Genomic DNA, 60,948 nt, shown 5'->3' on the forward strand with positions numbered 1-60,948 from the left:
ATCTATAGCGTATAAAATTTGTCTAAAATAATCTCTTTGACATTTACATGATCACTCATAAAATAAAGTATACTATTATTCATACTATAAACATCGAATCAACTTAAGTGTGGTTTATTTATAAACTAATTTCGAAAGAACCACAGGGCTCAACAATAAGGACTGCCCGATGGCCCGGGGCCAGCATGTGAGATGCTCGGGACAGTAGACAGGATCGTTACTGGCCCGATCGGGCCCCTCCTCTGACAAAAACAGTCAGAATCGAGAAACAGTTTGTGTTTTTAAGCCTTTAAATGCTACCTTTTCGGTTCCTCTTTTCTGATTGGATGTTGTGAGCACATTATTTTTTTCGTAACAACCAGTACAGCGAAGAGACAGCAATATGGCGGCAACATCAAGTGATGATGCTAAAGGAAAACATTTGTTTCTAACGTCTTGGAAGCAGACATTTATGAGGGTACGCCACGACGTGATGTTTTGTACAGCTTGCTGCAGTTTGGCAGGTCAGCCATCTTTTGTTTTGCAATAAAATACCTGCACATTTTGCTACTTTTGTGTGCAAAACACATGTTTGAATGTTGCTCATTACACATTTATTAACATTTTATAAATAATTAAATTCTAGATTTACGAACATTTTGACACATTTCTTTTCTAAATTTGTGGCTAAGGAATAACTATTAACTTTTTTTTGGTAGGGCCAGTGAAAATATTGGCAGGGCAAGTAAAAATTTGAACCACTGGTCCGATCGGGCCAGTAGAAAAAATCCTCAGCGTTGAACCCTGAACCACGTGATTATGACTAAACACGGCTGGTACAGCGTCAGATCCGTATATTCCACCAATCAAATGAATAATGACACACTATAAAAAAACAGAGTTTTTCACTCCAGTCATCTTCATCTTAAAGAACCCGCTTCCACATCTACTCCTCCCCTTCTCTGATGGGGCGGCACGGAGGCCCAGTGGTTGACACTGTTGCCTAACAGCAAGATGGCTGCTGGTTCGGGCCCTTACCAAGCCGATCAGCGTTTCTGTGTGGAGTTGGCATGTTCTCTCTGAGTTTGCGTGGGTTTGCCCTAGGTTTCCTGGTTTCCTCCCACCATCCAAAGACATACACCATGAGTAAATTGGCTGCTTCAAAATAGCATCTTAAGCACTTCTTAGCCAGATATATCACAACACGTTCACAAGCACAGTAGTTCTCGAAACCTACTGGAGGGAGCCCCGGGGTCAAGGATATTCTGAGCTCAGTGCTCTCTCCTGGGAGAGCATGCCAAACAAAATCATCACTTCCGGTGCCAAATATCAAAAAGAAAATGTGTATTTGTTCTGGTAGGAGAAGTTACTGTGCCCATTTTTATTATATAACAAATGACCTGTGCCTCAGAAGACTAAGATGAAAGTCAATGAATGTATGGTGGCCTTTGAAGGCGTGAGATGCTCTTTGGGATGGCAAACTTTATGTGCATTTTGGCATTTCCTTCGGGCATTTTTAGAGACTTAATCTCTGTATAAAGGAGTTTGAACATGAAGGAGTTTAAGGTAAATAACAGACTCACCTTTGACAAAAATCAAGAAATGTTTGTCCCATGGCTCTTTGCTGCTGTTGATCTTTAGTGTATAAAGTCCAGTGTGCTCAGGTCTGGTGTTCTTGATGGTCAGAGATCCAGTCTTGCCATCCACCATCAGTCTGCCTTTGAATCTCCCACCTCCAACATCATATTTACGGATCTCTCTGCTCCTTCCCTCGATTTCGGCTAGAAGTGTGTTTTCTTTGTACAGCCACTGTATCTGGTCTTTTTTACCAATTTCAACATGAGCCTCTAGCTTGACAGGATCTCCCTCCATCACTGACACTTTCTCGACTTTGTTGCAAAAGTGCAGAAAAAAGAAATGAGATTGTTAACTTTGCAAATGGAAAAATATCTATCTATCTATCTATCTATCTATCTATCTATCTATCTATCTATCTATCTATCTATCTATCTATCTATCTATCTATCTATCTATCTATCTATCTATCTATCTATCTATCTATCTATCTATCTATCTATCTATCTATCTATCTCTCTGTCTGTCTGTCTGTCTGTCTGTCTGTCTATCTATCTATCTATCTATCTATCTATCTATCAAACAGAGCAAGGAAATTTTCACAGCAGGTCTGATAATATTTTTTTTCTTCCGGAGAAAGTTGTATTTGTTTTATTTCAGCTACAATAAAAGCATTTTTAATTTTTTATACACCATTTTAAGGACAAAATTATTAGCCGCTTTAGGCAAAAAAAATGTTCAATAGTCTAGAGAACAACCCATTATTATACAATAACTTGCCTAATTACCCTAACCTGCCTAGTTAACCTAATTAACCTAGTTAACCCTTTAAATGTCACTTCAAGCTGCATAGAAGTGTACTCACAGTTTACCAGCACTTTGAAGGTCTTGCATAAGGTTCCCCTGCTGCTGTTGCTGATCTGTAGTTTGTACAGTCCTGTGTGATAGTTTTTGATGTCTGTGATGGTCAGAGATCCAGTCTTCCTGTCAAGGTTCAGTCTATTTTTAAATCTTGCATCAGTACCATCGAATGTCTTTGTGGTCTTTTGCAACTGAGCTATGAGACTGTCTTCATCTCCAAACATCCACAGGATCAGATCGTCTTTCTGTGTTTCAGTGTCAGGGTCTAAAGTGACAGAACTTCCCTCCGTCACTGATTTTACATCCTCTTCATTTTGAACCGAAGCACATAAAAATAGAGAAATACATAGACAGATTTCATTTAGATGCTCAGGAGTCAGGACTGAACAAAAAAACAATGAATTGATTCAATGAGTTTTGTTGTAGTTAATTAAAATATATCAAATAAACAGCTCAGTGATGCTAGAATATGAAAAATCAGGGGAAAGAACTACAATCCCATGACATCACATAAAAAAAATCGCATTAAACTATGGAGAAATATTAAGTTGTTGGCTGTGTGTGGTAAAACATAACTATAATCTGAAATTTGCTGGGTTGTTTTAACTTAATGTTGGCTAAAACATAGACAACCTCAATGTTGAGTAATTTTTTTATGATACTTTATTTATTTGTTATTTATTTACATTTTAAATTACACTTTTTTTAACCCAGTGGTTGGGTTTGTGTATATTTATTCTACGTTGGGTTACTACAACTGAGAATTTATTTCTGTGTTTCTCTGTGTGTGTACTAGTAAATATTCACCTAAAGGTATGTGGTTATAAGAGTTTTAAAACAGGTATGTAAAAATGTGCCGTTCATTTGTTTGGTAAACCATAAGATAAGGTCATCTAACAAAGGCAAAAAATCATGCTATACAGTATTATTTCTTTTTCCCACAAGATGTTTTGAGCTGAACAGTAACTACTAACATATTAATATTGCTAAATGTTGACAGCAATTATGTTTCAAGGCATGTGATTGGCTGTTTGATCTGCCTTCATGTGTTCATGACAGTCTAACCCTGTTAATATATAATTAGCTGCTCCCGACCAGGTTTTAACTAACAGAACTGTAGCTATGACAAAAACTTTAATATAAATTTTGAGTGAAAATATCCTGGTTCATGTCAAATCACTAATAACCAAATCCAGCTAAATGAGTAATCCACATATGAAGAAAGAACCCCTGAGCTTCACTTCTGAGTTTTTAACACTGACTCTTATTTAAAGACTTGAGATACTCACGTATGAGAGTAAGAATGAATGTTTGGTATGAGGTCCCAGTGCTGCTGATGATCTTTAGTTTATAGACTCCAACATGTTCGCTTGCTGTTTTTGTTATCGTTACAGTTCCAGTTGTAGAGTCAAGCCTCAGCCTGTCTCTGAATCTCCCATCAGCACAATCACCGGTAGAGATCTCTCTGGTATTTCCATTGACTCCAGCGATAAGAGTCTCTTGCGGTCCAAACGTCCACAGTATCTGATCGTCTCTCTGAATTACAGCATCAGGCTTTAGGGTGACAGATTCTCCTACCTTCACAGACACTTTCTTTGTTTCATCTGTCAGCACATAAACATGGTCAATTTGTGGATAAAAAACACAAGACATGACCAGGGCAAACAAAAACAAAAACAAGTGCTGCGTCCGAAACCGCCTACTACTCAGTAGGTACTGCATTTGAATTTAAACGTACTACTCGGCTGTTTGAAAAGTATGCTCTATACAGTATGAATGTGAAAAGTATGAATGGAATTCGGACTTACTACATCCGCCATTTTGTCATGGTCATGTGACCTACCTGCGTTAATGGCCTCGCTTTACTCCCATTCATGAATTCGCTCGCGTGGCATCATGGGACAGCACAGCGTGCATGGAATGCGCACTCTAGAATCTCACCGGAAGTAGTAATCCGGGTACTTCTCGCATACTGATTTTCGAATTCTATGAATTCGGACATACTACTCGGCTCCCATACTGATTTTAGCGTATTTTATAGTATGGAAGTATGCGGTTTCGGACGCAGCCAAAATAACCAAGTTGAGCAGGCAAAGCAGATCAACAAACCAAATACATCAAAGCAAACTAGGCATGTGATGAAAATAAAATAAAGGTCCAAGATGCAAACTTGGGTGAAAACCAAAATTGCCTTTTTACTTCATAGAAATGTTTTGTTTGTACGTTATTTGAGTAGACTTTGCTATTTCGTTAAGCATGTGCAGTTTATCCATTGATAAGTATATGTGTACATAACCGGAAAAACCCCAGAGCAGTATATTGAGCTATTTTGAACTTGGCCATAATGCACACTGCTCTTGTTCTTTGGTTAGTGCAGCAACAAACCAACATTGCATGGCTCAATTCATTGAAATACATGGATTTCATAGCACTGCGCTTTCTATGTCAAGTGTAAAAGCCTCTTCACATTGTGTGATTACTAGGCTGGAGGGTGTTACCACGACTGGGGTGGAGTGACAGGAGACAACAGGAGGTAAGATCCAATATGCAGTTTATTCAAAGTCAGGCAAGCAGTGGTCATCAGGTGCAAACAGGTATCTATAGACAGTCCAGAATCGTAGTCGATATAAACAGGCAGAAGGTCGAAAGGCAGGCGGCTAAACAGGATAAGTGGAATACAAGGCTAGGGTCTAAACACAGAGAAACAAGACAGGGAAACGCGTTGTAATGTTACACAGGAAAAACAAGACTCGGCCAACTGGTAGCGTGAGAGAGTGGCTTATGAATGGGGTGGAATCAGTCTGTGAACAAGGTCCAGCTGGTGATGCAATCAGGATAGATGACTGAGCAGGCGTGTGTGTCTGGGAGCAGTGCATGTATGAAAATGTAGTCCTGGGAAATGCGGAAATATAGTCATGAGAGTTCGTGTGAGAACCAGCGATCTCTGGAAAGCGATCGCTGGTTGTGTGACAGAGGGAGAGTAAAATTAACGCGCCGAACAACACAGAATAGCCCTTTTTCAGCTCAAATATTCCACTTTTTTTTGTTTTTAACCCAAAAACTCAAACTACTACTCACATTACTACTCTAAACAAACTTCAATAGAGCTGGTGTTAAAAATGGCCTATATGCTAACAATGATAAAACTTTACAATAGCATGTTTTAATACTTACACATCTGACTTTGTTGATCAGAGATCTCTCCTTTTTGCACCTCAGCTTTATAGCAGCACATAGAAAGAAAGGTTTTATAAATACTTGGAAATTTAAAACCAATCAAGAACTTATTTCAAACATACAATATACTGTAGCTTTGGACATAATTAATAAGCTGCATTAAAAATACTTGATTTATAAAAATAATATTGCACATTTGTAATATTAAATTCAACATTATAATTATTAACTATATACAGGGCTTGACATTAACACCCGCCAAATGCGTGAAGATTTCGCCTGGGGCGGGTTAGACAGACACCCCCACTAGCCATGTTGGCTGTTGAAAATAGTTTATTTAAATGTCAGTACTGCTTTGTCACTAAATATTAGAATTTTAGTTTAAGACTGTTTGTCAATATGCGTGCAAATGTGATCTTACAATCAAGAAACAGCACGACTGATAAGTGTTCGCGCGAGCAAAAGATAGCAGGTGAATATCGAATAATCAAAAGGTGCGATTGGTTCTCTTTGAAATAGACTGGTAAAAAGGAGTGCTCATGCATGCACAGTCCTGCTACTTTTAAGAGCTTGAGACTTTTTGTAAGCAGCAATAGTTGCCGCTTTCGCTTTAACCATTCTTTGAACAGATTATTAATGAGCCTAACTTTAACTTTTTGCATGCGATTATTCTCTCATTATTGCACATGGTATGTTTTTCATTTGCTTACAGTTATTTTTGTTAATGCCTAAGTTATCACCATTGATGATAACATTGCTTTAATGGGAGATTAACACTCCATTTAGATATAGTTAACTGTTGATCTGCTACCTTTAGCTTGGACAGACTGCAGTGTATAGTTTTAGATACAATAAGTTAAATCCTAAAAAGTCCTAAAAAGTCATGTGAAATAAAATTGCAATGCGGCACTATGAAACCACAACCTATTTGCTCATACTCATCAAGCAAGGTCACAAAACACACACACACACACACACACACACACACACACACACACACACACACACACACACACAAAAAAAAAAACTTGTAGTATGTGGGCATAACACAAAATTTAAATCTTGTTCTTTGGTCAGTGCAGCAACAAACCAACATTGCATGGCTCAATTCATTGAAATACATGGATTTCATAGCACTGCGCTTTCTATGTCAAGTGTAAAAGCCTCTTCACATTGTGTGATTACTAGGCTGGAGGGTGTTACCACGACTGGGGTGGAGTGACAGGAGACAACAGGAGGTAAGATCCAATATGCAGTTTATTCAAAGTCAGGCAAGCAGTGGTCATCAGGTGCAAACAGGTATCTATAGACAGTCCAGAATCGTAGTCGATATAAACAGGCAGAAGGTCGAAAGGCAGGCGGCTAAACAGGATAAGTGGAATACAAGGCTAGGGTCTAAACACAGAGAAACAAGACAGGGAAACGCGTTGTAATGTTACACAGGGAAAACAAGACTCGGCCAACTGGTAGCGTGAGAGAGTGGCTTATGAATGGGGTGGAATCAGTCTGTGAACAAGGTCCAGCTGGTGATGCAATCAGGATAGATGACTGAGCAGGCGTGTGTGTCTGGGAGCAGTGCATGTATAAAAATGTAGTCCTGGGAAATGTGGAAATGTAGTCATGAGAGTTCGTGTGAGAACCAGCGATCGTCATGAGAGTTCGTGTGAGAACAAGCGATCGCTGGTTGTGTGACAGAGGGAGAGTAAAATTAACGCGCCGAACAACACAGAATAGCCCTTTTTCAGCTCAAATATTCCACTTTTTTTTTGTTTTTAACCCCAAAACTCAAACTACTACTCACATTACTACTCTAAACAAACTTCAATAGAGCGGGTGTTAAAAATGGCCTTTATGCTAACAATGATAAAACTTTACAATAGCATGTTTTAATACTTACACATCTGACTTTGTGGATCAGAGATCTCTCCTTTTTGCACCTCCGCTTTATAGCAGCAAATAGAAAGAAAAGTTTTATAAATACTTGGAAATTTAAACCAATCAAGAACGTATTTCAAACATGCAATATACTGTAGCTTTGGACATAATTAATAAGCTGCATTAAAATACTTGATTTATAAAAATAATATTGCACATTTGTAATAGTAAACTCAACATTATAATTATTAACTATATACAGGGCTTGACATTAACACCCGCCAAATGCGTGAAGATTTCGCCTGGGGCGGGTTAGACAGACACCCCCACTAGCCATGTTGGCTGTTGAAAATGGTTTATTTAAATGTCAGTACTGTTTGGTCACTAAAGATTAGAATTTTAGTTTAAGACTGTTTGTCAATATGCGTGCAAATGTGATCTTACAATCAAGAAACAGCACGACTGATAAGTGTTCGCGCGAGCAAAAGAAAGCAGGTGAATATCGAATAATCAAAAGGTGCGATTGGTTCTCTTTGAAATAGACTGGTAAAAAGGAGTACTAATGCATGCAGAGTTCTGCCATTTTCAAGAGCTTGAGACTTTTTGTAAGCAGCAATAGTTGCCGCTTTCGCTTTAACCATTCTTTGAACAGATTATTAATGAGCCTAACTTTAACTTTTTGCATGCGATAACCCTTTCATTATTGCACATGGTATGTTTTTCATTTGCTTACAGTTATTTTTGTTAATGCCTAAGTTATCACCATTTACGATAACATTGCTTTAATGGGAGATTAACACTCCATTTAGATATAGTTAACTGTTGGTCTGCTACCTTTAGCTTGGACAGACTGCAGTGTATAGTTTTAGATACAATAAGGTAAATCCTAAAAAGTCCTAAAAAGTCATGTGAAATAAATCTAACTGCAATGCGGCACTATGAAACCACAACCTATTTGCTCATACTCATCAAGCAAGGTCACAAAACACACACAAACACACACACACACACAAAATTGTATGTGGGCATAACACACAATTTAAATCAGCTAATTTTAACATGCCAAAGTCATATTTATGCACATTAAATCTGTTTTCTCAAGAACAAACTTGTGGCTAGTGAAAATTGCGAGTGGCTAGTACTGTCGGAAAACTACTAGCCACAGTGGCTGGTGATCAAAAAAGTTAACGTCAAGCTCTGACTATATATGGAATAATGCATTATACTTTTAAAACTCTTCTTTAGCACACTCATTTTTCTTCTGTTGTCTCAACTTACATTTTTTATCAAGACATTTGTGGCGATGGTAAAACACAAAAGCAGCAACTCCTGCAAGCACTAGCAGAAGGATGACGACAGATATTCCTGCCGCAGCACCTGGAGACAAACCTGAACCTGATCAAGAAAAACAGTCAGAAATAAACACCATAAACATCCACTACTGTAGATCTGGAAGGTTAAACTTTGTTAATGATCCTTGACTAATTACATGTAAAATATTTGAGAACACAATTATTTGTATAATATGATTAAGAATACTATTTGATCTTTAAGTACTAGGTGTAGTGAAGTTCTTAACTTTAATTCAAATTGCACATTTTCAGCTCCAGGTAACATCCCAGACACTATTCCTACAGGCCATAGAGCATGTGGAGGTTGTGGATCAACAATAAGAACTACTTGGCCCAGAGTAAGTTCCTTGACCTCACGCTCCTAGGTTCTCCCGAAATGAGGAGCACTCAGTGGGTTACTTGGTCACTGAGGAACTCTTAAAGGAGATGGACAGCCCTTCAAGCTCCATGTGACACTGCTGAGTTGTCTGTAAGGAAAGCAATTTAGTGGTCCCAGTTAACTTGAGCTGCCATACTGCTGGCTATTGTCCTCTCTGACCTGTCTTTAAGGACTGCGTAAGTTTCCATAGTGCGGTGACCATGGTGGAGAAGGACTTTGACCATTTTCAGCATGATCTTTGGCGAACGATTAGGTTTGTCCAGGTAAGCCTTAGTGGATGGCATGATCACCATAAGTACAGCCTCTGGCGTGTCATAAATTGAGTCATATAGAACTGTCATTAATAGAGTCAGGTTAAGTTCTTTGCAGACCTTACATGAGCACTTAAGGTTACAGGTCTTTACATGGGTCCTACCACATCTCCAGCAACCTTTTTCCTTCTTATTCCAAGTGACAATTTAAGCTGTGGTCAACTTTATGAACTGGTAACAAGAGTTGACATAATGGTCCCTGTTGTCACAATGGGGACAGCATGGCTTTAGCTTTGTACCGAGTTGCAGATCCAAAGGGATGTGTACCTCTCTTATTGGCCAAGAGTACTGGTGTTGCTCCCTCCTTAGAGCGAGTAGACATTGTAACCCTACCATGGGACTTGGATAATTCACTCTGGAACAAGGTTGCCGCTTGGTTGAAGATGCATTTTTCTTGACACTTGGTCTCTAACCAGGTGGCTAAATCAGGAAGTGTGTAGGTCCTGTCAATATCTGTCTGAAGAATAACCCTGCTCAAGCAGTACTCAACGAAACCATCATGATACGCAGATGGCAGCTTACTTACAAAAAATCAACATGAGAGCCACTCGAGCTCGTAACCATTCTGGCCCTCAAGAGAATTTAGCATGCACACTAATGACTGAACAGATAAGGGTAAGGTGTCAAAAGCATTCGCATCACCCATTCTTATTGGTGGAGTGCTCATCATGACACCTAATTCTGACTGGACAAGCTGTTGTGGCTGACCATACTTGTCTTGGGGAGCCTGCAGTGCAGCTAAATAAGGACGAGGATGAGACATGTAGGCTTAACAAGACATGGTACTTGTACTGCTCGCTGAGATGGCTGTGATTAGTCAACAAATGGTCCAACACTAATTTTAACAGAGCAAAGTCACACTTTTCAAACACTGGTTACCTAGGTTGTGGGATGCCACAGGCAGATGCAAACAGTAGCTCTGTACCCGTATGTGCAGACTGACTACCATGCAGAAATGGTGGTGGCTGCACATAGCTAAAGTCGGTAGGTTGCAAAACTGGTGCCAGGTAAATGGAGACTCTTTCTAGAGCTGCGTCCCAAATGGCACACTATACACTATGCACTATGTACTTATGCAATTACACACTCAACAAGATAGTATATGCATGTAGTGTCCGTCCCAAGTGGCACACTAATGGTTTTTTACTAAGCGGAAATTCAAACCGTTTCCCTGATGACGTTTGACGGTTGCCAAATCAGTGAAATAAACAACCAAATTATCAAATAATACCTGCAGTGAGTATTGCCGCATTCACCATCGGGAGGCGCTATAATCACTCTCGTAGGAGAATTTTGCTTTCACCATCCAAAATAAATAAAGTTATTCAACATGTGCGCCCGATACCTCCGCCCCTTCCGCTGCACGAGCAAACCAGCGGTCGTTGAGTGTGTGAAGTGTCCATCATTACACACTTCATTTTAGCGGCTAAATGAGTGCATCATCCGGGTTATTAAAGTGCACTTATTATTTTATTGAGTTTTCAGTGTGAACACACTACTTACACTATTTATACTACAAAATGGCGTAGAATAGTGCATAAGTATGCGATTTGGGACGCAGCTTACGACAGGCTTTCTGACACAAAGGGATCTATTTTGACAGTCCATGGGCAGAGCGCAAAACGCAGGGCGCAAACGCTTTCAGGGCGTGTCAGAATGCATTTTTGCTAATTTAAGGACGGGAAAATCCGCTTTGTGCCATGGCGCATGGTCTAAAAGGGTTGAGTTTATTTTCTTAATGAGTTATAGATGTGTTTTGAGAATAAACCAATTAGAGTCTCATGTCCCATTCCCTTTAAGAGCAGCTGCGTCGCGCCATAAGCGCATTTTGATGTAAAGTAAGTTCACTTTCGCTTTTGCTCTCGTGGATAGGGAAACCTTTACGCACAGACATCAATTAGCCTGTAAAGAATTAATTTTGTTTGTTAAGCGCAAAGATTTGTTTAAAAACTATTTCTAAATTCAGTTCTAATTTCTAGCAAACGAATAAATGAACAATAATAACGAAGTGTGCTCAAAATACTGAGTTATTTACAAATACACCTGCCATGTCCCATATGGTCTAAAATTTGACAGGTGGACAAATTTAAGCCTGTTTTTGATAAAACAAATATAAATATGGATATAATCAATAATACTGCTAATAATAATAACATTATACAAAAGCAAATTGAATGAACTGAAAAAGGCAGTGGTTTTTAAATCTTCATGTAGGCTAGAAATTAATATGTTTTGTAATATTTTAATCATTTATATTTATATCCTGTATACATCCTTATTATATATATATATTGTATATATATAATATATAAACTGTGTAAGCCAGGCGCACTTTGCGCCAGACAATAGACCGACTTTGTTCTGTTCTAAAGATCAGACTATTTACAGTTTCTCAAAATAGCAACGCGCCAAAACACGCCTGCTTTTTTAGACCAGAACGCCTGTGGGCGCACATTTGAGCGCAAATGCATTTGCTATTTAAACAGCGTGGCTCAACACCTCAAAATGACCCTTGCGCCGAGTAGCAAAGTAGCAAAAGAGTATTGCGCTGCGCCTTGCGCCACATTGCGCCGGGTGTATGATAGAGCCCTAAATGTCTGTAATTTTGGAATGATCAATTTGTCGTCATTCATTGTAAATTACAGACATCTAGTGTTTTTATGTGATTTAAGATTGCCCTCCATTTGCAGGGGCTGTAGATTAAAGAACTTCACACTGTATTCCATTTTGGTTTCCATGGTGGGTCATCAAGCTTTTGGAATTCTGTCAGTTACATACTAGTTTCTGTACATTCTAAACCTATTGTGTGTGATGACACTCCCAGAGGCTTAGAAATACCAATCTTACATGTGGAAGCCAATACAGTCTGTTTCTCTTAATAGGACAGGTATTAATTAAACTGTAAAGTACTTTTATTGACTGCCATTTTACAAATCATCAAAGACATCAAAAACGTAAAAAAAGTATATGCTTACCATTGACAGTAACGTTGAATGACCACTTTAAAGTCTCACTGTCATAGTTGATCTCTGCTTTATAAAGTCCAGTGTCTGTGGTTTTGATGTCCATGATGGTCAGAGATCCAGTCTGATTGTTCAGCTTCAGTCTGTCTCTGAATCTATCATTGTAATATATATCATTTTCATTAAATTCAGCAATGAGTTGAGAGAACCTACTATCATTTTCAAACCTCCACAGTATCCGAGTGATTTTCTTTATATCAGTATTATTAGTGTTAAGAGTCACAGTCTGTCCCTCCATCACTGACACATCTGTGTCAGCACCAAACACACCTGCAGAACAAACAGAAACAGCATCTCAGAGATTGAAACACTGCTGGGAATGTTAGTGAGAAATCATTTAAAGAGAGAATTTAGTCGTGCCTTATTAAAATAATTAACTATTTAAATTATTCAGCATTAAAATAAAGAACAACCAGTCTGCCTGACAAAGATTGAGATAAAGTTGGTTTTATATATTCACACATTCAGACTTTCTCATTAATAATATAAGTTCAGAAAAGTATTCTTTGTGAATTCTAAATAGTGAAATCATATTAGCAGCAAATGACTGTCGAAATACAATTTTTTTTTCCACAAATAAATAGTGCTGGGTTGTTTTCAAGTCATACTTATATGTTATTTCAAACTGAATTTTCAAAGTAAACAATACACAGTAAGGAACATGTCACAAGTTGTCACTGAATAAATGTGCAAATATAAAACCAACTTTACCTCAATTTGACAAAGTAGGATTCCATACAAATAATCCATGCACGCAGTTAAACTGTAAGTTTGGCTTTCTTTATTTTTATCCTTCATGTACAAAGTGTTCAGTTACACGAATGTGCCAATAGATGACAGTATATGACTGGAAATAGCAATGGAAAATGGAATGTTCTCCACTGCCATTTAATTTAGTTAGCGTTACATTGCTGTAAATCACGTCTTCGAGACGGAGTGAAGATTGTTCCTAATGTTTTTTATAATTGGTGCTTATTGTGTGCATTATCGACAAGTAAGTAATCTATAAATGTTAATGCTAGACTTATTATAATTATGTAGCTGGGAAATGCTTTCCTTATATTTTTAATGCTATGAGAATGACTAATTTTGTATTTTCTACATTCATTTGTAGGAAACCACACACACCTGCACACCAATTATAAATGCCCAAACATTTGTAAGTTTCACATTCATTAATCAGATGTGTTTCTTGGAAAACTGGACAGTTGCAGCTCTTTTAACTGAAAGAGCATGGCTAGAAAGTGGGAGCTAGTGTAACGCACACAATATCAATTGCAAATACTTCATGAAAAGTTGAGTTATATTCAGTTACAGATCTCAAATTAGGCATGACAAAAGGAGTCTATTAAAAGAATTAAGTCTTCTAAAGGAGGTCAAGTCTTCTCATTTATGGCTCCTAAACTCTCGAATAGCCTTCCTGATAATGTCCACATAATGGTATGATACTTGAGTGTGCTCCATGCAGGTGAGTGGGCTTGACAAACCACCTGTAGGACACACTCCTCCTGTCTTAATGCACCTGACAATTTGTTAGAAGCACATGCTTTACATGTTGGTTTATATGTTTGTTTATATAACTTCTGTTTTCATTTATAGACCTTTTTGCATTTCGTGTTTAAACACACTATGAACAGCAGCTACGCTAATTATTTTATTTAATCTCCATTTCCACCTGGAGATACTCATACAGACGCCCCTAGAGATTAATCACCACTGATGCGATCCAAGACCTGTGAAGAAATGATGCCAAGGGATACATAATTCTGGACCAGGCTATATCCTTAGCTAATGCTGCGGAGGTCATTGAGGAGTGGAAACACCCTCCCAACTCTGAAGTATAGGGGCGGCAGCATGAAGTTGTGGGGCTAAGAGACTGGTCCACTTCACAGCATAGATGGCATCATGAAGAAAGAACATTATGTAGAAATACTGAAGCAACATCTCAAGACATCAGCCAGAAAATTAAAACTTGGCCACAAATGGGTCTTCCAAACAGACCATGACCCTAAGCATACTGCCAAATTAGTTAAAACGTGCTTTAAGGACAACAGAGTGAATGTTTTTGGAGTGGCCATCACAAATCCAATAGAAAATTTGTGGGCACAGTTGAAAAAGCTTGTGCGAGCAAGACAGCCAACAAATCTGACTCGTTTACACCAATTCTGTCATGAGGAATGGGCCAAAATTCAAACTATTTTGAGAAGCTTGTGGAAGGATACCCAAAACATTTGACCAAAGTTATACAGTTTAAAAGCAAAGCTAAAAAATACAAAGGAAATGTATGTAAACTTTTGACTGGCTAGAAATTAATAAAAAATTAAAAATAAAATCTCTTATTATTCTGGCATTTAGCAAATGTAAATCATTTAGGTAATCCTAACGGACCAAAAATAGTAAACATTTAGTATGATTTACCATCAGACACTTTTTTGTTTTTTAAAAATGGTTATGTGACTTTTTTACGGATTATGTAAACTTCTGGTTTCAACTATTTTTAAAAAGTAGATTACTTTAATTACAAGTAGCCTACTTCCTTTAAAAAAGAAATCTGATTATGCAATGTAGATGACAATCTTTACTACCCAACTCTAATGTAAGGCACCATATGGTGCAGGAAAAAGGTGGCTAATATTATTACCTTTGTTGGTTTAATATGCTACAATTTAATGTACAAGAGTTTTTCAAATGCTGTTTTCCATCAATAAAACATCAAAAACACTTTAAAAGGTCATCGTAAAACCGAAAGCAGACCTAATAATGAATGAAGAAACCGCACTTACCACATGTTGGTAGTAAAAACAGGATTCCTAAAACAATCTTCATATTGTTGCTGTTTCCAGCTAAATCGGATTTCTAAAAACAAAATCTGGAGATTTGTGAAGAGATGTTTACTAAATGAATCAATTTGATGAAAGAATAAGTTTGTTTAAAATATTGAGTCTGTTCTTCTTCTTTAATGTTGGCAAAATCTGAGTCTAAAGCGCAGTTTGTTTGGACGAATCGTTTTCGTGAACCGGTTCTTTAAAGTGAACAGTTCACCAAACACGGACTGAATCGTTCAAAACAATCGGTCGCGTCAATCAATACTCACAGTTTGCTCAATTTGAGACATACCTGACAGTCCCTTGGACTCAGAAAAAAACTAATTCTCAGAGAATATGCTAGTCTAACTTGAAGTAAGACACACAATGCTGAAAGAATTGATGAAGTGATTAATTTCTTTCAGACTGAGATACGAAGCATGCGCCGAACAAACATGCAACAGCTACAAGGGGGCGAATTTGGGGGACGGAGACCCGGGGGGATTTCCGGAGCCAGTCCTTATGTCACTGCCGTTTGCATTTATCCAGCGATCACTTCTGTTTCTGTATAGGGAAAATACAGAGTAGAATCCCGGTTAAGAAAAAAGGGGCATTTGAACGTCTCTCGTTTATATCCTACGTGAAAAACGGGACAAGAAATCATAAATGTTTGCAAGGCTGTATTTGATTTAAAAAAGCTACACAACGTTAAATTATAAATGCATAAAACTATTTCATCATATTTTAAAATGTCATTTATTCTTACATAATCATTCACCAATCATTCTAATTTACTGATTTGGTGTAAAGGAAAAGTGACAAAAAAGTGATCGAAGGATCAAAGCAGTAGCGAAAAAATAAGGATTTTTATTTTTTTTTTACAAGACAAAGATTACAGTACCAACACAGGAAAATAATTTTCCACTATAGAGCCTTTCTAAAGATGAAAATTAGAGAGACGAATGTTGTAGTTAATTATGAAAGTGCAGACGACTGCTGTTGATGTATAGTAAGTAACTAACACAAAATCATATGTATGCCTAAATTTGTGAGGTTGTAATAGATACTTGCTGTGCCCTTAAATGGACACTTGAGGGCATCCTCTCTCTCTCTCTCTCTCTCTCTCTCTCTCTCTCTCTCTCTCTCTCTCTCTCTCTCTCTCTCTCTCTCTCAATTCAATTCAATAATTGCTTTATTGGCATGACACATGTATTGCTAAAGCATTTATAACGTTTACATAAAAAGTAACATATATATATATATTGAAAACACAGTTACACACAATAGATAGTAGTAGTAGTAAAAAAAAAAAAAGATATTTCATTTATTCATTTTCTTTTCCGCTCAGTCCTATTCTTAATCAGGGGTCAACACAGCGAAATGAACCGGCAACTTATCCACCATGTTCTACACAGTGGATGCCCTTCTCGCTGCAACCCATTACTGGGAAACACCCATACACACTCAATCACACAAACTACAGCCAGTTTGGTTTACCAAATTCAACTATAGTGCATGTATTTGGACTTGTGTAATATATATATATGCAGCTGAAGTCAGAATTATTAGCCCCCCTGTATTAGTAGCCCCCCTGCTTATTTTTTCCCTCATTTTCTGTTTAGCAGAGATTTTTTTCAACACATTTCTAAACATAATAGTTTTAATAACTCATTTCTAATAACTGATTTATTTTATCTTTGCCATGATGACAGTAAATAATATTTGACTAGAAATTTTTCAAGACACTTCTATACAGCTTAAAGTGACATTTAAAGGCGTAACTAGGTTAATTAGGTTAACTAGGCAGGTTAGAGTAATTAGGCAAGTTGGTTTGTTAAAGAGGCTAATAATTTTCTTTAAAATGGCTTTTAAAAATTTTAAAACTGCTTTTATTCTAACCGAAATAAAATAATTAAGACTTTCTCCGGAAGAAAAAACACTATCAGACATACTGTGGAAATTTCCTTGCTCTGTTAAACATCATTTGTGAAATAATTAAAAAAGATTCAAAGGTGGGTTAATAATTCAACTGTATATATATACATATAGATAGATAGATAGATAGATAGATAGATAGATAGATAGATAGATAGATAGATAGATAGATAGATAGATATGTAATAATTATATTGTTATTAATTATTTAATATATATACATATATATAATATATAATAATTATATAATGTTTTTATTCAATGTATCATGCTGTTATTCAATATATTATGTTATTATTCAATATATCATATTATTCATACAAATTAATAAAAATATATCAGAATAAACTTTACATTTAACTATCAACATTAATAATAATATCTTATTATTCTATAATAATATATCTATAATAATTATTATATTTACAATGATTCATTTATAATAATATAATTCTCTCTCTCTCTCTCTATCTCTCTCTCTCTCTCTCTCTCTCTCTCTCTCTCTCTCTCTCTCTCTCTCTCTCTCTCTCTCTCTTTGTGTGTGTGTGTGTGTGTGTGTGTGCTTGCCTGAAATATCACAATTTAGAAACACTTCAAAGAATTCATGACTAAATAAGACCAGGCAAGAAAACACAGAGATTCTTAACAGGAGATGTTGTTTTTCACATCACTTTCATATCCCTTTTTAGTCTGGACCCATTTCTCTGTTTGCCACAACTGATCTCTCGCTTTGTACAGCTGAAATCTTTTATTCTTTTATCTGTTCTGATGCTCAAACTGAAAAAAAAAAATGATTCACCTGATTGTCTTCAATCTGACCCTATTGCAACTATTTGGTGAGTTAAACATTTGTACAACCCTGCTAAAAAACAGCTAAAACTTGCCTATGCTGGTTAGCTTGTCGACCAGCCTGGTTTAAGAGGGTTTTTGTCCGTTTCCAGCCCGGTCTTGGCTGGTCAGGGAGGGAAATGTCCTGCTAAATCCAGCCTGGAAATGGCCAAAACTCCTCTTAAAAGCTCGTACGACCAGCTAACCAGCTTAGGCTGGTTTAACTTGTTTATCAGCAAGGACTGATATTGAAATCAGCGAGTAATTTTACAATATCATCTTCAGGTGTGCATGAATTCAATTTTCTAAAACATTTCATCAAATCGTTTAAATTATTCGTTTTCTTCTCCAGGTGTGTCTGATGCTGTTACAGAGAAACCAGTGATGGATGGAGAATCAGTCACTCTAGAAATACAGAGAGACGGGGACATCGAGTGGAAGTTTGGAGATCGGAACATTCTCATAGCTCAGATCAACAGCAATAAAATCACACTGTATGATGAGGCTCTTGGTGGGGTTTTCAGAGGCAGACTAAAGCTGGATCAGACTGGATCTCTGACCATCAACAACACCAGAATAAAAGACTCTGGGGATTATAAAGCAATCAACACCAGATCAGCACAGCTACTTGTCACATTCAAGCTGACTGTCCATGGTAAATACACTCTGTATGATGTATGTATGTATGTATGTATGTATGTATGTATGTATGTATGTGTATATATATATATATATATATATATATATATATATATATATATATATATATATATATATATATATATATATATATATTTTTTTTTTTTTATACATATATATATATATATATATATATATATATATATATATACATATAATATATAATATTATGTACTTAAAATATTATTTGTTTCTGAAAAAATATATATTTACTGTTCACAGATTCACAAAAAAAATTCTAAAAATGCTGTATTTGGCATGCAAATCAGTAGATGGCGATGACACTTTTTAAAGAAACACCAGGGATGCACTAATATGGATACTTTTGGTCAATACTGATTTAGATTTGGAGGCCAATAACCGATATATTAGCAGATAAATATAAACATTTTTTTATTATTATGTATACCGTGAACAACTGATTTTATTTTAAAAACTTCATAAAAAATTTAACTGATCTTAGAATAGCCTACTCACAGCAAAAAAAGCAATTATTTCAATATTACAAGGCGATTATATAGCCCTACATTTAGAATTTCACATAAGTTGGCTTGACAAAAAAATATATATATATTTTCTTTTTTTCACATAGCAAATTTATATGCAACTTGACGGTTGCATAAAAATAATAAGGTTAATATCAAGACGGGATTTAATATTTAATAGCAAACAAGTTAAATAAATTTATTTCAAATCCAATGAAAATTAAAAAATTCCCTCAAATTCCCTAAAACTTAACATGAACAGAAACTGAGATTATTTTTATTACACTTACCAGCAATATTTCCACCAGTTATTCCTGTGAGATTGCTGGCTTGCACATTAAAACATCTACTTCTGTAAAAAATGTAGGTGTAATCTTTGACTCCATACTCTCTTTTCAGTCCCACATTAAATCTGTCACTAAATCTGCATTCTTTCACTTACGTCCCATTTCACAACTGCGTCCCTTCATCAGTAGCAAGGATGCTGAGACTGTCATCCATGCATTTGTCTCCTCACGCATCGACTACTGTAATGTTTTTTTCATTGGCCTGCCTGCCAGCCTCATCTCTAGATTACAGTATATTGAAAACTCTGCAGCTATAATACTCACTCATACCAAACGTTTGGCTCACATAACCCCAATCTTGTATGATCTTCATTTACTCCCGGTTGCATACCGGATTAAATTCAAAACTCTCCTCCTTGCATTTAGATCCTTAAATAACCTTGCACCCTCCTATCTCTGCAACATGCTTGTCCCCTACACCCTAACTCGCTCTTTACGGTCCGCTGACTCTGGCCTTCTTGCTGTCCCTCGGTACCGCCTCTCTTCAATGGGGGGCAGATCATTTAGTGTTATTGCACCCAAACTCTGGAACTCTCTACCACACTCACCCTGCTCTGCTAATAATATCTCTGAATTCAAATCCTTACTTAAGACTCACTTATTTTCTGAATGCTTCGCTTCTGATCTGCCAAACTGACCACTTAATCTGATCCACCACTACTCTGCTCATATGCCTCTTAGGTCTTGTTTGTGTTATTTAAGTTTGTTATATTTGACCTCATGTATGTTTGTTTATCTTTTTGTTGCATTCCTTGTAAAGTGTCCTTGAGCTCTGGAAAGGCGCTATATAAATAAAAAATTATTATTATTATTATTATTATTATTATTATTATTATAAAAACAAAAAAACTAAGAACTAAAACCAGCTTAAATCTTCTGGAATAAAACATGTTACAGTATAGGCTAATGTACAATTTGACTCTTTATTAGACTCAAGATTCTCTCCTGCTTACACAAAAGTGATTTATCTTTCATTTATATCAGTTATTAATGGCTGATTTAAGTTTTGCCAGCATGCGTTGACTGCTTCATCAAATACACAGAATATAAACATGTTTCATTTACGTTTAATTCGAATGAATGATGAATATGGACATCTTTTCAGAACAGCCAGAAAAGGAGCATTAAGAATTTAGGAATTAAATAATTCCATTTGCATAAATCAAATTATATTAAAAGAAAGTAAAATACAAATACAAATTTGATCTAATTGAATTGTTAGCCTACTGATGATGATGATGATGATGATGATCAAAACAGAAGTCAGAAGTTGGATTCATGTGGTTGCAGAACAGTTATAATAAACCAGGGGTCACCAATCTCGGTCCTGGAGGGCCGGTGTCCCTGCAGGGTTTAGCTCCAACTTGCCTCAACACACCTGGGGTCCGTTCTTCGTACGTGGATTACTCAGTTAGCTGGATTTGCGTATTGACGATTTAACATGATCCAGGATCGTTTCGTTCTTCAAAGCTGATCTGAGAGTTGTTGTCATAGCAACAGTTCTGCTAGGTCAAACCTGATCGGAAGCAGGTTCAATTCATATAAACAGGATTAGATCGGGTCAGTTCAAGCAAAGATAATAGAGAAAGTACCGAATTATGATATTTTCTTACAGTAGTAGTTATATACACTTGGGAAAATAGTTAAAAAAATAACTATATACATAAAGTTATAGTTATTAATAAAATACATAAAGTTATATTAACAAAACTTATGCAATCTGCACCCTTTAAATGAAAGTACAAAGAGAAAATTTATTGAAAAATTGCAGACGCCTTAACCAATATCAAAATGCTTTTGTAAACATCCAGTTATTCCATACAGCGATTAAAAAAAAACGGCTACTGTAATAAAGAAAATATTTTCTAAATGTAGAACTAAATACATTGATTGAAATACATGAATGATCTTGACACATGAAGCCTGCAGTTCACAGCATATGTGGAAAGTTATTATCTTGTCATATTTAACAAACCGTCGACTGCTAATTTGATGTAATTTTGCTCACATGGATAATTGAATATTAATCAGATGATGTCATTACGCTGCTGTTTCGTCAGCCAATCGTTGCATTGCTGATCGTGATTTTGAGGATCGAGATAGATCCTTCACAACACACGCAGCGATCTCAGATCAGTTCATCCAGACACTCTAATCTGATTTACGAACTTGTTTGAAGAACCAAATTAGCCAGAGATCAGTTATCAAGATTAAAAGATCCAGGATCGGCAAAATCATCTAAGATCATTTAAGCGAGGTACAAACACCTGCCTGGGTGTTTCAAGTATACCAAATAAGAGCTGATTAGCTTGTTCAGGTGTGTTTAATTAAGACTGGAGCTAAAATCTGCAGGACACCGGCCCTCCAGGAACAAGTTTGGTGACCACTGTATTAAACGATCAAATTCAGTCAAATTGGCCAGTTTTGTCATTAGTTTCATTTTATGAGATTTATACTTCTCTCAGATTTCATCCAAATTCACCCAATCAAGCTATCATACTATTGCCTTAAAATGTACACTGTTTTTGTGAATAAAACGTTCCTGGAAAATCATTTCACTTCCTGTTTTCTGTGGTCAGTGTAGCTCCTATTAACAAATCTCAATAAAGTTTTTTAAGGCAGACAGTGGATACTTTATTTAAATCTAATATATTCTGTAATGTTTTCTAGCTCCTCCCTCGATTCCAGTCATTTCCACCTACTTATCTCCATGCCCAAATACATCATCAGAGTCCAGATGTGTGCTGCTGTGTTCAGTGGTGAATGTGAGATTTGTGAGTCTCTCCTGGTACAAAGGAAACAGTGTATTGTCCAGCATCAGTGCATCTGACCTCAGCATCAGTCTCTCTCTACCTCTGGAGGTGGAAATTCAGGATAAAAACACCTACAGCTGTGTGGTGAAGAATCCCATCAGCAACCAGACCACACATCTGGACATCAACACACAATGTAAAACATGCTCAGGTATGGCAGTGATGTTACTAACAATTATTAGTCAGCTCCACAATAAATAAGGAAATAATGTAAACATTTTTACACTGCTAACAGTTTAACACTTTATCCCTCATAAGATGGCCTCTGTCGTAATGCTGTCATCCTATTGGCTCTTTCGGCTGTGCTGGGCGTTGCCGTGGTGGCTCTACTGGTTTATGAGTTCAAATCCAGATGTCTTCGAAAGGAGGAGAGTGTGCAGGAAGAAGCTAAACACACCTATACATCTCTAGATTTTACACAGTAAAAAATAAAGGATCACATATACATATATATATATATATATATATATATATATATATATATATATATATATATATATATATATATATATATATATGCCTGATAATTAGATATGGAGCTAACATTAATCAGATTCACTCTATTGAACTGCATCCATGTTAGCACATCACATTTGAAGTGGTAATTTCACAGTAGGAATACACACAGGTTTGAAGACTTATTCTCACCACCTACAGTGCAATTTGGTCAGGTACATACGTGCTAAAATATCAAGGTGAAAGTCATCATAGCTTGTGTAGAATACGCTTAGCTCCCAAACCAACTTAGAGAATAGATAAACGGCGATATTTCTTTTATCACCCGATAAGAGTCTCGCGTTAATGTAGCACGTTAATGCCGATAACGACCCACCACTATATATTGTAAACTGAGCGTGTTTTGTGGATGACAAAAAAGAGCATTGAAGGCACACCAGATTGATTGTCTCGTTATTATGATTTTTTTCTCTACACCATCTCTTTGAAATTGACATTCTCACTTCGGCGCATAAACTTTTAAGGCTGATTAATACTTCTGCGTCAAACACACGCGTATGCTACGGCATTGACGCACAGCCCTACGCCATGGCCGTCGGCGTCGCTGATGTGCACCACTCAAAAAATTTTACTACACGTCGCAATGACGCGTAGCGCAAGCTTTTTGATTGTTCGGCTTGGTAGTGCTCACGAGTCTGGGCGGGACCGAGAGCCGCACGAATGATGCGAGCCCGATGGAGCAATTGTTTACAAGTGTGGAGTCCCATGAAGGAGCTCTGGATGGAAAGTTTTGTTCTGTGTTTACCTCATGGTTAAAGTTGTTGCACGTCCGCCTGTTCCTGCCTCAAAATGAACGAGTTGGAGCCACTTGTGCATCCAGGAAGTGTTCAGGAAAAGCAAAACAGCATTGAAAAATTATACACAGAGGAACATAAACACCTCACTGCCAACTAGCGTTTCGGAAGTGTAATGCGGACCAACAGAGACAGCGTGCAGAAGTATAAATGCACAGCTATGCGCGTTGCATGCGCCGTGGGTTACGCCGGTCACTTGACGCAGAAGTATAAACCAGGTTTAGAAGTGATTAGATCATATGGGATGAGGCCTTCTGAATTTAATGCAGTGTATATCTTCTCACTTTTTCATTGTAACGTCCTGTTTTTTTGTATATTTCAGTTCTTTGTTCATGGCATTTTCTGTTCAGCTTAGTGTATCCTTATCATATTAATCTTTGGGTTAATTGTCTCCACCCCCTTCTCAGCTTGTTTAGTTGTTTTCTTGTGTAGTTATACCCTGTTCTGTTAGCACTTCACTGTCATTAGTTTATGTCACTCCCATGATGTCTGCGTGGTTCACTTGTGTTTTGGTTTGGTTTTAGTTTGTTTAAATATTTGTTTGGCTGCATCTGGATCCTCACCTTTGTTCATTCCCTGCACTGTGCCAGACGTGACAGAACTAATGACCAACCATGGATCCAGCAGCCAAAATCGGCCCAGTAAGCACTCTTTGTGTCATATTCCAACTGTAGAGAAATATGTGGTGGAATTTATTCAGCTTAGCCACCTCCTTCCCCAGAGTGAGACCACTGTTAAAAACTTGTTTTGGAGTGGTCTAGACCCGAACATTATGTTAAGCCTTCCCAAACTGGACACAAACTGGGCTCTGGAAAGAAAAAGAAGAGCAAAACCAAGCTTGACTCACCTGTGAATCTGTTTGCAGCTCCTCGGACGGGCTCCATCAGTCTGGCAACGCCATCTCGTATTCCTGTTGGCATTTTGTGTGTTGCTTCTGATGTGTTTGTGGCTCACGAAATAGTCCGCCATTTGTTTCATGCCGCCTGAGTTTACCGATCAGCCACCGCTGCCTGAGTTCCCCGAATGGCGGGTGCCAGATTATCCTGAATCTGCCTAAAAACAGGCACCAGATCTTCCCAAATCTCTCAAATGGTGGCCGCCACATCTCTCCAAATTCCCTAAATGGTGGGCTCCAGGTCCTTCCGAGTCTCATGAATGCCCTGAGCCACTACCCGAGTCCCACAAATGGCCAGAGCCACCACTTGAGTTCTACAAAAAGCCAGAGCCACCACCTGAGTTCCACGAAAGGCCAGAGCCACCACTTGAGTCCCATGAAAGGCCAGAGCCACCACTTGAGTCCCATGAAAGGCCAGAGCCACCACTTGAGTTCTACAAAAAGCCAGAGCCACCACTTGAGTCCAACGAAAGGCAAGCCACCACTTGAGTACAACAAATAGGCCAAAGCCGCCACTTGAGTTCAACGAATGGCCAGAGCCACCATTTGAGTCCCACGAAAGGCCAGAGCCACCACTTGAGTTCCACGAAAGGCCAGAGCCACCACTTGAGTCCCATGAAAGGCCAGAGCCACCACTTGAGTTCTACAAAAAGCCAGAGCCACCACTTGAGTCCAACGAAAGGCAAGCAACCACTTGAGTACAACAAATAGGCCAAAGCCGCCACTTGAGTTCAACGAATGGCCAGAGCCACCATTTGAGTCCCACGAAAGGCCAGAGCCACCACTTGAGTTCTACAAAAAGCCAGAGCCACCACCCGAGTCCCACGAATGGCCAGAGCCACCACTTGAGTCCCACGAAAGGCCAGAGCCACCACTTGAGTACAACGAATGGCCAGAGTCACCACCTGAGTCCCATGAAAGGCCAGAGCCACCACTTGAGTTCTACAAAAAGCCAGAGCCACCACTTGAGCTTCACGAAAGGCCAGAGCCACCACGAGTCCCACACATGGCCAGAGCCGCCACCTCAGTCATATGAATGGCCGCCAGAGCCATGTGACATTCCAGTGCCACTAGAGCCATGTGACTACCCAGTGCTGTCAGAGCCTCTCTGTCTCCTGAACCCAAGCCTTCTGACCCACTGGGGTTATCTGAACTGCCAGTGTCTCCCGAAACCTAAGCTTTCTGAACCACTAGGGTTATCTGAACTGTACCTCCAGAACTTGAACCTCCTGACCCACTGGTGTTTTCTAAACTGCCAATACCTCCTGAATCTGAGACTCCTGACCCACTGGGGTTTCAGTTCTGTGTTCATGTCACTTCCTGATCACCTTAGTTTACCCTTATCCTGGTAATCTTTGAGTTAATTGTCTCCTTCTCTTTATTATCTTGTTTAGTTACTTGTTTCCTTGTGCGTTTATATCCTGTTCCTGTTAACATTCCATGGTCATTGGTTTATGTCACTCCCATGATGTCTGCATGTTTCACTTGTTGTTTTGTTGTGGTTTGTTTTAGTTTGTTTAAATAAATATTTGTTTGGCTGCATCTGCATCCTCACCTTTTATTCCCTGCACTACGCTGGACGTGACAGTCATAATCAGACCAAAATAAAGTTTATTTATAAACTAATTTCAATAGGCTCACATACTTATGATTGCTTGCGGCTGCTCCCCCCTCCACCCCTGCTCCTCCTCCTTTCCTAGATGGGTGGCATGGTGGCCCAGCGGTTAGCACTGTTGCCTTACAGCAAGAACGTCACTGATTCTAGTCCTTACCAAGCCAGCTGACGTTTCTGTGGGGAGTTTGCACGTTCTCCTCGTGCTCACATCGCTTTCCCATGGGTTTCTCCAACCGTCCAAAAACATGCAAGTTAAGTTAATTGACTAATCCAAATCGGCACCATAGACATGCTCCTAGTAAGTAGTTCTCTCTTAAGAGTAATCACTGCTTCATCTGAGCAATCTGTTCATTAGCCACTACAGCAGGAGAGTTCTCAAGATCTACCTAAGCTCAAACTCCCCTCTCGCCTGGCAAATGGCAGGGAGCCCCAGGCTCAAAATCTTATGAGCTCAGGGCTCTCTCCCGGGACATCATGCCAAACAAGCTTTATAATCAATCATCAGCTAAGTGTGAACTCTTGAAATAGGTATTTGTGACAACAATGACCTGAGGTTACTTACATAATTTCAGCACAGCGCCACCTAGAGTTCAGGAGAACATGAGGCAGAATCTCAAAGCTTCCTCACTGCCTATTAAGATAATATTATCATATTAATCGAAACTTGGGAGTTTATGACACAATTTTGTTTTCATAAACCTGCAAGTCTGGCAATTTAAAAAAGCTAGTTGCTTAATATTAATACAGTCTCAAAATACTTAAACCCCAGTTGAGGTTTGCAGGACTTGTTTTATACTTTCAGCCGAATTATACAGATGTGTCATTGCATGTTGTTAACATATTTGTTTAAAGTTGTCTTCTCCTTTGTATGCTTTCTAGATGTCTAATTTATATTTTAAATATGTTTGATGACTTTTAAATGTCTGTTTTTAAAAAGTTGTTAAATGTATTTTTTTAAAAATCTCATACAAGCCTATTAATAATTCATGGTCTTAACAATCACATTAGGAGTACATGCAACTTATTAAATGTTTATAGAATACTATTACTAATAATTCTCCCAGTACTGGGTTGCAGCCGGAAGGGCATCCGCTGTGTAAAACATATGCTGGATAGGTTGGCATTCTGCTGTGGCGACTAAATCGAAGAAAAAATTTATATTACTAATAATTATAGTACATCTCTCTCAATTGCTGGGAAAGTGATATCCAAGATATCTTTTATGCATTTGCATAAGCATTCAATTGTTATTTGTTACATTATTAAAAAAAAAAAAAAAACTTGTATTTTAATTCTTGTGCCTCCTTTATGTTGGGGTAAAAATATTACATTTGCAAACACAATAATTCAGCTCAATGTTTATTTTACATCTTTAGTCAGTTAGACTTGCAATTGTAAGTCAAACTCAGCATATAACAGTTTTGCAAGTTTTCATGACTTAATTGGAAATAAAGATGCCCAATTATATATATATATATATATATTTAAAAAGAAAACAACTTTATTATTGTCACACTTTATTTACATGCTGAAAATAAAATTTAATGACAGTATTTGGTCTTTAAAAACAAAGTAAAATAAACCATTAGATGGAAGGAAACCTGTTTAAAGCTGTCATTTCTCAATAGATGTGGGTGTGTTTGTTAAAACAGCATTCTGGGAAGCTGCTGACCGCTAGATCATAACAGCATTAAGGGTAAAATTAGTCAAAAGAAGAACTGAGCACAGTTACAAAATTAAATGCGTGATCACAAGTCAAACTATGTTCAAGCTAAACGTCCTCTGATCTGCATGTTGCAAAACTATATTTCATGCACATTTCTATTAAATCACACTTCACATTATAGCAAACCTATTTAATGATCATTCTAAGCAGTAATTAAAGGGACAGTTCATTTGCATCATCATTTCCTCTCCCTTCACTTGTCACAAACCAGCTTCTTCTCTTCTGTTGAACACAAAAGACATTTTAAAGAAATAATGGATATCTGTAACCACTGACTTCCATAACATCAGCTTTTCCTATAATAGAAGTAAATGTTTACAGCTTTCTAACATTTTCCATGCACAAAAATCAATCAATAACGGTTTGCAATGACTTGAGGAGGAGTAAATAGTGAGTAAATGTTAATTTTTGGGTGATCGGTCTGATCAATAGACATCAATGTAATGTAGCAACACATATCAAACATTGAGGTCACAGACAAAGTTGATTACAACCCATAAAAGAACAGACCTCTGTGGCCCTCTGCTGGATAAACAGTCAAAACACTTTGTTTCTTAAACTGACAAACTTGTCCATATCTGCATAGTCAAAAGACTGAAGACAGCTGTAAGACATATCACATATGTACTCATCCTATTTACTAATGGTTGTGATTCATTAACATGCACAGGTTTAACTACACAGTAAAAATGCTTTTCTAACTTAGATTTTAGCCTTGCTTCTAGTCCAAATATCTAAAAATTCTTAAATCACGAAACATATTTTAGACACGTTAACACATGTCTTGTTTTAGGAGAAAAAAACTCACTTAATTTTGACATTATTTCTTAAAACAAGACTAGAAAGTCAAGTCTAGAAAATGCTTCTTGATTTAAGATTTTTAGGATATTTGCACTAGAAACAAAGCATTTTTTCAGTGTTTCATATCTAAAGCTTTCAAAACGTCTACAGGTTTTCAGGAAGGTCTGTTTAACTCACAGATTACTCTGGATTTCTCCATGTGGCATCTGTACATTTACTGATTGATTCAGTGTGTTTCTGGAGTCATCTGGAAGAAAAAAACGGACAAAAAGAGAGCAGATCTTCATCTATTCTGTAGTTATACATATTCAATATCACTTCTAACATCTGATAGAGCCAATTAAAATAACCAGTTTTCCAAATTATTCAACCTTGTCACATTTGTGGGGAACACTTTAGTTTGAGTCATAATTCATGTTATTAACTACTGGCTTATTATCTGCCTATTATTAAGATATTAACTGTTCAGTAGTCATATTATGATCTTATTATGCATCCCTAGTCTTAACCAAAATCTTTTACCTTACATTTAGTCATTTAGCAGACACTTTTATCCAAAGCGACTTACAAATGAGGACCTTACTATTAATAAACAGCTAATTAGTTGTTTATTAAAATAGTAGTGTTAGTTAATGATTTGTTAGCATGTGAATTGTGATCTAAATTAAAGTGTTACCCATTTGTGTTTTGTTTTTACTGGAGTCAATTTTGTACTTTTATTCAAGTGTTTGATTATTATATTTCATCCACCACTGCTAATATATGACAGCAGACCCCAAAACCTCTTAAGTTGACAATTCATAAATGATATTTTTTTAGTTACACTTCATAACTACACATTATGTATCATTTATTAAGCATTAGCAATAAGTTCATTCATTATTTGTTAAGCATTAACTACATTAGTGGATGTTAGTAAACAGTTTTTAAAATAAAGCTAAACATGCTGTATTGTTGACCTATATGCACATGTATAATTTAAAACTTTGTTAATGATTCCTTTTTCATTGCTAAATTGCTTGTTTAACTCAACTTGATCCAGTTTTGTCACCTTATTTAAAGTGAGGACTATTTATATGCTTATATCTATTTATGCTTTGTAAATCCATTATAAATGACAATTAGAGGCTCAGTATCAAATGAACAATAAATCTTTGCCATCTTATCTAAAAAAAATAAAATTACAGTAAGGTTTAAACATTGCTGAATAACAGGAATGTCAACATACAATATTAAATCGGATAAAATGACAACAATATAATACTTTAACACAGGGGCGGACTGGGACAAAAATTCATCCCTGGCACTGTAGCCACACCAGCCCACATTACCACACCGACACAGCCCCACCCACAAACACGTACATTCACTATTTAGTGTATAGATGGTGTAATAATATGATATTCGTTTCCAGATTTTGATTATGTCCGGGTAACCTCGGATTGGGTCGGCCCATCTTGAAACCAGGCGGCAGTTGCCAATTGGGCCACATGCTTAACATTTATTATTATTATTATTATCATCATCATAATATCACATCTAGGAAGAGATAAAAGCTGTCTGCACTTAAAAACAATACAAAAAAAAAAAAAAAAACTGACCGGCCCACATTTAAAAATTGGTCCAGCCCCTGCTTTAACAATATATTTTGATATTTGAGTGTTATTTATCGATGATTAAACTCTACAGTGATTATATTTTAGATAAGATTGCAAAGATTTATTCTTCATATGATATGATTTATTTAAAGTCATTTGTTTATTTTTTCCTGTTTAAAATATTCTGAGCCTTTACTTGTCATTTATAAGGGATTTACAAAGCATAAATAGTCCTCAGAGTGACACGGTGGCCCAGTGGTTAGCACTGTCGCCTCACAGCAAGAAGGTCGCTGTTTCAAGTCCCGGCCGCGCCAGTTGACATTTCCGAGTGAAGTTTGCATGTTCTCCCCATGTTGGTGTAGCACAGATTGTCATTTCAAGGCTTTAGTTAAGGAAATGTGTTAGAAAAATAAGATTTTAGCACTTAAAAAACTAATAATGAATTGGGTGTCATTTAGAAGTTAATTAGAGTTAAGTTACCCACCAGAAACGCTAACATTGACATCCAATTGAATGTGTTTCTTGTGTTTATTCCAGAAGTTCAGCTGATAAACTCCAGAGTCGCTGCTTCTGGTGTTTTTCACAGTCAGAGATGCGCTTTGATGATGCAGCTCCAACCTGTCTCTGAAACTCCAATTACTCTTGTAGAAAGTCTTACTGACGTCTCCGTTCATTCCAGATGCGAGCATCACACCTTCAAATGTCCAGTGCAGCTTCTCATCTTGCTCTACATTAAAATTAGTGATCAAAATTAGGCTTTCTCCTGCCATCACTGACACAGTGTTTGGAACAGAGTGACCTGGAGATCAAACAGAGAAAGTTACTCAGACTGAGATAAAAGTAAAGTTATACTATCTGTTTGCATAGGACTGTGTGTCCTTCAGTATTTCTCTTTTCCAGTATTTTCAAAAACATAAAGTATAAACTATAAATGCACTTAAGTCACACTTTATTTTGATGGTCTGTTTGTTAAATTAGGTTACACAGCATATACATGCCAACTAATTCAAATAAGATTATAAGTAGACTTTTATGTTTGGGTTAGGGTTGAGGTTAGGTTTAGGCTTAGTGTAAGTTAACATGTACCTACTTGCAAAGTTTCTTATAGTCAGTTAAATGTATGTTGAAGGAGCAGTATCAACTGACATTAAGCAGACGGTCTACTAATACTCAAGTGGACCATCAAAATAAAGTGTTACATGCACTCAGCTTATCATTTAGTATCATATAAAGTGTCTTCATAATATGTATTCTTATTGTAAATGTCAAGGCTGATGGTTTGTTCTGTCCAGTGATTCACCATTAGGTGCTATCTGAGGAAACCCTCATGATTCAAGCAGATTTTAGGATGCACATCACCCCTAGTGGGGAATCATTAATTTTTCAAAATGTTATAACATAATGAAGCCCCGTTTACTGAAATTATGTAACCTTGCCAATATGATATGCACTCAGAACAAAAGATTTGTAAATGTGGTTAAGCTTCATGAAGCGCTGCTTAGGAAGCAGCCATCACTATTTAGTAATATAAAATAACAAGACAGGCAGCTTAGTGTAGAGGACTAGCTGTTGCCTCACAGAAAAAAAAAAAGATCACTAGTTTTTGAATGGGGTTTGGATATTCCAGTTGGGTGCTCCAATCTCCCCCACAGTCCTCCTAATACATTTAGTATAGGTGAATTGGAGAAACTAAACTGCCCACTGTGTGTGTGTGTGTGTGTGTGTGTGTGTGTGTGTGTGTGTGAATGAGAGAGTGAATGGGTGTTTATCAGCACTGAAGCTGCTGTACTCTCAGTGATGGGTTTGCAGCTGGACGGCATTTGCCACATAAAACATATGCCAGAGTAATAGGGGGTTCATTCCACTGTTGTGACCCCTAATAAATCTGTGACTAAGCCGAAGGAAAGTGACTGAGTGAAGTAACGAGACTAAAAGCTAATTTCTTTACACATAATTAGACCTGGGGCGAAGCAGTGGCGCAGTAGGTAGTGCTGTCGCCTCACAGCAAGAAGGTCGCTGGTTCGAGCCACAGCTCAGTTGGCATTTCTACCTGGAGTTTGCATGCTAAATTGTCCGTAGTGTATGAATGTGTGTGTGGATGTTTCCCAGAGATGAGTTGTGGCTGGAAGGGCATCCGCTGCGTAAAAAAATTGCTGGTTAAGTTGGTGGTTTATTCCGCTGTGTTAATAAAGGGACTAAGCCGACAAGAAAATGAATGAATGAATGACTAATTAGACCTATAGATTAATTACCAATCAGCTGTTGGCTCCTACAAAACATTCTTGTTTTTCAGGTTGTAAAACTAATACAGATGTCCATATTGTATTATGATAGTAAAGTCTATAAAACTGGAAGACTCACCACACACAAAGACTCTGAATGAGCTGTAGATGGGCTTTTTGCTGCTGATGATGTGTAGTTTATAAGCTCCAGAGTGTTCTTCGCTCGTGATGTCTCTGATGGTCAGAGATCCAGTCCTCTTGTCCAGCAGCAGTTTGTTTCTGAATCTCTCGTCGGCTTCAGTAAATGTGCTCTCTGATGTTTCTACATTCATTTGAGCTATGAGGTTGTTTTCGTCTCCAAACATCCACAGGATCAGATCATCTCTTTGTAATTCAGCATGAACATTCAGAGTGACGTTGTTTCCCTTCTTTCCTAATATCATACTCGCTTAGAAACAAAACAAAGGGTTGAAATTAGATCAAGTCACAATGTGAAACTAAATATTGACTGTAAAAGACTGGAGGGCATACTACTGAACCACTGAACCATGACAGACTTTGGTTAAAGCATTTATGAATAAGCAAAATTACATTTTAGATCATTTACAATGTGCTCAGTCTGCTGATTTGTCCATTATCGTGGTCCCATCATGCCATTTATCTCATAACATGATTTGTTAAAACAAAATCACATACATATTTGATGCTTATACTGAGCACACGCATGCTTTTATCATAGTTAATGCACATTGTTTCTTATTGGTAAAATTATTTCTATTAAATTGTCCACATAAATTTATGCACAGACATTTTTCAGAGACATCATCTCTGGATGTAGTTTGAGCTAAATAACAGACTCACCTCTGACAATAACAAAGAACTGTCTTTCCAATGGCTCTTTGCTGCTGTTTATCTTTAGTGTATAACATCCAGCATGTTCGGGTCTGGTGTTCTTGATGGTCAGAGATCCAGTCTTGTCATCCACCATCAGTTTGCCTCTGAATCTCCCATCAGCTGTATAAGATTTAAGAATCTCCACGCTCCCTTCCTTGATTTCAGCTATAAGAGAGTTTTCTTCGTATAGCCACTGTATCTCATCTGTTTTAGCAATTTCACCATTAACCTTTAGCGTGACAGCATCTCCCTCTGTCACTGACACTTTGTTGACTGTCAGAAAAAAGAAATGAAATCCTCAATCACTTTACAAGAGGAACAAAACTAATCCAAGTAGATAATGTGATGAAGCCTATTATAAAACAGTCAGAATTACCAACCAACTCTGGTTAAAAGCTAAATAATTTAATCTGTGAAATCATAATACATTTTGTAAGCTTTCTCAATGAAACAAAGCTAGAAGTGAACATTTAGGCTGCATCAAAACAGACACACACATTACTTTTCATTATTAAAACAAATCCCACAACATATTGAGTACACAAATAGTAATTGCGTGATAATAATACATGTCATTGATTTCAAAGCATCAACATCACAGAAATACTCACAGTTTACCAGCACTTTGAAAGTCTTGCTTGAGGTTATCTTGCCGCTGTTGCTGATCTGTAGTTTGTACAGTCCTGTGTGATAGTTTTTGAAGTTTGTGATGGTCAGAGATCCAGTCTTCTTGTCGAGGTTCAGACTTTTAAATATCTCATCAGGAAAAATGACTGTATCTGTTGTATTTTCCAATTGAGCTATGAGACGGTCTTCATCTCCAAACATCCACTGGATCAGATCCTCATTCTGTATTTCAGTGTCAGGGTTTAAAGTGAAAGAATTACCCTCTGACACTGACATCACATCCTCTTCATTTTACAGAAGCACAAAGAAACAGAGAAATACAAAATAAAGTTCATTCAGATGCTCTTTATCAGGACTGAACAAAAACAAGAGTTGATTCAATCAGTTTTGTGATAGTTAAAAAATATCAAATTAATTCTTACAGGTCAGTGACACTAAAATAAGATGCATCATGCTATATTTTTTCCACAAGATTTGTTGAGCTGATCTAACAATTATTACAAACATTAGTAATATTACTAACAGTAAACAGTTCCTCATATAATGGCAAGTTCATTTGTATTCAATTACAGGAATGTGTAGAATAAGCTTATTTAATTAACTGATGAAATCAAACTATTTAAATGAATCAATTATTATTTGGTCACTGAAGGTTAAAGATCTGTATGTTTTAACTGTTTAGCCTGTGAACTGAGCTGGCAAGCACAGTATCTTTGTGTTTCAAGGCATGTGATTAGCTGTTTGCTCCTTATGTTCTGTCTTCATGTGCCCAGACTCATGATCTCAGGATCAAAGTCTGAGTTAACAAAATAAGTTTATAATCAGGGTCATGGAAAAAATAAAGCCTGATTGCACTGGCAAATTAGTCAACTCAAAAGTAATCCTAAAATCCTGAGTTTGTTTAGCCATCATCATGGAACAAGCACATGCTCTTCACTTCAACACTGACTTTTATTTAAAGACTTGAGATACTCACGTGTAAGAGTAAGAATGAATGTTTGGTATGAGGTCCCAGTGCTGCTGATGATCTTCAGTTTATAGACTCCAGCATGTTCGCTTGCTGCGTTTGTTATTGTTACTGATCCAGTCTTAGAGTCCAACACCAGTCTGTCTCTAAATCTCCCATCAGCACCATCACCTGTGGAAAACTCTCTGGTATTTCCATTGAACCCAGCAATAAGAGTCTCTTGCGGTCCAAACATCCACAGTATCTGATCGTCTCTCTGAATTACAGCATCAGGCTTTAGGGTGACAGATTCTCCCTCCTTCACGGATACGATCTTCGCATCATCTGTCACAGCAGCACATAAACATAGTAACGTGAATATTACGAATTAATCTTGTTTAGTATTTCATTAAATGCTAATGAAATAAAACTAGTAAACAATAATGCTACATAAACTGACTTGTTAGTAGAAACGCAAGCATTCCCATTCTCCCGTTTTACAGTCTTGATGTGAAAATTAAAACTGTAGTGCTGTTAATGTCAGGCCAAACTCTGGGTGAAGAATACAAGCAGTTTATTATAGGCAAGATAATAATGTAATGCAGGCTAATAAAAACGCATGGAATCACAGGGCCAAACAAGAAAAAAAAACAAGAAATAAACAAGGTGAGCAGGCAAAGCAGACCAACAAATCAAATACATCAAAGCAAACTAGGTATGTGGTGGAAATAAAATTTAGGTCCAAAACACAAAATTCTAGATGCACTTGGCTGAAAACCAAAACTGCTTTGTAATAAGTATCTATTGTTTTATTAACCAATATTCAATTTACAAAAATTTTAATGACCATGAAGTCGAGATGTGTCATTTTACTGGCATTGCCATGGCAGCACAGTGGCACTAATGCAAGCAGCAGCAACAAGTATACCACATAGAAATCTACTGCTGGCACATTATTTGAGCAGACTTTGCTATTCCAGTGAGCATGTGCAGTTCACGCATTGATAAGTATGTGTATACATGAGTGGAATATTGAGCTATTTTGAACTTTGACCATAGTGTATGCTAGTGCTTTTGCGGTTTGGTCAGTGCAGGAAAAAACATTGTTGCATGGCTCAATCCACTGAAATACATGGATTTCATAGCACTGCGCTTTCTGTGTCCAGTGTAAAAGCTGCTGCACATTGTGTGATTAATCAGCTGGAGGGAGAGTGAAATTAACACGCTGAACACCACTGAAAAGCCTTTTTTCAGCTCATATTTCCCCTTTTTCTAAACCTGAAAACTTTATTTTTTGTACATCCCTGAAGCACACCACAAACAACTGCAAAAAAGACAGCACAAGCAAAAATAAGCAAACCAAAAACTGATTATGATGATAAGAAATGGGAAATGGAGTCCAAGAGCAGACAACCAGAACAGTGTCCTCTAGTGGACATAAAGGGTAAAACCAGCAGTGATTGTGACAGTAAATACGATCATTAAAACCACATACATATAAACAAGAAATCCTAAAACTCAAAAGGTGTGTACTCAGTTAAAAGACATTTAGACATCTTTTGAACTATATTACAAAGACTTATTTCGTATATTGCGCATATTGTGATTGTAAAGAGTTTTCTGGATTAATTTGATGTATCATCAATATGGGAACAACAGAACACAGAATTGATAGTTAAAATAACTATAGAGGAATTGGATAGTGCTAAAAAAAAAAAAAAAAAAAACACCAGTAACTGAAGGGTATTCCTACAAAACATCTAATCATACAAAACAGTAAGATTCATTCATCAAATTAAATAAAACAAAGATGGGAGAAAGAGTCAGACCAACAAATAACAGTGGAAGAGTGTAGAGATGTGTGTGTCACACAAGCAAAAACCACAAACTTGAGAGTTTAGAAAGAATTTGGATGGAAAAATCTGATGAGGTTCTTTATAACTCCTAAACTTTCTGCATTGAGTGAGTTATTTAAAGGTTGGGCTCCTGTTGGAGACAATGTGGAACTAAAAAAATGTTGTGCTTGCCCAAAAATACACCCGTTCTGGTATGAAGTAGCGACTGAAATATAAAAAAAAAAACGATAATTGGAGAAGAAATGGACTACTCATTTAATACATTATACTGTACTTTGGGAAAATGCCAGTCATTGTTCTAATTATTAACAAATACTCAATGCAAATACTTTAGGCAGGTAGCAGAAAAGCCATAACTCTAAAATTGGTTTAGATTGATCCACCAACAAGGACTTAATGGATAGGAATCGTAAAGGAAATACACTGTATGGAAAGACTTTCGTTTAACCTAAGAATGCAACAAGTATTGGCAAAAACAGACTGAGTATGTCATTGTAAACAATATGTGACAAAGTGCTTTAAATGTATTATCACTTGATTTAGTAACCCCTATGACAACTGCTTTGCCCCCCATCCACCTTCTCCTTTTACTTTATTAGTAATTATTTTCTTCTTCCTCTAGTTTTTTTCCTAAATAAATAAAGTATTAAAAGCACATACAGTGGCACAAACAAAAAAGATGCATCATCAAATATACACAAACTAACCAAATATGATTTTGTTAATATCATGCAGGTCAACAGTGGACAAACACAGACTTCAGTTATTGCTACTCTAAACCAATTTCAGCAATGCTGGTGTTAAAAATGACTTGTATGCTGACTAACAATGACAACAACTCTACAATAGCATACTTTAATACTTACACATCTGACATTGTTGAACACAGAAGTATCCTTTTTGCTCCTCTTTTTTAGCAGCACATAAAAAACAAAAGTTTATTAAATACTTAGAAATTTGAATGAATCATGCAGTCCCCATTTTAACATACAGTTGAAGTCAGAATTATTAGCCCTTCTTTGAATTTTTTTTTTTTTAAATATTTCCTAAATTATGTTTAACAGATTTTCACAGTATGTCTGATATGTTTTCTTCTGGATAAAGGCTTATTTGTTTTATGTCAGCTAGAATGAAAGCAGTTTTTAATTTTTTAAAACCCATTTTATGGGCAAAATTATTAGCCTCTTTAAGCCATATATTTTTTTTTTCTCATATTCTACAGAACAAGACATTGTTATACAACAACTTGCCTAATTACCCTAACCTGCCTAGTTAACCTAACTAACCCAGTTAAGCTTTTAAATGTCACTTTAAGCTGTATAGAAGTGTCTTGAAAAATATCTAGTCAAATATTATGAACTCATAATTAAACTGAACTAAACTGAACTTCAACAAAAACTGAACTGACACTGTTTTAATTTACTATAATCTTCTATGTGAAGCTGCTTTGACACAATCTACAACGTAAAAGCGCTATAGAAATAAAGATGAATTGAACTGAAGCTTGTGAAAGATAAAATAAATCAGTTATTAGAAATTTGAAGTTATTAAAACTATTGTGTTTAGAAATGTGTTGAAAAACATCTTCTCTCCGTTAAACAGAAATTGGAGGGAAAAAACAAACAAACAGAGGGGCTAATAATTCAGAGAGGCTAATAATTCTGACTTCAACTGTACAATATACTGTAGCTTTGGACAAAATAAAGAGGCTGCTTTAAAAAAACAATTGACTTATGAAATTAATAATGTACATTTGTATTAGTAAACTATTATTTATTATTATAACTATATATTATATATGGGGGAAAATGTATTATACAATTAACAGTACTACATTACTTACTTTTAGGAAGAAACTTGAGGCAATGGTAAAACATAAAAGCAGCTGCTCCTGCAAACGCCAGCAGAAGAACAACAGCAGCTATTCCTGCCGCAGCAGCTGGAGATAAACCTGAATCTGGAACTGGAACTGATCAATAAAAACAGTCAACACCATAAACATCCACTAATGTATATCTGGTAGGTTGATGTTTGTTAATGATCCTTGATTAATTGCATATAAAGATTTAAAAATCTAATTAAGAATACAATTTGATCTTTATGCACAAAGTATGCGTCATCTTGGAATGGTCAATTTGTCATCATTCATTGTAAATGTGATTTGAGATTGCCCTTTGTTTGTAGAGGCTGTAGATCAGGGGTCTCAAACTCGCGGCCCGCGGGCCATTTGCGGCCCTCAGTGCAATATTTTGTGGCCCGCGCCGACCGCTGTACACTGACAGAATCAGCGGAGCGGGGAGAGCGAGCGCTTCCCGCTCCGCTGATTCTATCCGTACACAGCGGTCACTGGCATTCCCCGCCCGCCGTGTAAACAAAGGAGCGGGGATGCCGGTGACGTCACCACGCACCCCGCCCCTTTGTTAGACGCTGTGACGGGCGGGAAGAACCAAGATAAGCTGTTCCCGCCCCTGCCTGCCACTTAGCTACAGCCTGCATCTTACAGAGCTCGAAATTGCGACCATTTTGGTCGCATATGCGCCCGAAAATTAATCTATGCGACCTCATAATATATTTTGGCGCATTAGTGCGACTGCAGATAATGGTTGTAGTGCGACCTGTTTTGATTTTTTGTAAAAAGGTGCTGAATCGCTCTTCCCTGCCGCTGTCAATCACTCAAGCTATTCCGCTGTCAGATGACAGGGAAGGAGCTTTTATGACCACGGGAAATGCAAACGGCAGAAGAGTAAAAACTTAAAGCACACAGGTTTGCAAACCCCACCTAAAATTGAGGTGCAGATGAGAGCGATCATGACACGTCACGTGGTGAATAATGATCCACCAGCTGAGATCAATCGAGTACGCGCTTCATGGAGAAGGCGCCCGAATCTCCATGCGTTGCATTCACTGCGTGTTCAGCGCAAATGTCCGCTAAAAGTCAAATCTAATACTGTACATATCATCGCCAAAGGAGCTCGCCTTTACTAAGTTTACACTGAAACTGCGTCTCATAACAAACAGTGGTATTCCGCCGGTGGTCATCGCAAGAATCTTGCGCTGCCTGCTCATAAATTGGGTCGGCTGACTCGCCAGCTTTTCCACTAACACAGGAAAATGAAGATCATCTCAGACTGAACATTTAAATTGACACAAACTGAAACCAAATCTTTTAAAGAGTGATAGAAGTGAGACTTTACTTTCTTTCTTTTGTCTATTCTTTTTTGAGGTGTATATTATTTTTATTTTTTATTTATTTACTGATGACTGCTTTGGAGCTTTCATTATTGAATTGAATGATTTAATATAATCTTTTGTTTGTTTTGTAGCAGAAATATTATTTATTAAATTGACATGCATATAAAAACAGCAGCACAAAATAAATATTTCTTACTGCAATGCTTCATTTTTGTTTGATGCAAACTATACAATTATTTTTCATAAAGTAACAGACTTTTTATAGCAGATAACCTACATTCATGCACATTCAAGGCAGTATCATAATGAGAAATGTAATTCATTTTTACTATTATTGTCATTTTCATCATCATTAATATTCTATAATTATTAGACAATCATTTTGGAATTATTGCACACAAATATCAATGTCTTCACAGAATTAGTTAGATAGTTGTTTCTGGTTTTTGTCAGTCCTATTGATGTTGTTTTAAAATACAATAAATCCCTTAAAAAGCAATTTGCAGCGGTGCTCAATCATTTTTTGTGGTTGCTCCTAAATTTTTTCTGGTGCACCTAAATTTATTTTGGTGCTCCTAAATATTTGAAGTTGGGAGCACCGGTGCTACTAAGTAAAAAAGTTAATTTCGAGCCCTGTCTTATATATATTATAGGTAGATACAGACTGGTACAGACTGATGTGACTGGAGTGGGGTGGGGGTGTTTTATTTATACATATATACGCCTTTTTTTTAGGTGAGGGAATGGAAGTTTTGAGTGAGTTCCCCCACTTTTTTCCCTAGGACTTGGCCTTTTTGGGAGCACATATTTGTGTGAGAAGTTATTCTCCACCTTGAACTTCAATAAGTCAAAGTACAGGTCTAGACTTAATGATGATCATCTTCAAGCCATACTGAGGGTCTCAACTGCTTCCGCTCTAAAGCCAAATGTGGTTCAGATTTGTGAGAAGAAGCGCTGTCAAGTCTCTGGCAGTAAGGAGTAGGCAAAAGATGCCATGTTCAGAAGAACTGTTCATAATCTTCACTCAATCTTTTATCAATGTTCAGGACACTTCATGTTCAGAAGAAATAATTAAAACTGTTAATAATGACATGAGGACTTTTTTTTGTGAAATCCCTTATGCGGCCCAGCCTCACCCAGACTTTGCCTCCTGCGGCCCCCAGGTAAATTGAGTTTGAGACCCCTGCTGTAGATGAAAGGCAATGATGTTAAATATTGTTCAGTTTCTTAACCTTTTCACTGGTAAGTTTAGAACGTCTCTCTGGAGAGAGGTGTGAACTTGAGAACTTTACACTGTATTCCATATTGGTTTCCATGGTGACTCATCAAGCGTTTGTAATTCTGTTACATTCTAATTTCTGTACATTCTAAATCCACTGTTTGTGATGATTCTGCCAGAGGCTCAGAAAAAACAATCCCACATACTGTTACAAACCCCTCACTGCTCAAAGGGTTAAACAGACTGATTGTTTCACTTAATACAATGGGTATTAACTAAACTGTGAAGTACTAACTTGACTGCCATTTTACAAATCATTAAAGGTCATGGCTTCAGGTAAATCTGATATAATAGTTTCACATTTGTTAATTAACGTAATGCATTTGTTCAGCAAAATTAACAACTGAAGTTTAATCTGATACATACATGCAGAAATCTACAGTTGATGTACGTTGACTAACGCTCAAGTGTTAACCAAAAAGTTTGAGCCTTTTATGGTGGTTCATAAATAAATTCCTACAGAAACACACTTGCTTTTTGTGAAGCAAGTACTGTCACCTGTCATATTGTAAAGCTGCAACTCTATAAGAGTGCTAAAAACTGTAAAACTAAAATTGACTGATCAGAGTTTACAGAAAAAAAAAAAAAAAAACTCACTACTGAGAGTAACATTGAATAACCACTTTGAAGTGCCAGTGTTGTGGTTGATCTCTGCTTTATAAAGTCCAGTGTCTGTGGTTCTGATGTTCATGATGGTCAGAGTTCCAGTCTGACTGTTCAGCTTCAGTCTGTTGAATCTCTCAGGGTCATTGACATAAGTGGTTTTGTTGTTATTGAATTCAGCAATGCGTAAAGTTTCAAACCTCCACATTATTCGAGTGATATCCTTTATATCAAAAATATCAGTGTTAAGAGTCACAGTCTGTCCCTCCATCACTGATACTTGCACATTGATTTCAGCACAAAACACACCTGCAGAACAAACAGAAACAACATCTCAGAGACTGAAACACTGCTGGGATTGTTAGTGAGAAATCATAAAGGGAGAGAATTAAGTCTCGTCTTTTCAACATAATTATTTTTATTATTCAGCTATGAATAAAAAACAAATATATTCATTATCAGCAAAATGTGAAATGAGCAGTTAATACCTCAACACTGCCAATACAAAGAATCAAGAAGAAGAAGAATACATGTACAGTATATAAGCATCAGGTTGTTATGAAATAATAAATGTTTCAAATTACTTGAAGAATATTATATATAATATTCTTAAAAAGTAGTTTACTGTAATTACAAGTACTTCCCTTAGAAAAAATGATTATGCAATGTAAAGGAGTAAAGGACATACTAACTCTTCACACAAGGCATCATTTTTGGCTAAAAATACACTGTTGCCCATGTTAGTCAAAATGCTGTGTGAAACCGAAAGCAGGCCTATCAATGACTGAACAAACCGCACACTCACCGCATGTTGATAGTAGAATCAGAATGATCCCTAAAATGATCCTCATATTGCTGCGGTTTCCAGCTAAATCTGGTTTATAAAAACAGTATTAGTGAGTTTCTGAGACACCCAGCGCGTTTTCTGAAAGAAACAACAAATCTGGAGAACCGTGGAGAGATGTTTAAATAATTCTATATGACAGAATAAGTTTGTTTACAATTCAAGTCTTTCATATTCGAGTCTGCTGCTAGGCGTAAAACTGTTGTCCAGTTCCTTTGGACGAATCGTTTTAGTGAACCGGTTCTTTAAAGTAGACCTCTCAACAGTTCACCAAAACGGACTGAAGTTTCTCTCTTTGAGCGACTTTGAAACGTACCTGACAGTCACTTTGACTCAGAAAAAAAACTAGTATCCCAGAGAATATACAAATCTAACCTAAAGCAAGACAAGCCATGCTAAGAGAATTATGAACTGATTCATTTCATCCATACTGGCGATACGTCGGACCCATAGAGGTCGGACCATGCGCCGAACAAACAGCAACAGCTGACATTTAACACTGACAGGGGCGGACCAGGAGGCGAAAGAGCCGGGGGGATTCCTGCCTGTGCTACATTACACAGCTGTCTTTCGTTTGCATTTATCCAGCGATTTTACTTTCTGTTTCTCTTAATAGTTCTTTTATTAGCCTGTGTGGGAAAAAAACATCTGATATTTCTAAAAAAAAAAGTATAAAGCACTGGCAAAATAGGAGGATTTTTGTACTACTCAAAAATCAGATGGCCAACCAACACATGACACAATACTGCCTTTCTGAAGATGAAAATTTGAGATGCATGTTGTGATTTTAATCCACATGACTACATAACTAAACAGAAGTAACTATCACAAAAACCCTAGAGTCATGTATGTCATGTACGAAAAGTCATATATGGCAAAATTGTGAGATTGTCACAAACACTTGCAGTGCCCTTAAATGAACACTGGAGGGCGTCATTTTCCATCATTTCGTTGTCTGCAGATGTTTAGTTTAAGTTCTGTCCTCTTCTGGGTTTAGTTTAGTCGTGATTTTGTTTGACGTTATGTTGCTTTGGTAATGATTTGCCTTGTTTTCCTCCATTTTGCATTTGAATTTTATTTTTTATATTTTGAAGCTGCATTTTTATCCTGAATCTTGACTCTTCTGTCCTTCACATAAAGACATCAAGACTGTTGTTGTATTGTATATGTGTCTTCTTTAGTACCGGAACACAAACCGGTACTGAAATATCACAATGCAGAAGCACTTCATCGACTTCATCACTAAATTAGACTATACAAGAACGCATAAAGACACTGACAGGAGGTGCTCTCAGGGGTGTTTTTTTCACAGCACTTTAATATCCGTTTCAGTCAAGACCCATTTCTCTGTTTGCCACCACTGATTTCTCGCTTTGTACAGCTGAAATCTTCTGTTTTTTATCTGTTCTGATGCTCAAACTGAAGAAAATGATTCACCTGATTGTCTTCAATCTGACTCTGTTGTATCTATTTGGTAAGTTTTACATTTGTACATCCCTGCTGGAAAAAAATAGAGCATAAACAAGCCTATGCTGGTTATCTGCTCAACCAGCCTGGTTTTTAGCTTGTTATCTCCCAGCCTGACCAGCTAAGAGAAGGCTGGAAATGGCTAAAACCCTTTTTAAACCAGGCTTGTCGACCATCTAAATCCAGACAAACAGCTTAGGCTGGTTAAAGCTGTTTTTTTTTCAGCAAGAAATTGTGTTAAAATCAGTGAGTTATTTTACAATCTCAGCTTCAGCTGTGCGTTAATTACATTTTCTAAAGATGGCATGAAATTATCATTCAGTTTGTTCTCCAGGTGTGTCTGATGCTGTTACAGTGAAGCCAGTGATGGTTGGAGAATCAGTCACTCTAGAAATACAGAGAGACGGGGACATCGAGTGGAAGTTTAAACCCCACAACATTCTTATAGCTCAGATCAGCAGCAATAAAATCACATTGCATGAAAATGTTCTTGGTGGGAGTTTCAGAGGCAGATTAAAGCTGGATCAGACTGGATCTCTGACCATCAACAACACCAGAACAACAGACTCTGGAGATTATGAAGTAATCATCACCAGCACAGGAATACTACTCGACATATTCAGGCTGACTGTCCATGGTGAGAACACCCTGTCTGATGTATTCACATTTAAATGCTGTAAATCATGGTTAGAATAAGTCTGATGGAGGAATTATGGGTGGTTGTAAAATGGCAAATTCATTTATGCACTTTTTTTTTAAAGAAACAAACTGTTATCTATGTTGGATTGCTAATATTTGCAGGATGAAGTATTATAAGTCTTTATGACTCAAACTCATTCAGGGCATGTTTGCACAGCAAAGATGATGTACTTAAAATGTATTTGTTTTCGAAAAAAAAAAATAGATTCATAGATCCTTTAAATCAGTGGTTTCAAAGTGGGGGTCGGGAACCCCCAAGGGGTCGCGGGACAATAAAGGGGGGTCGCCTGGTGATTTCCAAAAATCTATTTATTCATATTAAACCATAAAAATTACCATGTTTTATCAATAAACTACTGAAGAGAAAAATTGTTGTTTATACTATATAGTTACTACAGTTGCTTATAGTTACTAGTTCTATTGGATTGCGACCCCTGGGGTAATTGCATAAATTTAAAGACTTGATTTTATAACGTCAGGTTAAACTTTCTGGCACATGTACAGCTCTGATATACATTAAAAAGAATAAACTAAGAATAAACTTGGGTCTATTGGTGTGTGTGCGCTATTGCATACAAGGTTTCTGTATATATAACCACCTCAGAGGATATTGGGGGTCGCGAGTCACTAGCATTGTTATTTTGGGGGTCGCAAGCTAAAAAGTTTGGGAACCCCTGCTTTAAATGGCATGTCAGGCCAGTAGGTGGTGATAACACTTTGTCAAGAAACACAACATATGCATATGCATTCCTGGAGTCCTACATTGTTATTTTGGTTGTCTAGGTCTAATCGCCACAAACAAAACTTTTTCTACACATGAATGTTACTTGGCAATTTTTACAAATGTATTTTTTTCTTTTTGTTTTTGATTTACATGACAATAATAGTGTAGTTTTCAGTGTGAAGTTTGGGTGTGTTTACACTGCAATGATTTCAGCTAATATTATAAATGTGATTTACACAATGTCCATCAGTGTCACTTTTGAACAAGCTGATGATGCAGATAATCTGCTAAAGAGGTTTTATGTGTATGTTACAGCGGGGATACTCTGTGTCATAGCAACAGTGATGTAAAGTAACAAATTTCAAATACTAAAATTACTGTAATCGAGTAGTTTTTCTCAGGATTTGGAATTTACTATGTTGTTTTAAAATGTGTATCTTTACTTTCCTTTGAGTACATTTTCAGTGCAGTATCAATACTTTTAGTCCTCTACTTTTCTTCAATCTGCAGTCACTACTTTTTTTTCTTGTCTATGGGGATTAGAAACATCAGTTTTGTGATTTCTGTCCAATCAGATCACACATAGAAGGTAAATCCCATCATAATGAACTCCCTCAAGACATGGGTGATTTATTGCAGCAAATTTGGAAGTATTAAAAGTGTCCAAGAAGATGTCCAAAATCTTTACAAAATCGCACTGACTGTTTAGACGCATGTCACTGATGAGAAGATGACAGATGTTTACTGTATGGTGACAGAAATGGTCTTAAACACCCAGCAGGCACAGGATGTCAACATGACGTCAGATTGACGTACCCAAATGTCGTGGGGATGCTGCATTTTGTTTGGAAATGAAAATCGGGGTTTGACATCAGAACCCAACATCGTTATGATGTAACACAATGTTAATGTCTAATGTCCAACCTAAAATCAAAAATATATCAACGTCTAATGATGTTACAGCTTGACATTGTTTGGATGTTACTACTATGACGTCTATCAGACCTTGGATTTTGGTTGCCATACCTGATGAATGAATGTCAGTATTTGACGTCAATATGACGTTGATTCAAGATGTTGGCTTGACATTTGGTTTTAGTCACTTTTTAACACAACCTAAAATCAACCAAATATCAATGTAATTTGACGTCGTTATTGGACATCAAAATAAGGTCCTTAGATGCTGGCTAGACATTGAATTTTGATCATCTGATGTCACATAATCTAACTTTACATTAAAATTTTATGATATTGTGTGCCTACTGGACAATAACTAAATGTACTACAGAATTTTACGTTTATACATTCACAAATCACATTACGCATCAGCTTTTTATAGCGTAATACTAATAAGTACTTTGGAAAGGTCTTTTTACTCATACTTTGAGTAATATTTACAACAAATACTTTTACTTGCACTACGTTTTTAGGCAAGTAATGGTACTTAATGGTACTAATTTACTGCAGTGCAAAAGTGTTCACAGCTGAGTGTTATAGAATGGCGCTCACAATGAAAACAGTCTAATACAAATTCCTTTGTTGCCTTGGTAATGCAAGTGTAATGCATATGGTAATATGGATGATGATGGGATACTTTTTATTAATAACTTAGTTGCATAATGTCTTTTGCAGGCATAATGCAACTTCATTTAGCCATTTTTGGGAATCTTTATGAACAGAGATCATTTTGACAATGTTGTATGTGATGTTTGTGCAGAGAACCACAGGACAAATTCTCAGTGTTTAACTAAATTGTCATGAAACACACTTTTGTAAATTAAGCATTTTCAGGCCTAAGTTGGGATCATTGTTATGTAAATAAACCCTACAATTTCTGACAGATTATTCAATTCAACATTACATGCATGTGGTTGCACAACAATCTAGAAATAATCTCTAAAAACAGAGTTATACTTCTCTCAGATTTCCCTTTTTCCAAATTTGCCTACTATTCCCTTAAAGTGTAAACTGATTTTGTGAATATAAAATTGCGTTTCTGGAAAATCATTTTACTTCCTGTTTTCTGTGGTCAGTGTATCTCCTGTTGCCAAATCTTAATGAAGTTTATTAAGCAAACGGGATACTTTACTTAAACCTAATACAGTATATTCTGTGTTGTTTTCTAGCTTCTCTTCCAATTCCTGTCATTTCCACCTTTCTAACTCCATACCCAAATGCATCATCAGTGTCCAGCTGTGTGCTGCTGTGTTCAGTGGTGAATGTGAGCGCTGTGAGTCTCTCCTGGTACAAAGGAAACAGTGTATTGTCCAACTTCAGTGTGGCTGATGTCAGCAGCAGTCTCTCTCTACCTCTGGAGGTGGAATATCAGGATAACAGCAGCTACAGCTGTGTGGTCAACAACCCCATCAACAATCAGACCACATATCTGGACATCAACACACACTGTCAGACATGCAAAGGTACGGCAGTGGCAAAAACAGATTTTCTCTCACAATAATAATGATCTCCTTGTTACATTTACATTTAGTCATTTAGCAGACGCTTTTGTCCAAAGCGACTTACAATTGAAGAGGCATTCAGTGATTCAACAAGAATAGGCCATACCAACACAATCTCACGGCAATTCGTAACTTTTTCATTTAGTGGCTAATTCGTCTGAATTCGTACGATCTAATTCATACAATTTAGTACGATTTGCTTATCCCCCAATGACGGTTGGGGTTAGGGGTGGGGTCAGTTGCCACGCCTCCTTTTTAAAATCGTACCATTTCGTACGACTGAACTCGTACAAATTTGTACGAATTAGCCACTAAACTGGCAAAACGTAAAATACTTACGCTTTCTCGTGAGATCAGGCTGGCAATACACACAAGAAGTGCAATATGTACAAAGTAACTTGTTTGTGTTCAGAGAATCTCAGAGAAGGTCCTCCAGGATCTCTGGTAGTGTTGATATCTGCTGCTGCTGCCGCTGTTGCTGCTGCTGGATCTCTGTTGATTATTTCTGCAGTCTTCTGTGAGAAACACAGAAAAACAGATCAAGGAGGCAAGTGTTACCTGCTGCTTTAAACATTTTTTTAATAATAAATATTATAAAATATAATCTAAAAATTGCAGTCAGCTGAAACAGTTAAACTGCAATTATTAAAATAAATCAACTAAAATATTTTTTTGTTATTTAGATCCTGAATTTCGCAGTGCTATTTTAAGTTAATATGTTTCAATGCATTTTCTTATTATTCAAACAGTTCAAACAAGCATCACTTATGTTGAGGTAGTGCCCTGCAAAGGACTTGCACATGAATCGGTAAGTCTATTTGTTATTCAGTTTTGATTAATGGTATTTATAACCTGTTGATGTATGCTTGTGTTTTTGTCCATACATAATGAATGTAACAGCACACAACAGTATGTTGTAGGACCATCTATTATTCCAGGGTTGTCCAAACTCAGTCCTGGAGAGCCGGTGTCTTGCTTAGTTTAGCTTCAACTTGCTTCAACAGTCCTGCCATAAGTTTTCTAGTATATCTAGTGCAGGAGTGCCTCCCAAACTGGGGTCTGGAGGGCTGGCATCCTGCATATTTTAGTTCCAACCCCAATTAAACACACCTGAAGAAGCTAATCAAGCTCTTTCTATACTAAAACTTCCAGGCAAGTGTGTTGAATAAAGTTAAAGCTAAACTAGGACACCCCTGTATTTGTCAAATGATGAAACTAACAGTGTGGGTGAAGGTGAAATGCATGTAAGCTGTTTCTAGCAGATTTGAAAAAGAAATATTTTTTTTGTTAGAATAATCTGACTTCAATTTTAAGTGATCATTAATTAACAATTGTGTTCATGATAAAGCACTGATCACATTCATAAATGAGAAACTAATTTAGATATTTGACTATATTTTAAACATCTTATCTTGTCATTTAATTGTTCATCATTTACCCAAAGTCACTTAAAGTCAGATATTACATCTGCTCACGGTCACAACTACACCAGTACTGGTATAACTGTAAACCAATTTCCTTTAAGTAATATTAGGCCGCCCCATGGTATGTTACCAGTAACAGAAAAACTACACACAACATACATTTAGTTCTTATTTAGGTTCAAAAACAGCACACAACATATAGCTTACAGTCAGTGCAAACCTCTCATATGTGTCTTTAATATTCATCAGCACATGTAACCTCATGTTAGAAAGTAATTCCGTCATGCTGAGTTCATAATAGTCCGAAAAGTGATGATAATAGTTAAACATGGCAGTTTGTTCATGTTTTAGGTTGCTGAACTCCTTTTTTCTGGCTTCTGCTTTGTTTTTTCGCGCTTCACTCTCTCTTGTCCGTTTCTGAAAGGATCTAATGTCAGAAGCACTTCAATAATCATGCACACTTTATTATCATCGCTCAAAAAGTTCATTATTTCAAATATAAATGCACGTACACACGAGAAAGCGAAACCGCTCAAGCTTTAGACAGCTTTGTAAACAACAAAAGGTCACAGGGTATATTTTCTTTTTTTTTGGCTTTGTGGCTGTTTATCAAGATGACGACAAGGTTGGTTTGAGCTTGGGTCAACCATGGCTATCTATTATATGTATATATTATTACAGTGTAATGTCTGCACTGTGTATTTAAAAGTGGCAGTTCCTTTGTTTTCTTTCTCCTGTCTTGATGCACGAGCGAGTGACATATCTCTATAAACCAATAGCATTCAGCTGCGTGTCCTTTTGGTACCCTTTTGTTGTTCTCAGTACCCTTTCAAAAGTTTACCCATAAAGTGGTATGGTATGGTACGGTTTTAGGTACCTTTTGACAGTGGAAATGGCTATAAAAGCATGCTGAACCGTATACTGTACCACTCAGTGGAAACGGGCCATTATTGGATGACAGTTCTTGTGATCTTGCCTCAAGGAATTCCCTAACAGTTCTCAGGGTCTGATACTGTGGAAATATTTGGCCATCCTTACATTGTCACTGTGTTTTCCACACAATAATGGTTCTGCTTCAAGAACATTGGATAGTTTATAAAACACTGTCAAAAAATGTTCCAAGACATTCAGATTTGTACATTTTTAGGATGTAAAATACACCTCAAAGGTACAGATGTGTGCGTGATAAAAATGTACTCTTACTCTTAATTTCTGAGAGTCTAGAATGGTACAATCACAAATAAAACCTTATTTAAAATACATTAAAGGGCACCTATGATGAAAATCATCTCTTCTAAGCTGTTTGAACAGGACTGTGTGCAGGAATAGTGTGTCCACAGTTATATTAGAGTGATAGAAACAAAACAAGTCTTTTTTTTATTTCCCGACATTAAAATAGAATCCAAAACCCTCCAGTTCTGAGTCATACGGCAATGTGATGTAGGAGTCAGGTTTTCCATGCCCACTGAATTGATTGACAGATGCATTTTAACATGTCTCCATTGTAACACGTATATCATCTGCACTTCAAGCACTTCAAGAATCATCTGCACTTCAAGAATGAGTTTTACAAGTTTAAAACATTTCTAAAACAGTGCATGTTTGTAATGAAGTAAAGACAGTAAAATCGCTGTAATTCATCACCACAACCATGTGTCAGTTCAATTATAAAAGAAGATGTTTCAGTCCCGGTTTGTGGATGTTAATTCAGGTTTATTTTGTCTATTAACATACCGGATATCTATACAGCAGTGGATAATAACGTGTTTCCTGCCACATTTGCTGTGCAAGAACAGAGCAAAGCTAAATGTGTGTGCATGAACTTTGTAACAGCATTGTGTGTGACTCGTTGCAGAAAGGCTTGGATTAATTTCACAACAAATACATAAAATAACCATTGGAAAAGTTCTTCCTGTGGTATTTCTCATAAATGGTAGATCAGCTTCCTTCTTATCTGTCACTGTGCTGTTTATCTGAGGTGAGACACAGCATGAAAGCATCAGAGCAGAGCAAGAGAGAGATCGTTCGAGGTTACAGAAGTAACCCTTCGTTCCCCGAGGAGGGGAACGGAAGTGCCATGAATGGGAGGATTCGGATCAGAAGCCGCTTATCTGGAGAGTATTGAACGGGCCAATGAATGAAATTAATTGGCAGCGTAAGCTTGCGCAGGTGTGCGACATCTGCAATCATCTCAGCATATAAGCACACCTGAAGCCAGCAGACGCCATCCTTTTAAGCTGAAGAGACTTTCAAACAGCTAAGGGACAGTCATTATGGCGACGGAATATGGCACTTCCGTTCCCCTCCTCGGGGAACGAAGGGTTACTTCTGTAACCTCGAACGTTCCCCTTCGGTTGGGGAACTTCAGTGCCATGAATGGGAGAATATGGAAAGCGCCATAATGACTGCACCTTACCAACACCCCCGATGAGGAGATAGTCAAGCAAGCGTGACGCACCCACATCATGGGGGGCGCGGTCCTCCAACGTGTCCCTGGCCCTAATTTATCCTACTTCAACAGAAGTTTTACGGATTTAGATATATTTTTTGGGAAGTCGTGAGCATCTAGATAATTCTAGGAAATACGACAGTACGTTGGGAAGCGTGCAATCCCGATAGGGAGGACGCTGCGGAGGCCATCCGTTACCCAAGGGGGGGATAGATGGCAGAATTTACCTATGGACTAGCCCTAAAAAGGGGGAGTACGCATAGCAAAGAGTGGTTAGCGGAGAGGGAAGACACGGGTCCGCCCAGGGGGGGGACTTAACCGTGGCGGAATAAGCATATGGGATCGCCTAGTGGGGATCACGCATAGCAGGCACCTATACCCAAAACGCGGGCTGACCAGCGGGCAGACCTACAACGTAGTGGGCCAGCAAGTGACTCCTCCGCTGAGTCAGTGCTGGGGGCCACGGAGGAATCTGCAGGGCTCACCTGACGGGGAACTTTACTGACAGATAAAAAAGGCGCACGTACCTCCGTGTTAGGGAGAATGGCGCAGCAAGCGTGTTTCAACACCCTACCGAGTTGTCTCCTCAATCACCAAAGGGTTACCTAATACCCTTGAGGAAACCGGCTCCACTCGCAGATTGTAAAACCTTGCAAATGTGTTGGGTGTCGCCCAGCCCGCAGCTCTACAGATGTCTGTTAGAGAGGCGCCGCGTGCATGCGCCCAAGAGGATGCAACGCTCCGAGTGGAGTGTGCACGTACTCCCGGGGGACACGGCTGACCTCGACTCGAATAAGCGAGTGAAATGGCATCCACAATCCAGTGGGATAATCTTTGTTTCGATACGGCACTTCCCTGCTGCCGACCGCCATAACAGACAAAGAGCTGCTCAGATGATCTAAAATTCTGAGTACGGTCCACATAAATGCGCAGAGCGCGAACTGGACAAAGTAAAGAAAGGGCTGGGTCTGCCTCCTCCGGGGGCAGCGCTTGCAGGTTCACTACCTGATCTCTAAAGGGGGTGGTAGGAACCTTGGGCACATAACCGGGGCGGGGTCTCAGGATAACGTGAGAGTAATCCGGCCCGAATTCCAGGCACGAGTCACTGACCGAAAATGCCTCCAGGTCCCCGACCCTCTTGATGGAGGCCAACGCAACCAGCAGAGCTGTCTTCAGGGACAGAAATCTTAGAGATACTGATTCGAGTGGCTCAAAGGGATCGGATCGCAGACTCGTGAGAACGAGGGCGAGATCCCAAGAGGGCATGAGAGGGGGGCGAGATGGATTAATTCGCCTAGCACCCCTAAGGAACTGGATGACCAGGTTATGCTTTCCCACGGTGCCGCCAGCTACCGCGCTATGATAAGCGGAGATGGCGGCCACGTAAACCTTGAGAGTGGAGGGCGACAGCCTGCTGTCCAACTTCTCTTGAAGGAAAGAGAGCACAACACTAATCTGGCAATTTCGGGGGTCTTCTCTGCGAGAGACGCACCATTCAGTGAATAGACTCCACTTCAGGGCGTAGGCGCGCCTCGTGGAGGGGGCTCTAGCCTGAGTGATGGTATTAACCACCGCAGTCGGTAGGTTACCTAAGTCTTCCTCGCGTCTAGGGACCACACGTGGAGGTTCCAAAGATCGGGGCGAGGGTGCCAGATGGTGCCCTGTCCCTGAGAGAGTAGGTCCTCTCTCAAAGGGATCCGCCAGGGGAGGGCCGTCGCGAGGAGTGAGAGCTCTGATATCCAGGTCCGGTTGGGCCAAAGGGGCGCAACTAGCAGAACCTGTTCCTCGTCCTCCCTGACCTTGCACAGAAACTGCGCGAGCAGGCTCACTGGGGGAAACGCATACTTGCGCATGCCCCGAGGCCAGCTGTGGGCCAGTGCATCCGTGCCGAGAGAGCCCTCGGTCAGGGAAAAAAACAACTGGCAGTGAGCGTTCTCGGGGGAAGCAAACAGATCGATCTGGGCCTCCCCGAATCGCGCCCATATCAGCTGAACAGACTCGGGGTGGAGTCTCCATTCTCCAGGGCGTAACAGCTGTCGTGAGAGCGCATCGGCTGCACGATTGAGCGTGCCTGGGACGTGAATGGCGCGCAGCGATTTCAGCCGCGGGTGACTCCAGAGGAGCAGACGGCGGGCGAGCTGAGACATGCGGCGAGAGCGCATACCCCCCATGCGGTTGATATACGCCGCCGCCGCCGTACTGTCCATCCTGACCAGCACGTGTTGCCGCTCCAGCACCGGTAAAAAGCGGTGGAGAGCGAGGAACACTGCCAACAGCTCTAGGCGATTGATATGCCAATGCAGCTGGGCACCCTTCCAGAGGCCCGCAGCCGCATGCCCGCGACACACGGCCCCCCAACCCGTGTTGGAAGCGTCTGTTGAAACAACAACATGGCTGGACGCCTGTCCTAGAGGCACACCGGCCTGTAGGAACGAGGGGTCGTTCCAAGGGCTGAGGGCGCGGCGACACAGCGCAGTAACCGAGACCCGGTGTGTGCCCGCGTGCCATGCGCGTCTGGGGACCCGATCGTGAAGCCAGTGCTGAAGTGGTCTCATATGGAGCAACCCGAGCGGCGTGACGGCGGCTGCGGATGCCATATGCCCCAGGAGCCTCTGAAAGAACTTCAGTGGGACCACTAGTTTGCTGTCGAGCTCCCTCAGACAGTTCAGCAACAGGCGAGCGCGTTCCTCGGAGAGGTGCGCTACCATGGTGATCGAGTCCAGCTCCATCCCGAGAAAAGAAATCCTCTGCACGGGGGCGAGTTTGCTCTTTTCTCGGTTGACCTGAAGCCCCAGTAGGCGGAGATGCCGAAGCACCTCGTCCCTGTGCATAATCAATTGCTCCCGCGAGTGGGCTAAAATCAGCCAGTCGTCGAGATAATTGAGTATGCGAATGCCCGCGAGCCGAAGGGGCGCTAGGGCACCCTCCGCGAGTTTGGTGAAGACCCGCGGAGACAGAGAGAGCCCGAAGGGGAGGACCTTGTACTGCCACGCTCGACCCTCGAACGCAAACCGCAGAAATTGGCGGTGGCGTGGAAGAATGGAGACATGGAAATACGCGTCCTTCAGGTCTATGGCTGCAAACCAATCCCGAGGACGAACGCATTGGAGAATGCGCCTCTGCGTGAGCATTCTGAACGGCAGCTTGTGCAGACAGCGGTTCAAAACGCGCAGATCTAGGATTGGCCGTGACCCACCGCTCTTTTTGGGTACGATGAAGTATGGGCTGTAAAACCCACTCTCCATCTCGGCTGGAGGAACCGGCTCGATTGCACCCTTCGCCAGGAGGGCAGCAATCTCCTCTCGCAAGACAGGGGCGGACAGGGGGTTGACCCTGGAGAAATACACGCCCGTAAACTTGGGGGGCCGTTTCGCGAACTGAATCGCGTAACCGAGTCTGATTGTGCGTATGAGCCACCGCGAGGGGCTGGCCCGCGCTAACCAGGCAGGCAGAGCCCTCGCTAATGGAGTCATCGCTACAATCGCTGACGTACCAGCGGTGGGGCAGCGCGGAGTGGGTGTGCTGATCCGGGAAGCACGAGGGTCCCGCGGAAAAGCTGGAGGAGAGCGATTCGCTCTGGCTCCGCACCCTGACTCCGGAGAGGGGGCTGGAGGGCTGAGGGAAGGGAGACCGTCCCCCCAGCGCTCGTGAGCCACTGGCGAAGCACGTAGAGTCTGCGAGCCGGAAGGCAGCGCGTCCCGGACTGGCAGAACTCGTGCAGTCACATCCGGGGAAGGGAAAAAGTGCTCTTTTACTGATGTTTTGGTGGCACTGAAAAGTACCGTTGTTATCGGGGCCCCGCCCTCCAGCGGGGAAAGAGCAAGTTTCCTCTTCTCCGGATGGCCTGTCTCAGGGACGCTTCGCGGTCCGTTTACCGGACTTAACGGCGCCCTGGGCAGGAGGGGCTGCCTGCTTTCGAGGTGAACGCCGCGCCCGCTTGGCCGGAGGCGCAGGCGGGGGCGGGGCAGCACTCGTTGGCGGGCGCCCTCGGCGAGGAACAGCGGAGGTGGATGGCTCGGCGGGCGGAGCGGGCTTACGGCCACGCCGATAGATGACATTGCCCATCGCATCCGACTGCTCTTTCACCGCCTTGAATTCCTGGGTGAATTTACCGACGGTGTCGCCGAACAGGCCAGCCTGGGATATGGGCGAGTCAAGAAAGCGAACTTTGTCAACGTCGCGCATATCGGCCAGGTTTAGCCAGAGGTGGCGTTCCTGAACCACAAGTGTGGACATCGTCCTCCCCAGCGCACACGCGGCGGACTTAGTAGTCCGAAGAGCATAGTCGGTCGCGGTGCGCAGCTCATGTAATAAGCTTGGGTTGGACCCGCCCTCGTGCAGGTCGGCCAGCGCCTGCGCTTGGTAGCGCTGGTAGGTGGCCATCGCGTGCAAAGCAGAAGCAGCCTGGCCCGCAGCCTTATAAGCTCTGGCTCCGAGGGAGGCAGACAACCTACAGGCTTTGGACGGGAGGCGGGGCAAACCCCGCCACGTAGAGGCGCCGCGCGGACAAAGATTGACCGCGATAGCGCGCTCCACTGACGGGATCGCCTCATACCCCCTGGCAGCTCCGCCGTCAAGGGCGGTGAGGGCGGAGGCACTCGCAGCACGGGCAGAGAAAGGTGCCCTCCAGGACTGCGTGAGCCTACTGTGCCCTTCCGGGAAGAAGGGGACGAGAGGCTTCGAAGGCTTCGCCTTCTGGTCCTCTACGTAGCACCCATCTAGTCGGTCCGGCCGCGGAGCTGGGGGATAAACCATCTCCAACCCCACGGCCGAAGCAGCCCGGGAAAGCACGGCTAACATGTCCGCTTCAGGATCCGATTTGACAGCGCTCACCTGCCCGGAGGGGGCGAGCGGGTCCGGATCTTCGTCGGACAGTGAAAGCCCACCCTCCGATGCCGCGGAGGACATCTGATCTCCGGTGTCAGCGAGTGTGAGAGCTACCATCTGGTTAGACGGATCACTCTCACCACCCGAAGCTTGGATGGAGCGCCGTGAGGAGCGAGAGGTCCGCGAGCCCGTGGGCGGCGGATTAGCTCCCGCTGAAACCCTCAGATCTGCCCGAGCGCCCGCTGCTTTTTTAGAACAGGAGGCAACTGGGGTGGCTCGCTCTCTTGCGAAAGTTAGCCGCGATCTTAGCTGTGCAACGGTCATGGCATCGCAATGACGACATGAACCGCCCGCGAGCACCGCATTAACATGCTGGACCCCCAAACATGCAATGCAGTGATCGTGTCCATCATCCGGAGACAGGAAACCCCCGCATCCAGAAACGCACAGTCGGAGCGCCATCCTGAAAAGGACGTGCTGCACGACTGTGTTGCTCTTTTAGGAAAGTTGCAACTATACGCACCGCTCTGGAGGACCGGACCCAAAGAACCGCAGGCAAGGGAGTAACCCAGCTCGACCGTCTGCCACCGCGAAGACCCACTCTGGACCGGGAGACACACTCGTTCGCTCTGAAGTGCTGATCAGCAAGAGGAACCCTCATCGACTCACTCAGAAAGGATCTGAAGCGAAAAGGATGGCGTCTGCTGGCTTCAGGTGTGCTTATATGCTGAGATGATTGCAGATGTCGCACACCTGCGCAAGCTTACGCTGCCAATTAATTTCATTCATTGGCCCGTTCAATACTCTCCAGATAAGCGGCTTCTGATCCGAATCCTCCCATTCATGGCACTGAAGTTCCCCAACCGAAGGGGAACTCTGTGGCTCTGACATGCACATGGGAATGGTGAGTTGGGAGATCCAACTCATTTGCAATAAAGGAACAGGCAGCCAAAACAGCTTAAAATTTCAATATTCAGAAAAGTATTATAAATAATCTGATGTGTGATTAAGCTGAAAAGTAAAAAGACACATTCTAGAGACATAAAAGACTTACATCAAATCTTGAAAAGGGGGTAAAATAGGTGCCCTTTAATTCTGCATTTTTAATCTTCACATTATTCTGTGTCTAATGTTGATCACAGTTAAATTTAGATGAACTCATTTCAATATTCAATATTTTAAATTTTCAAACATTTTCAATATTGTGCTTTTTATTTTTATTTAAGGATCAGAGGAGAATCTGGGGCTTTATGCCTCAGTCAAGACCAGAAGATATCTGACTGTGTGATGACTTTCAAGAAGAGCCTCTGGCAACAACATCAGATATCCGTGAATTAGCAGTTCTCCATATTTTGTGATTTATGTTTTAATATTTAATTTTTTCCCTGTTAATTTTTGCATTAGAATTGCATTATAGGAGATGGATATTTTTTCCAACAATGTTTAATCTTGAAAAGTTTGAAAGAGTGTTATTTTTAATAGTTAAAGTGATCTATTGTCTGGGTTGGTGTTGTATATTACTCTACAGAAACCTTGTAATGAACTGACAGACTTATTTTCTATATATTATTTTTGATACATGATATCATTTCGAACTACTAAAATGTCAATAAAGATCAATTTGTTGAACTGTAGAGTTGAATTTTCAACATCAAAAGTTGTCAGAGCAGAGATCAAGCTCACAATATGCAAACAATATCACAACCATAAATAAACGGAGAACACTTACAGAATACAGAAAGTCTTAACAGATATAATTTTACAGTGCGGTAAAGAAACTTCTTTTTAACTTTTAACTTTACAAATGGAGAATTCATTCACAGTTTGTATCCATTTTAGTTTGCAACAAGAAATTAGACTATTATCCATGAATCATCTATTGAATCCACTTGACTAAAGATTAACCAAAAGAATTGTTGAAGTGCAGGAAATATTTAAAACTATTTGTTCTTTAAATCAGCTTGTTTTATATACATATTTAACCCTCTACTACACACATTATGATAGATCTATAAAAAATATTTGACTGTTTTTGTTTTCATAGAATGGCTTAACTTAAAGCACTGTAAAAAAAAAAAAAAAAACAAAAAAAAAAACATTTAAGGTACATTCTGATATGTTGCCATAAAAGCAACAACGTCCAACAGTGGATATAACTTACAAATTTAGAACTTTTCTTATAATTAATAATTTTGTTGCTTGAAATGATTTAATAGGTGTCGCAGTATTATAAGCTTTAACACAAAACATATAAATGTTACCTCATACAAACATTCCAACAACTCATATTCCAACAGCTTTTATTTATTCCATTATTTTTGCTGAATATTATTGAAAACAAACATAATAATGTATTATCATGTTTATAACATACAGTAAATATAAATATTTCCCCCAGTAAATATTATAACAAATAAATGACAAGTCTAGTATATCCAGATGCATCAAAATAATGTAGCTGCTAGCTAACAATGTTTATATATTATACTATATACTTTACTACGCTGTCTCAGAGTTTACTTACCTGAACTGTCTGCATCACTGCTTTTATCAAATGTCCAGTCTGCATCATTCTCATGGACACTAAAACCCATCTCATCCTCACTTTCATCTGCAGGAAGAGCCAGTTTTGTCCTTTTGTTCTTTTACTTACCATAGAACATGGTTTGTGCTTACTTATACACTGTTCCCTGTATTTGCACATTGATAAGTATCCGCCATCTTGGAATGGTCAATTTGTCGTCATTCATTGTAAATGTGATGTAAGATTGCCTTCTGTTTGCAGAGACTGTATATGCAGGGCAATAATGTTAAATATTGTTCAGTTTCTTAATTTTTTCACTGGTAAGTTCAGAAGGTCTCCCTGAGTGAGCTGTGAACTTCAGAACTTTACACTGTATTCCATCTTAATATAATTGTTTTACATTTGTTAATTAACGTATTGCATTTGTTCAGCAAATGAAACAACTGAAGTTTAATCTGATATATACATGCATGAATCTACAGTTGATGTATACATTGATTAACGTTCAAGTTTTAACAAAAAAGTTTTGGCCTTTTATGGAGGTTTATGTATAAAATCCTACAGTAACACAACAGCATATTGCGAGGCAAATTCTGTCACCTGTGATATTGTAAAGCTGTAACTCTGTAAGAGTGTTAAAAACAGTATAATTAAAATTGACTGGTCAGAGTTCAGAGAGCGAAAAATAAATAAATAAATAAATCCTCACCGCTGACATTAACGTGCAATAACCACTTTGAGATCCCAGTGTTGTGGTTGATCTCTGCTTTTTTCTCTGTCTTTGGTTCTGATGTTCATGATGGTCAGAGTTCCAGTCTGACTGTTCAGCTTCAGTTTGTTGAATCTCTCAGGGTCATTGAGACACGTGGTCTTGTTGTCATTCAGTTCAGCAATGCATAAAGTTTCAAACCTCCACATTATTCGAGTGATTTCCTTCATATTAATATTATCAGTGTTAAGAGTCACAGTCTGTCCCTCCATCACTGACACTGACAGATTCATTTCAGCACCAAACACACCTGCAGAACAAACAGAAACAGCATCTCAGAGACTGAAACACTGAATGTTGGTGAGAAATCTTTTCCAAGAGAGAATTTAGTCATGCCTTATTAAAATAATTAACAATTTTAATTATTCAGCTGTAAAATAAAGAAAAATCAGTCTGCCTGACAAAGTAAAATCCCCTACAAATAATCCATATATGTTGAGGAATTGTACGTTTGGCTTTCTTTATTTTTATCCTTCAAGAAAACAGCTTATGAATTGTGATGAGTTACTGATCTCAGATTAGTCTACATGACAACATTTAGTATTCGTTAATATACTGTAATCCATTAATTGCACATTTATAGTAACGCTGTCTGGCTATTTTTAATTACTTTTGTGCTACCTTAAATTTTAAAATATAATTATCTCATACTAGTTTAACTGATGCAAAGAACAAATATATTCATTATCAGCAACAACAAGTGAAATGAACATTAAATACCTCAACACTGCCAATACAAAGAATCATGAAAAAGA

General features: G+C 38.8%; 4 protein-coding genes across 17 annotated transcripts in view; 2 read left to right on the forward strand and 2 right to left on the reverse strand.

Moving 5' to 3' along the window:
* LOC101884052 (pregnancy-specific glycoprotein 22) overlaps positions 1-15,810 on the reverse strand; it is a 21,438-nt gene extending 5,628 nt beyond the window's left edge. The window contains exons 1-10 of one of the 9 annotated variants that reach the window (XM_073937271.1): positions 15,650-15,697; positions 15,316-15,401; positions 12,700-12,802; positions 12,485-12,627; positions 8,746-8,862; positions 7,490-7,534; positions 5,590-5,634; positions 3,705-4,019; positions 2,420-2,722; positions 1,563-1,868 (exon numbers count right to left, since the gene is read on the reverse strand). In XM_073937271.1, coding sequence (XP_073793372.1) covers positions 1,563-1,868; positions 2,420-2,722; positions 3,705-4,019; positions 5,590-5,634; positions 7,490-7,534; positions 8,746-8,862; positions 12,485-12,627; positions 12,700-12,802; positions 15,316-15,358 — 1,420 coding nt within the window. In that variant the 5' untranslated portion in view covers positions 15,359-15,401; positions 15,650-15,697. Of the gene's footprint in view, positions 1-356; positions 1,869-2,419; positions 2,723-3,704; positions 4,020-4,258; positions 4,322-5,589; positions 5,635-7,489; positions 7,535-8,717; positions 8,863-12,484; positions 12,803-15,315 lie in introns of those variants that run through there. The other 8 variants (XM_073937267.1, XM_073937269.1, XM_073937266.1 and 5 more) reach the window with 8 other exon arrangements.
* A 2,153-nt stretch (positions 15,811-17,963) lies between these two features.
* LOC110438256 (uncharacterized) lies at positions 17,964-22,901 on the forward strand. Its single transcript, XM_021469452.3, has 4 exons — positions 17,964-18,107; positions 18,452-18,754; positions 22,301-22,594; positions 22,702-22,901. Exons 1-4 carry the CDS (start codon positions 18,062-18,064, stop codon positions 22,866-22,868), a joined length of 810 nt encoding a protein of 269 aa, XP_021325127.2. The 5' UTR covers positions 17,964-18,061; the 3' UTR covers positions 22,869-22,901.
* Positions 22,902-27,742: 4,841 nt separating this feature from the next.
* On the reverse strand, positions 27,743-43,318 carry LOC100320194 (uncharacterized). Of its 5 annotated transcripts, none has more exons than XM_073937253.1 (12): positions 43,168-43,318; positions 42,813-42,881; positions 42,002-42,316; positions 38,777-38,902; positions 37,800-37,841; positions 35,108-35,422; positions 34,116-34,415; positions 33,472-33,777; positions 32,750-33,058; positions 30,873-31,187; positions 28,968-29,037; positions 27,743-28,211 (listed from the first exon to the last, which is right to left on the reverse strand). In XM_073937253.1, the coding sequence occupies exons 2-12, from the start codon at positions 42,856-42,858 to the stop codon at positions 28,190-28,192; spliced, it is 2,166 nt and encodes a 721-aa protein (XP_073793354.1). In that variant the 5' UTR covers positions 42,859-42,881; positions 43,168-43,318; the 3' UTR covers positions 27,743-28,189. The 5 variants fall into 5 exon arrangements, with proteins under 5 accessions (XP_073793354.1, XP_073793352.1, XP_073793356.1 ...); XM_073937251.1 differs by having other exon boundaries at positions 43,009-43,318; XM_073937255.1 differs by lacking the exon at positions 43,168-43,318 and having other exon boundaries at positions 35,104-35,422; positions 42,813-43,068.
* A 465-nt stretch (positions 43,319-43,783) lies between these two features.
* LOC141380168 (uncharacterized) lies at positions 43,784-60,337 on the forward strand. 2 transcript variants are annotated; one of them, XM_073937277.1, is made up of 6 exons: positions 43,784-44,325; positions 44,653-44,955; positions 47,868-48,161; positions 48,613-48,747; positions 48,950-49,008; positions 58,127-60,337. In XM_073937277.1, the coding sequence occupies exons 1-6, from the start codon at positions 44,262-44,264 to the stop codon at positions 58,178-58,180; spliced, it is 909 nt and encodes a 302-aa protein (XP_073793378.1). In that variant the 5' UTR covers positions 43,784-44,261; the 3' UTR covers positions 58,181-60,337. The 2 variants fall into 2 exon arrangements, with proteins under 2 accessions (XP_073793378.1, XP_073793377.1); XM_073937276.1 differs by having other exon boundaries at positions 43,847-44,325; positions 44,641-44,955.
* The last annotated feature ends 611 nt before the right edge of the window (positions 60,338-60,948 follow it).

The sequence above is a fragment of the Danio rerio genome, chromosome 22 (assembly GCF_049306965.1).
Source record: "Danio rerio strain Tuebingen ecotype United States chromosome 22, GRCz12tu, whole genome shotgun sequence".
Lineage (NCBI taxonomy): Eukaryota > Metazoa > Chordata > Actinopteri > Cypriniformes > Danionidae > Danio > Danio rerio.

Excerpts from the sequence above, each read along its gene's own strand:
- LOC110438256 (XM_021469452.3), top strand. The coding sequence starts at position 18,062 with ATGATTCACCTGATTGTCTTCAATCTGACCCTATTGCAACTATTTG. Across the intron at positions 18,108-18,451 it reads GACCCTATTGCAACTATTTG|GTGTGTCTGATGCTGTTACA; the intron begins GTGAGTTAAACA and ends TTTCTTCTCCAG. Across the intron at positions 18,755-22,300 it reads ATTCAAGCTGACTGTCCATG|CTCCTCCCTCGATTCCAGTC; the intron begins GTAAATACACTC and ends AATGTTTTCTAG.
- LOC100320194 (XM_073937251.1), bottom strand. Across the intron at positions 42,317-42,812 it reads GATTCTACTATCAACATGCG|GTGTGTTTTGTGCTGAAATC; the intron begins GTGAGTGTGCGG and ends TTTGTTCTGCAG. Across the intron at positions 28,212-28,967 it reads GGAGAAATCCAGAGTAATCT|AAGAGAAGAAGCTGGTTTGT; the intron begins GTGAGTTAAACA and ends TGTGTTCAACAG.
- LOC141380168 (XM_073937276.1), top strand. The coding sequence starts at position 44,262 with ATGCTCAAACTGAAGAAAATGATTCACCTGATTGTCTTCAATCTGACT. Across the intron at positions 44,956-47,867 it reads ATTCAGGCTGACTGTCCATG|CTTCTCTTCCAATTCCTGTC; the intron begins GTGAGAACACCC and ends GTTGTTTTCTAG. Across the intron at positions 49,009-58,126 it reads AAGGACTTGCACATGAATCG|GATCAGAGGAGAATCTGGGG; the intron begins GTAAGTCTATTT and ends TTTTTATTTAAG.